The 72,089-nt window shown below is 42.7% G+C and overlaps 1 protein-coding gene across 1 annotated transcript; it reads right to left on the bottom strand.

Moving 5' to 3' along the window:
- Positions 1-14,958: 14,958 nt before the first annotated feature.
- Positions 14,959-69,904, bottom strand: LOC137634472 (dynactin subunit 4-like). The gene is made up of 9 exons (XM_068366892.1): positions 69,740-69,904; positions 36,832-36,902; positions 35,484-35,662; positions 32,325-32,548; positions 31,906-32,008; positions 30,598-30,781; positions 26,851-27,008; positions 21,230-21,425; positions 14,959-17,530 (listed from the first exon to the last, which is right to left on the bottom strand). Exons 1-9 carry the CDS (start codon positions 69,866-69,868, stop codon positions 17,335-17,337), a joined length of 1,440 nt encoding a protein of 479 aa, XP_068222993.1. The 5' UTR covers positions 69,869-69,904; the 3' UTR covers positions 14,959-17,334.
- Between the last annotated feature and the right edge of the window lie 2,185 nt (positions 69,905-72,089).

Raw genomic sequence — 72,089 nt, 5'->3', positions numbered from 1 at the left:
GGACCCATTGTCGACGACACGTTCTATCCGAAGCCACGATTAGGGACGAACCTAATAGGCTCGTCAAAGCTCCAGTCTGGGGCCCGGATCTTTTCCCAAGGGACTTAGTTAACTCGGTCCTTAGCGAGGCAGCTAGAGCCAACCAAAACCTCAAGGTTAGGTGGGGCCTGGTTTTAAAGAGGAGATATGAGCCTACTAGTACTCCATTCGAGGTAGGAAGAGATTGAGGCCCTTCCAATCTTCCCAATTCAGGCAACCTCTGCAAGTGGTTCAACCGGTCTCAGTCCACGGAAGAACTACGTTCCTTCACAAAAGATCTGCTACTAAAGAATGCAATCCAAAATATACGTCGCTTAAGATTTCACGGACGCTTGTTCAGCGTGCCAAAGACAGGCTCAGACAAACGGAGAGTAATCCGGGACCTGTCTCGTTTAAATTCCTTCACTCGTTGCGACAAATTCCATATGTTTACCGTCTCGGAGGTGTGGACTTTACTTCCCCGTGGGGCCGTCACCACCTCCATCGATCTTACAGATACCTACTATCACGTTCTAATAGCAAAGCATTTTCGTCCTTTTCTGGGCTTCAAGCTAGGCAAACAAGCCTATGCATTCAAAGTGATGCTATTAGGGCTCAACATACCACCCAGAATCTTCACCAAACTAGCAGAGACAGTAACTCAAGAGCTTCGGACTCAGGGGATACAGGTAGTAGCCTATCTAGACTATAGGCCGACTCCTCCGTTGGTGAACCCTCCCTTCCGTCAGCCGAGGTCTCGGCTTGGGACCGGGGAGCTGGGTTACCGGGCACACCGACTGGACGTCTAACTCTTGGAGCCAGGGGTGCCGTCCTACCGAGGTACTGGACTTCATCGGCGGGGACGTCCGCACCAGGGGCCTGGGTTAACGCAGGCATCGCCGATTCAGCGGGGACTCTCGTCCGTTCAAGGGCTCTGGGTGCCGAGGACGCGGTTCCCGTGGGCTGACCCGGCAGCGGGAACCGTTCCTTCCGACCCGAAGGCCGCACCAGCTGGGCTGGTTCGGCCAGGCCGCCCGAAAAGAAGCGCGTTTCCCCCCGCTGGGCGGGGTGAACCGGAGGCTTCGAGGACTTATGCCTTCCTGTAGAGTCCTTCCTGCGAGCTTGGTTGCGAGGGTCAAGGTCGTGTTTTGAGGACGGCATCCTTGGCGAGAACTCTCTGGACCGGCGGTCCGGGGAACAAGGCACCCTTGAGTCCCGGGGTACGAAGACCCAGTCGCCATCAGGAGACCTACTCCTCTTATACTTAAGTCCTGGGGAGCGGGAGCGCTTCCTACTGTACCTGGAGCGCGACCTAGAACGGGAACACCTGCTCCTGGACCGCTCCTTCCAACGACGGTGTTTTCTCCTGACTTCTTCCCCGACGAGAAATAATCTTCCGACGAACCCGACGACACTGTACTTATCGTATGTCGGGCGGTAGCGGGGACTGCGGGGGACTTCTTCACGCGTTGAGTGCCCGAGGTCGACGGCTGAAGGAAATCTTCGGGGACTTCCGTGAGGGGGGCCGGGAACGATTCAAGGCGCTCCATGCTAGGGAGCCAGGGGTCCAGGCCCTCTCCCATTCTTAACGGGGACCTACCTGGTGTCTTCGGAAGCCTCCAACCGAAGGCATCATTACCCGAAGATCGTAACTTATTCTGGTTATCTCCGCCTACCGAAGACCCTGAAGCACAGGCCCACGAGGGCGGCGAAGACACAGACACCGTGTTACTACCCCACAAGGGGTCATCGGAGGACACGTGCCCCCCGAGCACAAGGGTCGACTCTCCGGACGCACTACTGGGTTCTTCACTAGCCCTAGAAGGGCCCGCAACCGGCACTGTACTTTCACTAGGCTCTTGGGGAAGGCCGCTTTGTTCCTTCTCCACGACAGACTTACCTCGGCCCCTACTCTGTGTAGGGGACGGCGAAACAGAGGCCCCGTCGGACCGCTCACTGAGTGATGGTAGCGGCGAAGTAACGCTAGCTTTTCTGGGGGAACGTTTCGCCGATTTTCTCTTTTTAGTACCGTAACGTACCCACTGGATATCACTCCAGCCTACACACTCGGGGCACGTATCTGCTGACGAACAAACCCTTCCCCTACAGGAGGAGCAAAGGGAGTGAGGGTCCACTTCAGGTTTGGAGAGGAACGCTCCACACGATTTACCGGCCCTAGGCCCCGGACAACGGCGGATTTGCTCCATAATGCACACACGCAAGACACAAGCACGAAGGGAATCAAGGAATACACTGGGTAAGCACACGGGTGGAAGGTGAACACACAGGAACACCCGGGAAAAGTACACAGGAAAACACAAAATACCACGCGGGGAACACGTGGGACACTCAGAACGCACACAAAGGATCGATAGAGAACGAGGGCGACGTGTTTACACGTCGCGACCAGAGAACTTACTGAAGCTGTTGACCCGGGCGGACATCGACCTACGGTAAGCCTACCCTCGGGGCACATTCCTTAATGCCGGGGGTAGGCCTCCTTAGAAAACGGGGTGGGGGGTACACTATACAAAACTCTGGTCGGTAGAGAGGAGGTTACAGGTAACTCCTAAGAAAGTAGTTCGAGGTAAGTATTCGTGTTGGAACAAACAATGATTACGGCCTACAAACGTTCATATACTATGTTTGTGGCCGACGACCAGACCCCTACCCCATGTGCGACCAAGATCATGAGACGGTCTTTCAGGCTATCAAGGAAGAGAAGCCTTTACCTCACCTCAGGGAGACCGACTTACCCTCCCTTCTCTTTCCGGGAGACAGTGAATGTTGGCGGAACGCCCCAGCTACCTTCTCGGTAGGTAAGTTGAGCCCGGACTGTGCCTCGACGCAGTTCAGCGAACGGCTTCCCAAACTCCCGGAGTCTCTCATTAAATTGGAATATGAGTCAAGGTGTAGATTCAGCAGATCCCTTAATTCAGTTGCCCTTTCTGAATTGACTGTCGCCACTTACACCGAGGAGGACCTCCTTAAGGTCCTCACTAAGTCACTTTTGCAAAACTTTATGGCTGATGCCTATCGATTTTGCAAATGCCAGGACCCATTGTCGACGACACGTTCTATCCGAAGCCACGATTAGGGACGAACCTAATAGGCTCGTCAAAGCTCCAGTCTGGGGCCCGGATCTTTTCCCAAGGGACTTAGTTAACTCGGTCCTTAGCGAGGCAGCTAGAGCCAACCAAAACCTCAAGGTTAGGTGGGGCCTGGTTTTAAAGAGGAGATATGAGCCTACTAGTACTCCATTCGAGGTAGGAAGAGATTGAGGCCCTTCCAATCTTCCCAATTCAGGCAACCTCTGCAAGTGGTTCAACCGGTCTCAGTCCACGGAAGAACTACGTTCCTTCACAAAAGATCTGCTACTAAATAATGCAATCCAAAATATACGTCGCTTAAGATTTCACGGACGCTTGTTCAGCGTGCCAAAGACAGGCTCAGACAAACGGAGAGTAATCCGGGACCTGTCTCGTTTAAATTCCTTCACTCGTTGCGACAAATTCCATATGTTTACCGTCTCGGAGGTGTGGACTTTACTTCCCCGTGGGGCCGTCACCACCTCCATCGATCTTACAGATACCTACTATCACGTTCCAATAGCAAAGCATTTTCGTCCTTTTCTGGGCTTCAAGCTAGGCAAACAAGCCTATGCATTCAAAGTGATGCTATTAGGGCTCAACATACCACCCAGAATCTTCACCAAACTAGCAGAGACAGTAACTCAAGAGCTTCGGACTCAGGGGATACAGGTAGTAGCCTATCTAGACGATTAGCTAATCTGGTCAGACAATGTCCAGATTTCCCGCGTAGCAACGAACAAAGTCCTCACCTTCCTTCGGCAACTGGGATTCCAAGTCAACTTCGAGAAATCCCGCCGGTTCCCACAGACCAAGTTTCAATGGCTGGGACTACAAGGGGACCTGTGCTCCCATACGCTGTGCTTCCCCAAAGCCAAAAGGAAGGTGATAGCGAGGAATACAAAACAATTTCTCAAGGAAAAGTTAACCTTCCGAAGGAGCCGAGAGTGGATCCTAGGTTCCTTACAGTTCGCCTCCGTGACAGACATCGTCCTCAGGTCCAAACTCAAGGACATAAACAGAGTGTGGCGCTCCAGAGCAACCGCAATACGCCGAGACAGACGTGCTCGCCTTTCCCCAACCCTGAGAAAAAGTCTGCAGACTTGGATGAAGATCAAGAATCTTTCCAAGTCCGTTCCTTTACAACACAAGAAAGTCCAAGGGTTATGGTCACCGGTCTTCCAACAAATGCACGTCAACGTCCTAGAAGCCATGGCAGTCTTCCTCACTTTATAACGTCTCAATCCAGCCAGGAATCTCCATATCAGACTGGTTCTCGACAGTGCAGTCATAGTACACTGCCTCAACAGAGAAGGCTCCAGATCAGCCCAAATAAACCACATCATGTTGAAGTTTTTCTCCATGGCGGCAATGCACAAGTGGCACCTGTCAGCAGTCCATCTAGCAGGAGTCCGGAATGTGGTAGAGGACTTACTTTCCCGGACGACTCCGCTAGAGTCAGAATGGTCACTAGACAATCGATCTTTCCAGTGGATGATATCTCTAGTCCCGGGTCTCCAGGTGGATTTGTTTGCGACGAAATCCAATCGCAAAATAGATTGTTACGTAGCCCCCAACCTGGACCCTCAGGCTTATGCCACGGACTCTATGATTCTAGATTGGAGTACCTGGAAGACGATTTATCTGTTTCCTCCGGTGAACCTCCTGCTGAAAGTTCTGCACAAACTCAGATCCTTCAAAGGTCAAGTGGCTCTCGTAGCCCCCAACTGGCCCAAGAGCAATTGGTTCCCCTTGTTGCTAGAACTAGGTCTCCGCCCCCGGCGGATTCCCAATCCGGTGTTAACAAAGACAGTGCAAACTCGCAATGTGTTCGCTTCCTCAAGGATTCTGAATGCCCTAACTTTATAGACTTCATGAAGTTCGCAGCCCAACGAGGTGCAAACATCGATCCTTTGAATACTATTTTCCTGGAATCTGACAAAAGGGAATCTACTCTCCGTCAATATGACTCAGCTGTCAAGAAATTAGCTAAGTTCTTGAAAGATTCCCAAGTTGAGAAAATGACGATGAACCTAACTGTGACATTCTTCAGAACTCTCTTCGAATCTGGCCTGGCAGCCAATACCATTACTACAATCAAGTCAGCCTTGAAAAAGATCTTCCATATTGGTTTTGACATTGATCTAACGGATTCATATTTCTCATCCATTCCGAGAGCTTGTGCCAGACTAAAACCTTCGACTCGCCCTAGCGCAATTTCCTGGTTTTTGAACGATGTTCTTAAGGTAGCCTCTGACACCCCAAATGAAACCTGTAACTATATGGCATTGTTAAGAAAGTCACTTTTTCTTTTGAGCCTCGCCTCGGGCTCCAGAATCTCAGAATTGTCAGCCTTATCTAGAGACCCTGGTCATATAGAGTTTCTCTCTTCGGGTGAGGAGGTTCTCTCTCCTAACAAAGTTTTCCTGGCTAAAAATTAAGACCCCCAAAACAGGTGGTCTCCCTGGAAGATTGTTCCACTTCCTCGGGATCTATCCCTGTGTCCAGTTACCACCCTGAAAGCCTACTTAGGTAGAACTTCCACTACAACCACAGGGCCCCTTATTTATTAGAGAACACGGAAGAACCATTACCCTTAAGGGAATCAGACAACAAATTCTTTATTTTATTAAACAAGCTAATCCTGCATCATTCCCACATGTCCATGATATTAGAGCTGTGGCTACCTCAATTAATTTTTTCCACCATATGAAATTTGATGAGCTCTCAAAATATACGGGTTGGAAGTCCCCTAAAGTTTTCAAGCGCCACTACCTAAAACCTTTAGAAGCTCTAAGATTTGCCACAGTAGCTGCAGGGAATATAGTTCCTCCTGAAGGTACTGAGTCCTAATCACAACATCTTGCTCTGACCTCTTTCCCTCCTGCCTGGCTTACCTGTTGTTCCTACCTGTTTTGTTACTATACACCCTTATGGTGTATTATTTTATTATTCAATTGTTCAATTTCACGAATTGTTTTCATTACACTTGTTCTTGAATCCCCGAGTTGATTTTATTTTGCATTTTTGATTACCAAGCTGGATTCCCACTATTCATATCTGTTGAATTCTACCTACGGGTTTCATTATTGATTGTTTACCATGTCTATTTATCACTGTCATATACATGTTGATCTAATTTTACGGGTTTCCACATCCCTCTTTTTTTATATTAAACTCATCAGCTCTGTTATTTTGTGTTATTCCCTCTTCAGGTAGTTAGCCATATTGGGTCCCCATTCTCTGGTACGATTTCACTGGGCGGCACGGGTCGGAGCCCAAAAAAGGGATTTTGACAAAGGAAAAATCTATTTCTGGGCGAGAGACCCGTGCCGCCCAGTGAACCCACCCATCCCTCCCTGATTGGGCCCCAATCTGGGGTGCTATAAGGAGTGACGTCACTGGCGTGGGATTGCTAGTAGTAGTAGGATGTTGAACGGCACCTCACTGTTCGGGGATGTTGACAGGAGATATCTAAATGGTGCGAGGCCTCTGGTTGTGATTTATTCAGCGCCCCAGTATTATACCGAAAACCTTATTAAGGTGAGCGAGCTGGGTTCAACCTAGCATTCCTATACAAATTTTTCTCTGGTAAATTCATAGCAGTTTTTACCTTAGAAATGATGTTAAAGGAGCATTTCACTGGGCGGCACGGGTCTCTCGCCCTGAAATAGATTTTCTTTCGTCAAAATCCCTTAATTGCACAACTCACATCTCTGGATTCTCCCCCAACTTTAAATATGTTTTCCTATTCATATTTCAAGTACAGTACACACGATTGATTGATTGATTGATTTAAGGGTTTTCTGGCATCCTGACACCTAAGGTCATTGACGTCAATGACATTTATAATAAATAAAGAATAAAAGGAAATTCAATTTAAAATAACAAAATTAAAGATATAAATGTTATATAGCTTTCAGAAGACCTGCTTCTGGAATAAATCTAAAAATATCGCTAACATGGTAGGTCACATGTCCAAGAAGCTTGGCAAGGATGAACCTGCCATTCTTACCTCCAGCCTCAAACAGATATCGATTTCTTAAGGTGCTATAAGTGGGGTATTCGGTCAACAAATACCTCACTGTCAATAATTGTACTCAACAGTCATTGCAATATGGCTCATGCTGGCCAGTTAGTAGAAACTTGTATGTCAACCGAACGTCACCAATGCAGAGATGACAAATGTAATTGTCTATATCTACTATTTACATCATAGAATTGTCTTTGACCGGAGACATTTAGTTTGGATCATTATCCCCTAGCAATAAACTATTAGCACAAACAATGCACGAATGCATTTCAATGCCAAAAATAGACTTGAGTAAGCTAACCAAAATACTAAAATAATAATAAACCAAAGAGAGGAGAAGCATTAATAGGTTGGCTAGATTACAACAACGAAGTGATGGCAACATCACGGAAAACTGTATGAAATAGACACGTATGTATTGTATATATAAATACACACTTGTAATGGATATTTGGAACTTTATCCGAGGATAGGATGTTTCTCGCTTCTTTCTAAACAAAGCCATCCATACAACAATAGTATATAAGCAGAGGTTAGCGATGGGGAGAGAAGGAACACAGGTAAATTTTAAGTGATAGCCGTTGATGAGATTTCTCGACGCAAGGGCAGCTTTTCGAGGATGAAGTCACACGAACCTTGGGGGAGTTTCATAGAAGCAAACGGATACAATTGGTCTGCAGGAACCTCTCTTTTATAATAGTTACACTGCAATTAGCTTAGTCACTGACACATGTCAGTAACTTGACATCAACGTGTATTGCACGTGTCTGCATACTTGCAAGGTTTCGATGATTGAAGTGTGTGTGTATTTGTGTAGCATAAGAGAAAGGGTAGTGTGATTTATACAGACATTGGGAACCAGTCATGTAGGAATTCTTTTTATGCGTTAAATGTTTTTGGCAAAAAAAGACATCAAGCAAAAGAGAAAGGCCTTGGGACACGTCGAATGTGAACACTGGTTCGTCCGTAATGACTCTTAGGATAAATGAAACAGCGTACGTCGAGATTTAATTCATATATATATATATATAATTTTATAATTCCATATGAAAGCCTTAATCTAGATAATCATGCCCATGACCCACATCTCTTAAATAAGCAATCAGAAACACTGAAGCTTCTCCAAGTTAAAATATCATTAATTCTTTAACAGCATAATATTAAATCCACATTCTTGGGAGGCAGTAGGAGACTTAGACTCACGACCCCAATTGATTTAACAAGAATTGAAAAAAATTATATTTTAATTATAAAATAAATTTTTGAATATACTTACCCGGTGAATATATAATAGCTGCTGCTGCTCAGCGGCTCGACAGAAAACACACTCAAAAACTCGCGAGCGATCGCTATGAAGGTTGCGGGTATGCCCACCAGCGCCAACTATCGGCTAGATACCACTCCTGCATGTAAACAAACCCTTCAATTCTTCTCGTCCCGCTGCGTCTCTATTGGGGAGGAAGGGAGGGCCTTTAATTTATATATTCACCGGGTAAGTATATTCAAAAATTTATTTTATAATTAAAATATCATTTTTAAATATTTAACTTAGCCGGTGAATATATAATAGCTGATTCACACACAAGGCGGTGGGTAGAGACCAGAGTTAATTAAGTTTACAGCGTATATGCTAAGAGTTTTTGACAGTTATCAATATAACAAAACCAAAATATATAGGTACCTGGTAAGGAAGTTGACTTAGACGATTACTCTGCCTTGTAAGTCTGTCTTCCTCACGAAGCCCAGCGATCCTCTTAGGATGCTGAAAGACTCCCAGGAGCTGAAGTATGAAGGGTTGCAACCCATACTAACAGGACCTCATCAAACCCCTAATCTGGGCGCTCTCAAGAAATGACTTTGACCACCCGCCAAATCAACCAGGATGCGAAAGGCTTCTTAGCCTTCCGTACAACCCATAAAAAACAATATTAAAAACATTTCAAGAGACAGATTAAAAAGGATATTGGAATTAGGGAAGTGTAGTGGTAGAACCCTCACCCACTACTGCACTCGCTGCTACGAATGGACCCAGTGTGTAGCAGTCCTCGTAAAGAGTCTGGACATCTTTCAAGTAAAATGACGCGAACACTGACTTGCTTCTCCAAAAAGTCGCGTCCATGATACTTTGCAGAGATCTATTTTGCTTGAAGGCCACGGAGGTTGCTATAGCTCTAATTTCGTGCGTCTTAACCTTAAGCAAAGATTGGTCTTCCTCACTCAAGTGGGAATGAGCTTCTCGTATTAAAAATCTGATAAAATATGACAAAGCATTCTTTGACATAGGTAAGGATGGTTTCTTAACCGAACACCATAACGTTTCAGATTTACCTCGTAATGGCTTAGTACGAGCTAAATAGAACTTAAGAGCTCTAACGGGACATAACACTCTTTCCAGTTCGTTGCCTACGATCTCTGATAAGCAAGGAATATCAAAAGATTTAGGCCAAGGACGAGAAGGCAGTTCATTTTTGGCCAGGAAACCAAGTTGAAGAGAACAAGTGGCTTTTTCTGTAGAAAAGCCGATGTTCTTACTGAAGGCATGAAGTTCACTGACTCTTTTAGCCGAGGCCAAGCACACCAGGAAAAGAGTCTTAAGAGTGAGATCCTTCAGGGAGGCTGAATGTAATGGCTCAAACCTGTCTGACATGAGGAACCTTAGGACCACGTCTAAGTTCCATCCAGGAGTAGCCAAACGACGTTCCTTAGAGGTTTCAAAAGACTTAAGGAGATCTTGTAGATCTTTATTGTTGGAAAGATCTAAGCCTCTATGCCGGAAGACCGAAGCCAACATGCTCCTGTAGCCCTTGATCGTGGTAGCTGAAAGGGAGCGAACTTTTCTCAGGTGTAAGAGAAAATCAGCGATTTGGGCTACAGAGGTACTGGACGAGGATACAGATGCTGACTTGCACCAGTCTCGGAAGACTTCCCACTTCGACTGGTATACTCTAATGGTAAAAGCTCTCCTCGCTCTTGCAATCGCACTGGCTGCCTCCTTCGAAAAGCCTCGAACTCTAGAGAGTCTTTCGATAGTCTGAAGGCAGTCAGACGAAGAGCGGGGAGGCTTTGGTGTACATTCTTTACGTGGGGCTGACGTAACAGATCTACTCTTAGAGGAAGACTTCTTGGAAAGTCTACCAGCCATCGAAGTACCTCGGTGAACCATTCTCTCGCGGGCCAGAGGGGAGCAACTAACGTCAACCTTGTCCCTTCGTGAGAGGCGAACTTCTGCAGTACCTTGTTGACAATCTTGAATGGTGGGAATGCATATAGGTCCAGATGAGACCAATCTAGAAGAAAAGCGTCTATGTGTATTGCTGCTGGGTCTGGGACTGGAGAGCAATAGATTGGAAGTCTCTTGGTCATCGAGGTTGCAAAGAGGTCTATGGTGGGTTGACCCCAAGTCGCCCAAAGACTCTTGCACACGTCCTTGTGGAGGGTCCATTCCGTAGGAATTACCTGACCCCTCCGACTGAGGCAGTCTGCTAAGACGTTCAAGTCGCCCTGGATAAACCTCGTCAACAGGGAGATGCCTCGATCTCTTGACCAAATGAGCAGGTCCCTTGCGATCTCGTACAGCGTCAGGGAGTGGGTGCCTCCTTGCTTGGAAATGTATGCCAAGGCTGTGGTATTGTCGGAGTTGATCTCTACCACCTTGTTTCGAAGGAGACTCTCGAAGTTCATCAAGGCCAGGTGGACTGCCAAAAGCTCCTTGCCGTTGATGTGCATGGTCCTCTAACTTGAGGTCCACAGACCTGAGCATTCCCGACCGTCCAGGGTCGCACCCCAACCCAAATCCGACGCGTCCGAGAATAGTACGTGGTTTGGGTTCTGAACTGCTAGGGAAAGTCCCTCTCTCAGACTGATATTGTCGTTCCACCAATTCAGGCATGCCTTTACTGGTTCGGAGATCGGGATTGAGACCGTCTCTAATGTCTTGTCCTTTTTCCAGTGAAAAGCTAGATGGAACTGGAGAGGTCGAAGGTGTAGCCTTCCTAGCAAGACAAACTGCTCCAGGGATGATAGAGTTCCTACTAGACTCATCCAATTCCTGACTGAGCATCGTTCTCTCTTCAACATCAGTTGGACTTTGAGCAGGGCTTGCTCTATTCGGGGGGCAGACGGAAAAGCCCGAAAAACTGGACTGCGAATCTCCATCCCAAAATACAGTATAGTTTGGGATGGAATCAGCTGGGACTTTTCCAGGTTGACCAAAAGTCCCAATTCCTTGGTCAGATCCAATGTCCAATGAAGATCCTGCAGACAGCGATGACTGGAAGAGGCTCTGAGAAGCCAGTCGTCCAAGTATAGGGAGGCTCGGATTCCCGATAAATGGAGGAATTTTGCTACATTCCTCATAAGCCTCGTAAACACGAGAGGAGCAGGACTTAGGCCAAAGCACAGGGCCCGAAACTGGTATACCACATTGTTGAAAACAAACCTCAGAAAAGGTTGGGAATCTGGGTGTATGGGGATGTGGAAGTATGCGTCTCTTAGGTCGAGAGAGACCATCCAGTCTCCCTTTCTGACCGCTGCTAAGACTGATTTCGTGGTCTCCATGGTGAACTTTGTCTTCGTAACAAAGACGTTGAGTGCACTGACGTCTAGCACCGGTCTCCAACCTCCTGTCTTCTTCGGTACTAGGAAGAGACGGTTGTAAAACCCCGGTGATTGAAGGTCCGAGACTTTCACCACCGCTCCCTTCTCTAGCAAAAGAGACACTTCTAGTTTCAGGGCTTGTCTCTTTGACTCCTCTCGGTACCTGGGAGAGAGGTCGATGGGGGAAGTCGCTAGAGGAGGTTTGCGTACAAATGGAATTTTGTACCCCTCTCTGAGCAACCTCACAGATTGTTGGTCTGCGCCCCTCTTCTCCCAGGCTTGCCAGAAGTTCTTCAGTCTGGCTCCTACTGCTGTCTGAGGCTGCGGGCAGTCAGACTCTGCCACGTGAGGACTTGGCTCCTCTCTTCTTTCCTCTCTTTCCCTCGGCACGAGTACTTCCCCTGCTGGGAGCTCTGCCACGAAAGGGCGGAATAAATCTGGACGCCGGAGTGTCTATCCTAGGTCTTGCAGAAAAGGATGTCGAAGGAGTCCCTTTGCGAGCAGAGGACGCAACCAAGTCATGGGTGTCCTTCTGCACGAGTGAAGAAGCTATGTCCTTAACCAATTGTTGCGGGAACAAAAACTTAGATAAGGGAGCAAAGAGCAGTTCAGATCTCTGACAGGGAGTAACTCCTGCCGACAGAAAAGAGCAAAGGGACTCTCGCTTCTTTAGGACTCCCGACGTAAAAGAAGAGGAGAGCTCATTGGAACCATCGCGGATGGCTTTATCCATACAGGACATAATAAGTAAGGAGTCATCTCTATCAGCCGATGAGATTTTCCTACTTAAGGCTCCCAAACACCAGTCAAGGAAGTTGAAAACTTCAAAGGCTCTGTAAATGCCTTTCAGCAGATGGTCAAGGTTCGAGGAGGACCAACTAATCTTCGAGCGTCTCATGGCTAGGCGGTGGGGAGAGTCTACAAGGCTTGAGAAGTCGCCCTGGGCAGAGGCAGGGACTCCCAAGCCGAGAACTTCTCCCGTGGCATACCAGACGCTCGATCTAGACGAGAGTTTAGACGGAGGGAAGGCAAAGGCCGTCTTCCCCAAACTCCTCTTGGTTTCCAACCAGTCGCCTAAAAGCCGTAAAGCTCTCTTGGATGAGCGAGAGAGCACAAGTTTTGTAAAGGCTGGCATGTCAGCAGGTACGCCTAGAACAAACTCAGACGGCGGCGAACGAGGAGCAACAGCGACGAAGTGATCGGGAAACAACTCCTTAAAAATTAACATGACTTTCTTAAAAGTCCATTGATGGAGGAACTGTTCTCGGTTCGTCTACATCCGAAGGATGATCCTCAGGCTGAGGGTCAGCAACGTCCTCATCTGAAGGATCCTCATCTGACAACTGCTGAGAAACAAGCAAAGGGGTTGGCAATGCTTGACACGCAGCGTCCACACGCACTGGTGCATTAGTAGCTGACCAGGACGCAACGTCATGTAACTGCTTGACAGTCTGTGAACTGTCAACAACAACAGGTGCGTGAGGACGCACGGCGTCCACTCGAGACTGTTTTGACTGCCTAGTCTGAGCAGTCAAAACAACTCTAGACTGCGGTGGTTGACGCTCAGCGTCAAAACAAGTCAACTCCGATGGTTGGCGAACGTCCTGAACGTCAACAGGAGCATTAATAAGTGGCCTAACGTCCAAATGCGGCTGAAAATCCACACGAGACCGCATCGAGTGAGGCTCTACATAACGTGACTGACGTGACTTAGCTACGCCAACGTCAACAGGACGCACAAAGGTTCGTTTGGGCGGCTGAAGGCCAGGATCTCGATGAGATAAACGGCTAGGCTCAACGAGAACCTTATCGGCAGAATAGTCTTCCATAAGGGAGGCGAGCTTAGTCTGCATGTCCTGCAGTATAACCCATTTAGGGTCCACGGGAATGGGTGCGGTAAACGACGGGGTTAACGTCTGAGACGGCACAACCTTGCCTACACCAAGACTTTCTGAGCCTGTGTAACGTTGCTGCTTAGGCGGCGAGCAGTCATCCGATGACTGCAATGGGTCAGAACTGTCCCAATGACTACATCCAGGACGCTGGACCTGTCCTGAAGGGACCGACTTTCGCTTAAGGGGCCTAGAAACCTTGCTCCACGGTTTCTTATGCGAAAAGCCTTCGGAAGACGAGGAGAAAATGGGCTCTCTCGTCTTATGGTAGGGGCGATCTTGGTGAGATACGCCTGATACCAAAGAGGGAACGTCTGTTCGCTGATCAAGGCCTCTCGAACCCATAAGTCGTACGACATTACTTCTCCCCTGGACTTGGGAGCTTGCAAGAGGTCTCGGACTAGGTGAACGACAGGCACGAACAGACGAACCCTCGGTCGCAACACTGTTCACAACACTTTGCGCACTAATCACTTTCCCACTATTTTCCGCTGTGGCACTCTGACACTTAAGCTCTTTAACGTCAGCCATGAGTTGATTACGATCAGTTGCTAACGCTTCAACTCTTTCCCCCAAGGCATGAATAGCACGTAACATGTCTTGCATAGATGGTTCCTGAGTGCCAGAAGGGGGGTTAGGTACAACCACTACAGGGGAAGGATTAGGTTCAGGGGCATGTGGAGAGGAAAAATCTACTGACCTAGAGGAACTCCTCCTTACCCTATCTCTCTCTAGCCTACGTGCATACTTATCGTATTCGAGCCAATCGAATTCCGAAAGGCCCACGCATTCCTCACACCGATCTCCCAATTGACAGGTTTTACCCCGACAATTGGAACACACAGTATGTGGGTCGAGAGATGCCTTTGGAAGATGCCTATTACAGTCCCTAGCATTACACTTACGAAATCTAGGTACTTGTGAAGGGTCAGCCATTTTGAATTAGTCAAAGAAAGTCCAAAAAACAATCCAAGTCATCAACAATTAAATCTGTTCAATAAAGAGTTCAAGAGTTTAAGTTGAGGAAAAACACCTGCACTGCGAAAGCTCAAACCAAAATAAAGTACTTCACCAAATATGTTGAGAAAACTCCAGGTTATACAGCGAGTATTGATACGTCTTGTCGTCAAGGTCGACAGAGAAGAATTGAAGGGTTTGTTTACATGCAGGAGTGGTATCTAGCCGATAGTTGGCGCTGGTGGGCACACCCGCAACCTTCATAGCGATCGCTCGCGAGTTTTTGAGTGTGTTTTCTGTCGAGCCGCTGAGCAGCAACAGCTATTATATATTCACCGGCTAAGTTAAATATTTAAAAATACCCTTTTGAAAAGAACACACAACATCGGAACAAGAGGAAATATATACACACGTTTCGTAACCAATTTAAAACTCCTTTGAAATAAATATATATCACTTCTTTTTTAGTTCTTCTCTTTGTCTACAAAGCTAGAAAAATGTGGTCTCCAACCTATGTCCTATTATAAATATTAATAGTAACTATCCACTACAAGATGTTTATGACATTTTGTTGAATTCAAATTGTAATAATTAATTCTGGCAATAAACACCCAGTGAACAAATCCAGTTCTGGTTTAAAGAAATACATCAAATAAGTGTAATCACTATATTTTCTAGAGAAACTTTTATATAATGGTAAATTATACTTGATTTTCTCGCATCGGTCACTCTAAAATTCAAATATACCATACTGATACAAAGAAAGACGCTGCCCATACTGAAACTAGCTGCCAATGCTTTAAAATTGTCAAATTATTTGCACACTGAGATAATGACGAGATAGTTAACTCTCCTCTCAAAATAAATTTTCTAAATTCCTCAAAATATACTGCAAAGACGAGGGAAAATGTATGGCATACATTTAGTAAAAACGTAGAGAGTACGCGATACATTTTACCAGAGCCAGTTTTGTTCTTTCTATATTGAATATATCATCCACAATAGTTGTCACAGACCCTTCTTCATTCTCAAAGTCTAAAGTATGCTTAAAAGACATCCCATTAATTGTTAACTACCCTAAGCTCAAAAACATTATGTGAATAGTAAAGACAAGATATCAAGATATACCATTAGGTTGAAGCAAGCTCTACTCCTATGCCATTTTACAGAAACGGAGCGAGTTGTACCGACGTGTTCGCTCTACATAGGTAAAATAGCTTCATGATCGGTCAGGGTAGAAATGTTTCTTTGGGATATTCAATGTAGTCACAAGTTCAATATTTCATACATTTTCAAAAGTAAAGGGAGGAAATGACAGAGTAAAGAAACTCTTCTTATCTAGGTGATATTTTGTTCAGTTACCGAACAAGTCAATACGGTGAAAGAAGACGAAAGCTTTGCTTGAATTCTAAAAATTGAAACAACGATGAGTTGACAGACGTCTTCCAAGACTAGATTAAGAATGCAATGAAGATACCTGATGGCAGGATGCATTCAAAGATTTCCGAGTACTAAAGCCGATGAAAATACTGATACAGAGAGGGGTGAAAATATTGACTGAAGAGACTCGACAAGTAAATTAAAATCCATCAGTTGCAGCTTTTGTCAAATTGATTATAGATCAAGCATCAGTGAAGGAATTCTTAACCCTTTTACCCCCAGGCTATTTGGAACTTTCCAACCCTTAACCCCCAGGGGTTATTTTTTTTTCAAGCACATTTTGCAGTATATTTTTTTTTAAATTGCTCTAACAGCCTTAATTTTCGTCATAGAGAGGTCAGATTGGTCTCATTCTCTTGGAAAATGCCTGAAGTATCAAAAAATTATCAAAAATATGCAAAAAAAAATTTAAATAGCAGTTTTTTGCAAGGACATACCGGTACGTCCATGGGGGTAAAGGGATGAGTTTTGTGAAACGTACCAGTACGTCCTTTGGGGGTAAAAGGGTTAAGGCAACACAGCAGGAAGCTATTAATTGGGAGACCCACCAAGGTACAAAGGGCTCGTTGGATAATGCACGTTAGGTCAAGCTTATAACGTCTATTAACACCAATCTCGTCAAATGAGCTGCGACCAATCTCCCCATAACACATCCAAACCATCAAGGTGAACCTAAATCTTACCTATGATCGCCAACCAAGATTCCAATCCAATTAGAATGGGAGAGATTACACGAATCTCAAAAAGGCTTCCACATTTCTAAGCACTTTAAATACAATCTTATATAATCCTATTGAATTTCCAGCAGTCACCATAATTAACACAATCACCTACAAGTTAGGCCTAAATCTAAACTGGAATTAACGGTAATGTCTAAGTATTACATACAGTAATTTCTAAAGATAATAAAATTAGAAATCACCACTTACAGATTTCACGTAGCGTATTCAGTCAAATCATTATGGAGTGAAGCGCACAAGCAGACAACCTTCTAGATGCCATTAACGTGAAAAGCAACAATCTAAAAATGTGCTGCGTATGCTAAGCGAAAAGATCGCACCACTGGGCCTCTGATCCAGCAACTTGGAAAGACATACGACATAAACCGTGCAAATACACCGAGGTCACTTCAGGCTAGAGTTATCATGGTCGCACCTGAAAGCGCGAGTTGCTTTTACTGGTTACTCAGGCTACAGTCGAAGTTGGGTTGCCTTCACTGGCCAGAGGATATATTGCCCTTCCTATAGCGAATTAAATTAAATATAAATATTCAGTAGACAATATCATCTAATTAATATACCACCCATCATTACTCCTTCTCCACGGGACCAACGTCTACAATAATAGGCATGTTCAGGGTGACGGTGCGGGACTCGGTGGCCGTCGCAACGGTGTTGGTGTAGTCGTATCGCAGGATGAATCCCACGAATGCTCGGTCGGCGTCTGCCTTCGGAGTCACGAGGAGGTTCACGCCGACCTTGTTGGCTCTCCGCCATGCGACCACTCTGTGGGAGAAGAAATTGCATTAGAAGTTTTTTTCCGAGTCAGGCTACACAGAAGGGAATACATACATACATATACCAAGGCACTTCCCCCAATTTTGGGGGTACCCGACATCAACAAACGAAACAAAAACAAAAAGGGGACCTCTACTCTCTACGTTCCTCCCAGCCTGATAAGGGACTCAACCGAGTTCAGCTGGTACTGCTAGGGTGCCACAGCCCACCCTCCCCCGTTATCCACCACAGATGAAGCTTCATAATGCTGAATCCCCTACTGCTGCTACCTCCGCGGTCATCCAAGGCACCAGAGGAAGCAGCAAGGCCTACCGGAACTGCGTCACAATCGCTCGCCATTCATTCCTATTTCTAGCACGCTCTCCTGCCTCTCTCACATCTATCCTCCTATCACCCAGAGCTTTCTTCACTCCATCCATCCACCCAAACCTTGGCCTTCCTCTTGTACTTCTCCCATGTTTTAAGTGATAGGAAAAGGGGGATGCACACATTCCTGGGTTTTCTACGCTAAATAACAGTGTTTTAGGGAGCGAGTGTCGAGAGCCAATCATACTAGGCCCCAATGACCAATGACTTTTCCTTAAGATTTAAATTTGATTTACAAAAGGGGAGAATTTGGCCAAGAAACAAATACATTGAAGAACCAAGTAATCACGGCATTACCATAATCTTTACAAGTACTTTAGAACGATGTACATTGGACACCAATTTCTAGAGGCTGTACGTGATTTGACCCAGCATGGCGCAAGGGTCATTCTGGCATGTGGTGAAGTAAAGGCAGTGCAGAAGATGGCTGGTTAGATCACATGACCCATTTGTACGAACAACATTAGGAACTTTCTCTTGCTCGAGGGTACAATTGGGCCCACTGTTCTATCTTATTTCTCTTCCTCTTGTTTGTTTAGTAGTTTTTAATGTTGTTGCTATTCTTAAAATACTTTATCTTGATTATTTATTACTTATCTTGTTTATTTATTTCCTTATTTCCATTCCTCATTGGGTTATTTTTCCCTGTTGGAGCGCTTGGGCTTTTTCCCTGTTGGAGCGCTTGGGCTTACAGCATCCTTCTTTTCCAACTAGGGTTATAGCTTGGCTTATATTATTATTATTATTATCATCATTACTAGCCAAGCTACAACCCTAATTGGAAAAGCAAGATGCTATAAGCCCAAGGGCTCCAATGGGGAAAAATAGCCCAGTGAGGAAAGGAAATAAGGAAATAAATAAATGATGAGAATAAATTAACAATATATCATTCTAAAAGCAGTAACAGCGTCAAAACAGATATGTCCTATATAAACTATTAACAATGTCAAAAACAGATATGTCCTATATAAACTATTAACAATGACAAAAACAGATATGTCCTATATAAACTATTAACAATGTCAAAAACAGATATGTCCTATATAAACTATTAACAATGTCAAAAACAGATATGTCATATATAAACAATAAAAAGACTCATGTCACCCTGGTCAACATAAAAACAGTCTTAATGGAAGATATTCATATACTGTAAAATTTCTAGAGTAATTTGTCTGAGTAGAAAATAATGTCTACTCGTGCCTCCTTTTAGGTAAATTCAGATTGATATTGTCGGTAATTCATGTCCAGTTTCTGGATACTGTTTCGATGAGTTTGATCTTTTAAAATGTCTTTTCATCGACTGCTATACAGCTTTACACTCCTCCCCTCCTGCAGACACTCAAAAGTGCCAAAGAGGGAGGAATGGGATGTATGTGGAGACCTTTATTTCATAGTTCTAAATACAATCAATACGTGTTAAGGTCGAAGGTCAAGGTCGAGAAATAAGCTGCCACAGGGAAGGTCTACGCTTAACTGAGTGCCCCTCTAGTTTCCCCTAGAAGTATTTGTGATTTATTTCCCACCTTTAAAACCCTACATATTTACATATGCTGTTTCTATATATGTTGAGAGAGAGAGAGAGAGAGAGAGAGAGAGAGAGAGAGAGAGAGAGAGAGAGAGAGCCCTTTCACATAAAACCTGTGAGAGACCAAGGTATTCAATATGTAACAAGACAGGTGATACACTTTTTTTATCTACTGCTGTTAAATATTGTCAGACGTAAACTGCCTCCAAGTGACATGTGCTCATCTATCATGGATGCAAGGATTGTTTACAAGTACTTTACACGCTCTGTACGAAAATAAAGTTCAGTGAATGGTGGTCCATGGAATCATAGTTATTTTGTTCAACTCTATAGGATCCCTTTTTTTTATCAAAGGAAGTATATAAGATTGCAATTCCCAGACTGCTATTTTAGTTATGCATTATAGATCCATCAGCCAACACAAAACTGTTTATCAGATCTATTTTTCACGGGACAATATCGATCGGCATATATTTGTGACTGGATATTTAGTATGTTGGCAACGAATAATACACGGTCTCAAGTGTTTTCTATATGTTGGACTGTTGTGCAATAGTATGCGATTCTAAGCGGGTATGTAAATTTTTTTGAAATAAAAGAAATTCTTGTTTTTAACTACATAGACCCCCATATTTTGATATCGTGAAGACAGAACAGGATTAGAAATGAAACTATATGGGATTACACTGACATGTGTGGATGAGATCATGCTGAAGGGTAGATGGAGATAGTTTTAGACATGCTCTTCACACTCCCCAAGACAGATTAGTTCAGCAAACGTTTGACATGGCTCGACAAGGCACTAGAAGAGTTGGAAGACCCAGGCCGACATGGCTGAGGACTATGATGCATGAACTAGATGATGAATGGAGGAGTATCGATTTAAAAGCTCAAGATAGAGACGACTGGCGGGGTCTAACCAAGGTCCTTTGCGTAGGACCTCGGTGATGGTAAGAAGTCTCAACTCCCCAACAATTTCAGCCGTCTTTGTCTAGACTTATATTACTGTCCTGAAAATACCTACTCCTGGGTCCAGTGCATTCGTAAAGTAACGAACATTCTACCATCTAGAAGATCTGCTCTTCTACCTTAACATAACCAAAGAGTTTTAAAGGAAGAATTCACCTGTGTCTGCAACTAAATCAAGTGACCTCGTTTAAAATCAGTTGCATTTTATAATTCAATTTTCTTAATCTTTTATTTCAGTTTTCCTTTCCCCATATAGGACTCATTAACACTCTTGCTATTTGGCCCATAATAATAATAATGATAATAATTTCTTGAAATGTATTGCAGTTTCTCTCATAGCCCTTAGACTTTTATAATATCCTGCTGTAACAAATAACAGTTAACATTAAGAATATCCTGTAACAATGAAAAGTTAATTACATTAAGAACATCCTGTAACAAAACCCAGTTATAACAACATCTTGTAAGAGATAACGGTTAATAACATTAAGAACATACAGTAACAAGAAATGGTTTATAACATTAAGAACATACAGTAACAAAAACCAGTTATAACAACATCTTGTAAGAGATAACGGTTAATAACATTAAGAACATCCTGTAACAAAGAACGGTTAATAATATTAAGGACATCCTGTAACAAAGAACGGTTAATAACATTAAGAACATCCTGTAACAAAGAACGGTTAATAACATTTAGAACATCCTGTAACAGATAACAGTTAATAACATGAAGGACATCCTGTAACAGATAACAGTTAATAATATCAAGAACATCCTGTAACTAATAATGGTTAATAACATATACAGTACATCCGACTTACTGAGGATCATCCTTATATGTGGAATTGGAATCCTGGTCGTCGTACTCGGCAGTGTCGTCGCGAGCCGCCAAGACCAGCTGTCCCTGGGGCAACGCCACTTCGGCCGAGAGGGTCAAGTCATCCTTCTCGCGGGGAATCTCCACCACGCGGACCAGGCTGCTCGTGTTTAGGCTGGCGGCCTCTGCTAGCTCCTCGCCTGGAATTATTCACGAGGGTTAAGATCGCAACGCAGAGAAGGCTCGTATATAGTGACATCATTTATCGTATTGGAAATATCAGATACGTTATTGTTATTATTATTATTATAAACCCTTGGGCTTATAGCATCTTGCTTTTCCAACTAGGGTTGTAGCTTGGCTAATAATAATAATAATAATAATAATAATGATAATAATAATAATAATAATAATAATAATAATCATGTTGTTGTTGTTATTATTATTATTATTATTATTATTATTATTATTATTATTACTGCTGCTAAGCTACAACCCTAGTTGGAAAAGCAGCATGCTATAAGCCCTATAAGGGCTCCAACAGGGAAAAATAGCCCAGTGAGGAAAGGAAATAAGAAAATATACAATATATGAGAAATAATGAATAAGTATATAATGAAAATCATTAAAAACATTGGAAATAAACAAACTATATATGAAAAGTAATCAATGAAAAATATACAATCTTCAAAATCAGTAATGGTTAAATAGATATTTTAAGTATAAACTATGAACAGTTAAAAATAAAAAAAAAACATCAATTTAAAAAAAGGTTCAATGAATTTCAATTTAATATTGGAAATATAAATTATAAATTTATTAATTATAAATTATAAAATATAAGTTAAAATTGTAGTGGTTGAAGAACCACTACAATTTTAACTGATTGAATTACTTTTTTTTACGATAGACTGAATGGGTCATTCAAATCGAGTACAGAAACTAAAGGCTGACACAAGCCTTTTTATAGTTTATATATGACATATTTTATTTGCTATTGTTGCTGTTTTTTTAAATATTCTATTGTTAATTTTTTCTCATATCATTTATTTCCTTCCCTCAGTGGGCTATTTTTCTCTATCAGAGCCCTTGGGCTTATAGCATCTTGCTTTTCAAACTAGGGTTGTAGTTTAGATGATGATAATAATAATAATAATAATAATAATAATAATAATAATAATAATAAATTTCACAATAAATGTAAGGAATATACTATTTTTTTTTCTATGAATTTTCCCTGTTGTTCATATTGCTGCTTCTCCAGCAGCTTGGTTTAATCAAAACTTACCCTTAAAAGTTTTGAAAAAATTTTCCCCAATTTTTTAGCTTCAATAAATACATCCTCTTACCAGTAAAGGTAAAAATCCTAAGTTTAAAGGTCACTCATGAATGGCACAGGCAAATGACAAGACCATATCCTAGAAACTGACTATAATGTACTGTATACATATCAAGCTAGGACCAGGGAGGGACAGGCAAAGGCTGCTGATGATTCAGCAGGTGGACCTACCTATAGGCTCTCCCACACTCCCCATTCCTAACTCACGAGGGAGGCGAGGTTGAGCAAACTACAGGAAACTACTGAGTTTGAGTGGGTCTTGAACTCCCGTCCTGTAGACCGCCGTGCATGGACATTTCCTTCCACACCCAAAACCTTGCAATTCCACACTCTACAAAGGCAGCTAAATTAGATTGTGAGGCAGAAGAATGAACAGGTTGTACTGATCTTAAAATCTGAAGAGTCAGTGCTTCTCACCCTAAAGATAGTAAAAAGTCACATATTATGTACGATTCCCTTAACTTCTGAAGAAGTGAACTAAGTTTCAACTAATTTGGATCATTTTCCATTAGGTTTCAGATAAGTTCTTGCCATTTGCTTGCAAACTCAGTCACTAACTTGTCTCACTATAACGCTACTGGGGTTTATGAAGGCGCTCGTACATTCAAAGTTAGTACGAGTCTACACGCTATGCAACCGTTCCTGTTTCAAGGGTTAAACAGAAATAAGCTGAAATTCCCATGGATTCTCCAGCAAGACAAAACAATAAAGAGGAAAACACAGAAACAGGCGATCAAAGTGAGGAAGTATTACCTTTTCAATTACGTACCCTAAGTAAATTCAGGAGTATCAAAAATAGAGTTGGAGCAAATGTTTTTATGTTGACCAGGCTGACATGAGTCTTTTTATTGTTTATATATGACATATCTGTTTTTGACATTGTTAATAGTTTATATAGGACATATCTGTTTTGAGGCTGTTACTTTTTTTAGAATGATATATTGTTAATTTATTCTCATCATTTATTAATTTCCTTATTTCCTTTCCTCACTGGGCTATTTTTCCCCATTGGAGCCCTTGGGCTTATAGCATCTTGCTTTTCCAACTAGGGTTGTAGCTTGGCTAGTAATAATAATAATAATAATAATTATGTCACGGACAGTTTACACACAGCAACTCTCAAACTTCATCATGGATAGATTCAAGGAATTGTCATCTCAGATTCAAAAAAGACTGGAGATTCAGGCTCACATTTAGTGCCTCTTCAACAGTCCTAGATTGTACAAGACAAATCGGTTGCCTAAACCCGTCTTGGATGGCGGTTTAGTAGCCGACCTTGATCCAATCATTCCGCCTAGTAAAAAAAAATTCTCTCTACTCTGGTTATGAAAGTTGGTTAACTGGAGATGATATTTGTAATTAATCAAATAGAGACTGTAATTGAGTTACTTTCCTTCAGATTCTATAATAGGGTTTTTTTTTCATCACACAGAAGAGAAATTTGCAAGTCGTCAGTATTTTTAATGTATTTTCAGATTATCTACCTAGATTAAAGCGGTATGAGATGGGACAGTCAAAGAGTTATGACCCTAAAGAGAACAGGTATGTACTTCTGTGGTAGGTTCGGTTCCACAGGCACAAAAATTAAAATCAATTTCACTCGTATTTTGGGACCTGTGTTGGATGGAGTTAACACTGAACTAGTAACTCAAGAAGCGAACAGAACTCAAAATGATGTCCTGCAGTTGGTATCTAGTCATACCCAACTCTCCAGCTGTGGGTCAGATTTCTCCAAGCTCAGATGGTCCAACGAGGTAAACATTCCAAGAGGATTGCCAACATAAAAATCTCAGTTTCAACTAAAGTCCTGTAGGGGGTAAAGCATCAAACTTCTTCCCCGTTTGGGAAAGACTACATCCTGTCCAATGGGTCTCGGTTGCGGTTAAAGAAGGCTACCTAACACTACCGATCGCCAGCTTGCTTTCATCGAATAACCCAGTCCCGTATCTAGGTTAACTTTCCAATACTGCAACTAGAAACAGTGAAACTTGAAGAGCTCTTAAACAAGTTGTACTTGAAGAGCTCTTAAACAAGTTGTTTCTTGTCCCCAAAAGCTCAGATATCTAGATATCTCAGTACTCAACAAGTTTAGACTGTTCGCATAGTTTTCCATGGAAACACACTCAACAGTTCTGGGAGCAATCAAACAGGACTGGATGTTTTCGACAAACCTCTCGGATGCATATTTTCGCATGCCAATTTTTCTACGTTCAAGGAAATACCTTTGGTCAATAGGTGAAAGATGTATCTCGTCAGAATGATGACCCCCTTCACTAATTGGATAAAGTTATAGGGAATACAAGTGCTTTGATTGACTAATTTTAAGCAATTCACAAAAGAAGATTCGAGATTTGTTACCGAGGTTGCTTGGTCGGCTGTGAGTCTAGTCAGAGTCAAGAATTTCCACCTATCTCATTCATAAGATATTATATTTGGGAATGATAATCGCATCAGTTCCTTTTCAGGTTTTTCCTTTGAAGAGGAGGATTCAAGTCCTTCCTTCCTTTTTGCTACGGAGATTCAAGACACATCACTGTGAATGTTGGGGAAGCTCCTAGGAACCACGTCCTTCTCGGACATCTGAAAATAAGGGTCTTTCAATTTCATCTCGAGTTGCATTGGGACAAGGCGACAGATTTAGATACTGTTTCTATGCCACCAATGGTAAATTAACTTCTCTGATTTAGTTGGTCACACGATCACAGTAGCAGCGAGTCTTTAGAGTTGGAAATACTAAAACTATAACTGTTCACAGATGCATCACAGGATGTGTGGAGAGCAACTCTCATCCATTTACTTCTCCTGGGGAAATGGGCCGGCAGGAGACATAAACACACATCAATTGTCTAGAGTTACTTGCAATACCAAGACTCCTTAAAACCAGGAAAATCTAGTAGTAAGGACAACAGTGTCGGTGTTCTCGGACTATATAACAGCCCTAGCCTAAATCAGGAACCAAAGGAGGAGTACAAAATTGGCTACCCTGTATCAGGCAGCAGACGAGTTATCACAGCCGGGCCTAAGAGGAGCCACTTTGATTCCGCAGTTCCTTCCGGGGAATTGAAAAAGACTAGTATTTTACCAAACGAACAGTCTCTGCATCCCTTGATTTGTCAGGAGAATAAGAAGTGGCGGGCCTGCACAAACAGACTAGTTTGCCACATCACTGAACGAAAAGACAAAAGTCTTTCGACGGCTCTTTGTGTATTCCCACCATTTCCAATGATTCAGCAGGTGCTAAAACACTTCAGGCGCTCCTTGAACAGCAGAATGACGCTTACAGCCCTTTTCTGACCACAGGGAGAATGGTTCACAGACCTGTAGCCACTTTTACTGTACGGAATATATTGAAACAGCCACAGCAAAGGCGGCGACTCCCTATACTCCTCGCAGTTATGCTCCCTTGCAAAAACCACATGATGGGGTCCACTTCTGGTCTGCTCACATACCTGCCACAATGGCAGCCTTCCTTAACCCTTTTACCCCTAAGGTAAGGTTAAATTTTGAGCACGTTTTGCTCTCTATTTTTTTTTAAATTGCTCTAACAGCCTTAATTTTTGTCATAGAGAGGTCAGGTTGGTGTCATTCTTTTGGAAAATGCCTGAAGTTTCTCAGAAAGTTATCAAAAACATGCAAAAACATATAAATAACAGTTTTATGCAAGAACGTACCGGTACGTCCTTTGGGGGCGAAAGAGATAACAGGACAAAGCAGCATGTCTGATAATGGGGGGGATATTGCAGATCACACTCTAAAAAGAGAGAATAAAAACAAGTCAAAAACACTGCAGAGTATGTTTGTATGCAGCTACATCCTTAGTCAAAGCGAGGCTTGCTCTGCCTATCAATCAACTAGTATATCTTGTTAAAATTCCTGAAGGCCATTTTAGCTTTGCAGACGTCATACTCCTACTAAAGGGGGATTGTTTGTATGTCGTGTAGGAGCTAAACTCTCTCTCTCTCTCTCTCTCTCTCTTGGTCCAATGACTGATCGATTTGAAGTTTTCTGGCATCCTGACATCGAAGGTCATTGACGTCGAGAGACACTCAATCCAATGACTCGCGTCCGTTCACATAGATCTATAGAACGTTTATTCGGTTTTTTATTGGAATTTCCAGTTCCTTTCTATAAATATTCATTGGTCACTTGAGCTACAAAACGTTAACATAAGTTGGTCGACACATTGTGCCTTGGCCAGGGATTTTGTTACCGATGGGGTCACAGTTAAGAAAAAAGTTATTTAGTTAATTTAATACTAGTTTACAATTCTCCTTTAGCTATTTCACCTTTCTGCTGGGCTGCGAGATAGGCCTCCGGAACGAAGGGCAGGAGGGCGACCGTCATGTCATGGGGCGTGGGATTGCACAGCGAAATCTGGACGTTCGTCTCCTTCTCGCTCTTCAGTTCCACTTGCCGAACCATACGGACTTCGGGCACGTGATAGCTGAAATGGAAATTGTCAGGGTAATATATGCGTGGTGGTGAAAATAAAATATTATAACCCCTCTGAATTGCATATAAGTCTGTAGCCCTGTGAATTTTTAAGCAGAGTATTGTTATTATTATTATTGTTACTAGCCAAGCTACAACCCTAGTTGGAAAAGCAAGATACTATAAGCCCAAGGGCTTCAACAGGGAAAAATAGCCCAGTGAGGAAAAGAAATAAGGAAATAAATAAATGATGAGAATAAATTAACAATATATCATTCTTAAAACAGTAACAGCGTCAAAAGAGATATGTCCTATATAAACTATAAAAAGACTCATGTCAGCCTGGTCAACATAAAAACCTTTGCTCCAACTTTGAACTTTTGAAGTTCTACTGATTCAACTACCCGATTAGGAAGATCATTCCACAACTTGATAGATCTAGCTAGGTTAAATTAAAGCAGGCAACAGTAGTAGTATTATTGATAGCTAAGCTACAACCCTAGATGGAACAGCAGGATGCAAAAAGTCCAAGCTACAACAGGGAAAAATAGCCTAGTAAGGATAGGAAACAAAGAAATAAACTATAAGAGAAGTAATGAATAACTTAAATATTTCAAGGACAGAAACAACAAAAAAATATCTTTCATATATAAACTTTAAAAACTTCCAAAAAGATGAAGAGAAATAAGATAAAATAGTGTACCCTCAAGCAAGAAAACTCTAACCCAAGACAGTGGAAGAAGATCATGGTACACTAAAGAGAGAGAGAGAGAGAGAGAGAGAGAGAGAGAGAGAGAGAGAGAGAGAGAGAGAGAGAGAGAGAGAGAGAGAGAGAGAGAGAATTTCTTTATTGAAAAACCATTACTTTACAGCACCTCCTCCTTTCACCACACTTAGCAAGGTCTTATTGATTGAAGTATGGCCTGAAATACAATCATGGTAATAAACCTCGATAACGACGAATCAAGAGAGCTATGGAAAGAGTAACGATGGGAATAACACCGAGAAAGAAAAAGAGCAAACTAAAGTAGAGGATATTCTAACAACATGTAAGAAAAAATTAAATGCACATGGGCAAGACATATAATGAGAACGACACTCAACAGATGGACGTTAAGAATAACGTCTGCTAAAGAAGGTGATGAATGCAAGAGTTGATGGGAGAAGTACAAGAGGAAGGCCAAGGTTTGGGTGGATGGATGGAGTGAAGAAAGCTCTGGGTGATAGGAGGATAGATGTGAGAGGCAAAAAAGCGTGCAAGAAATAGGAATGAATGGCGAGCGATTGTGACGCAGTTCCGGTAGGCCCTGCTGCTTCCTCCGATGCCTCAGATGACCGCGGAGGTAGCAGCAGTAGGGGATTCAGCATTATGAAGCTTCATCTGTGGTGGATAACGGGGGAGGGTGGGCTGTGGCACCCCTAGCAGTACCAGCTGAACTTGGTCGAGTCCCTTGTCAGGCTGGGAGGAACGTAGAGAGTAGAGGTCCCCTTTTTTGTTTTTGTTTCATTTGTTGTTGTCGGCAACCCCCCAAAATTGGGGGAAGTGCCTTGGTATATGTATGTATGTATGTAAGAATAACAGAATGTGTCCCTAAAGATTGCAATAGAAACAGAGGAAGGAAAAGAAGACCATGGATTGACGAACTGAGATTGACGAACTAAGAAAATTTGCGGTAATAGACTGGAATAGAAAGACCATAAACAGACACAAGTGGAAGGACATGTCTGAGGCCTTTATGCTACAGTGGACTAGTAACGGCTGATGATGATGATGATGATAGTTCAGTTTAACCTCGTCGTAATAAAAGGTATTTCAGTTCAAATCGACGGAATCCGGTTTATTTCCGCATTTACTTTCCTCACTATGCTATTTTTCACCTTTTGGAGCCCTTGGGCTTATAGCATCCTGCTTTTCCAACTAGGGTTATGGCTTAGCTATTAACAACAATAATAATAGTAATAATAATAATAATAATAATAATAATAATGATAACAATAAATTGTACATTATTCTATCATTCAACGGCTCATACAGCAAGAGGTAACGTCCCTGACTGGTGAACGCCAGACTGACTTTCGAGTCCCACTCAACCTTGTTAGTTCCTTTGATCGCAACAACCTCACCATCCTTGTGAGCTAAGGATGGGGGGTTTGGGAGAGCCTATGGGTCTATCTGCAGAGTCATCAGCAGCCATTGCCTGGCCCTCCCTGGTCCTAGCTTGGGTGGAGAGGGGGCTTGGGTGATGATCATGTATATGGTCAGTCTCTAGGGCACTGTCCTGCATGATAGGGCAATGTCACTGTCCCTTGCATCTGCCATTCAAAAGCAACCTTCAAACCTTTAAAACCATGCTTAATCATCATCATAAATACGTGGCCTTGATTAGACTGGACCGCTGATTTCTAAAGCCCTGTCTACACGATCGAGCATGGCCGACGGGCAAACAGTGATACCAGGCCACAATAGTTAGTAAGAATGAGGGGTGATGACGTCAGAAGCGGGAAAACTAAAGGCAGGGATCTGGCAACACTATATGATGCCAGATTCCCGTCAGTGATTTTCCCGCTTCTGACGTCATTAACCCTCATTCTTACTAACTATTGTGGTCTGGTATCACTGTTTGCCCGTCGGGCATACTCGATCGTGTGGACAGGGGCTGGGGCCTCTGGTGTCATTCACTGTCCAAGCTAAACTGTGAGAAAACCCCTTTAGTTATGCTATGAAGTAAAAGTTAGATGGGTTTGGACAGCAAGATGGAAGACACATAGCTATAACAGAGGCAAAGCAGAAGGATTTCCGCTTATAAAGTGACTTATAGGTTCCATATACACATACCATACACAAGTAACTCCTTACAACCAGCTTTCATACATAAAAAACACATATTTACATTACTTAGCTTCTATTCGAAGTGCAGTACTGAATCTATTCACATGTAATGACTGACATAAACAAGAAGTCTTATTTTTCTCTTAACTTCACTCCGTATTTGAACTTCAATGTATTTCATTCAAAATCTAATGGATTTGTCCTTGGGTCATACCCCACATGTCCACCAAGTTTTTGGCAATGTTCACAAAGAAAAAAAAAATATATTACAATTATTACTGCCGCGTACTTGTACTTTGATGTAATTCATCCAAAATGTTACAGATTCATTGTTGGGTCATAGCCAACACGACTACCAAGTTTGGTCAAAATCAATATGTTAGTTTTAGAGTAAAGTTACAAACAAATAAATAAACTGGGGTGAATACTGGTCCTTCGCAAAACCTTGAATTTGGCAAAGGCAACGTGGAATGTGGATATGGAGGAGAATGCTGAAAATACATTGGAGAGACCACATGTCAAATGAAGAGGTATCAAGAATAGTTGGAGAAGAGAGAATATTATAGGAGGTAAATTTGAAGAACAAAGACCCAGAGGACGGAAAAAGAAGTCAACGCTAGATGACCTTGAGGGAGTGAGAAAGAACCGAGAGCTAAAAGAGGTGGCCATACATAGAGAATTATGGAGGGCGACTAATCTATGAATGGACCTGCCTTAGGGAATAACACTACAGTCATAGTAGTAGTATCAAGGAATGCTAGAACCTACTCACAAGGCACCGAGCTGGATCTTAAACTTGATCGAAGAAGGGTTATACTCCGGCTTCGAGAGGTTGTGCTCGCAGTAGCGGCAACGCAGGGAGCGCTTCACCAGTATGTGTTTGTGGAGCGGATACAGGGAGTCGGTCTCCTCCGGCTGCCACTCGGGAGATGCCATGCGCTGGTCCATCGTCGTTACTGGAAACGAGACTCAACGAATCACAACTTACAAACATTTGGAGACACATACACAAATCGAACTGAAACCATAAATTTCAGATACAATACGATAATGAAATGCTATAATAAAACAATACAGTATTATATAACTTAACCCTTTTACCCCCAGGCAATTTGGAACTTTCCAACCCTTAACCCCAAGGCATTTTTTTTTCAAGCACATTTTGCAATATATATTATTTAAATTGCTCTAACAGCCTTATAATTCGTCAGAGAGAGGTCAGGTTGGTCTCATTCTTTTGGAAAAATGCCTGAAGTTTCTCAAAGTTATCAAAAATATGCAAAAATAAATTTAAATAGCAGTTTTTTGCAAGGACGTACCAGTACGTCCATGGGGGTAAAGGGATGAGTTTTGTAGGACGTACCAGTACGTCCTTTGGGGGTAAAAGGGTTAAGAGGCGCACAAGGGATGGAGATGCAAGTGAATCCTATGGCTCTTTGCCATATTTCCGTCCGGCAACCCCAGGGCAGGACACCACGTACAATCGGGGTTTTCTCCATCGCAAAAACACACCTCTTTATAATCTTAACAGAAATTCCAGCTATGATCGAATCATACTATTAAAGATGAGGTTTTCTATGTGCGCGAGAACATATTTTGTTTATTCCTGACTTCCAACTCTTGTCTACACTGCGCTGATTTCCCTTGCTCTTAAAGCCGTTGGCTTTTTCAACTAGGGTTGTAGCTTGGCTGATATCATTATTATTATTACTAGCTAAACTACAACCCTAGTTGGAAAAGCAGGAGGCTATAGCCCAGAGGCTCTTAATAAGGAAAAGTAGCCCCGTGAGGAAAAGAAATAATTAAATAAACTACAAAAGTAGTAATGAACAATTAAAAGAAAATATTTTAAGATAATAATAATAAAAACAATAATTGTTGAAAATAATAAAATCTAACTGCCAAAAAGACATTAAAATCTTCAACTGACTAAAGGTTACATGGTGGAACTCACACCGAGCCCTATATGCACGGCTATATTAGGTCGCATCCCTGTAACTATTAATAGTAGAGTTTAGGGCAAAGGATAATGTGAGAACCCAGGACATCGAGGCAAACACATGCCTCTTCTTCGACTGACCTTTCGAGAGGTCGACTTCCTCCGTGAATATGTTGTCAGGAAGTCCGTACACCTCTTCTTCGGCGACGCAGGGGGCTAGCTCAGAGGTCAGACCAGGATCCCCCTAGAAAAACAAAGAGAAATTTAATGGATGTTTTTGGTGTTCCACAATAAAAACCTTATGTTAAAATCTACACTTGAACATTCAAAATATGTATCTAGACAAAATAAACTACTTTACACTTCTGTAATTTAAGAGACTTGAGTGATAAGTAAACAAGTTTGCTAACTTGAAGAGACAGTTTGATAATATCTGTCAGTGACATGTAGTGTATATGAGCCTAAGTTGATACTAGATTGATAATTGCACTTCTTTAGTTGAATAAGATTCGCTTTAAAATAGCCATTCTATGACACGAGAGAGAGAGAGAGAGACCCACCTTGGACGTCAGTGAAGAAAAGGACGAGAGAGACTTCCGCCCGATCATGGACGTGGAGGAGAGGCTGAACTTCTCGGAGAGGCTCAAGTACGAAGACTTCCGGAAGGAGGACCTCTTCCGCTCTCTCTCCACTTTCTCGCGCTGGGCGACCGAGCGGTAGTGCTCGAGCAGGCTCTGCAGGTATTTGTAGTGGACGTTATCCTGCTCGGCCCAGCCACCAGTCGCTGCAAGATATGGTGACGACGATGTTAAAAATGCGGAGGAAAATTGTGTCTATAATCAGTTTAAATAGCTACACATGCTTGTCATTAGTAATAGTTAACTATTGACACCTACTAGGAAGGAGCTTCTAACATCACGAAAGTACTAACTGCTAGGAATTAACTATCATAAACTAACTGTATCCTATACAGTGCTGTAAGAAGGTCATAAACTTACAAATACAACTGAAATCATAAACCTTCAATATTGTATAAAATATTCATGAAATATTGTAATAAAACTAAACTATATAAATAAGATGACATTTGCAATATGAAACTGGACTCTTTGTTGAATCTTGCAGCTGAAAATCATAGGCATGTGTTAGGTGAAGCCTTGAATTGAAATCACAAATTTTAAGTAATTTGTATTTTTCCTAACAATACTTACCTTGAAACACTTTATAGGAGATTACTGGTAACTCCTCTCCGACGACCAGATTTTTACGTAGTTTCCCCCTACTTCCATGTTCTATACTGTCCTGAATAACGGGAAATAACATGACCTGGGGGCATTGCCCAGGCAGGTCGCCCGTCTTTGAGAAGCTCTCCCCAGTAAGTTTTCTGGTCGGTTCGTGAACACACGTGCTTCACGAAGCTCCTCATACTCCGTGCGATTCCCTTTGTGTTTGGTTCCACGTGCTTCCCACGTGATCGAGATCTCTTAGTGTGTGTTTAGTGCTTTCACTACGTGCTTTTGATTTCGCTCCCTTGTGCTTTCCTAGTGTTTTAGTGCTTTTCCTTTGTGGCTTGCTTGTGTCTACGGCCCTTTGTGTTGCGTTATGGAACACGTTCGCCGTTGTCCTGGGCCTAGGGCCGGTAGATCATGCGGGGCTTTTCTGTCTAAGCCCGAGGTTGACCCGCATACGTTGTGTACCTCGTGTAGGGGTAGAGCTTGTTCGCCGTCGGATAAGTGTTCCGAATGTGCCGATTGGCCCGAGGTCCAGTGGATAAAATTCCGTACCAAAAAGAAGAAGGCATCGAAGAAGTCCCCTAGGAAGACTAGCGTTTCTTCCCCTGCGACTTCAGCAGGAGAAGGGTCAGGTAGGGTACATCCGCCTTCCCCTACCCAAAGTAAGGGGCGAGGTAAGTCCAAGGAGAACATGCAGTTGGCTCCTCTTTCCCAAGAGAGGGAATTTGTGGGCGGTCCTTCGTTGGCCAAGGCAAGTCAGGCGACCGTAAGTGAGTGTAGTGGGGGTCCGGGGGACGTGGCTCTCTCTCATAAGGGCCACGTCTCGTCGAGGGACCCCATGTGGTCTAATAGTGTCCCTTTTTCTTCGTCAGGTTCCTGGGTGGAAGTTCCAGGGTCATCAGCGACGAGTGGTGGCGTCGGAAGAGAGGAGTCCCCGCAAGAAGATCCATTGGCTTGGGACGTGCCGAGGACTCCGATGAGGTCCCCACTGGACATGGAGGAAGGCCTTGGCGGGGCCTTCCCCGGTTTGGAGGGCCCGTCGGGATGGTTGCCGCCGAAGACTTCGCTACAGGAGAGTCTCCCCATTCCTTCTCCGTCAGGGGTACGGCGTAGCCCCAAGAAAACGCAGTCACGTGCTAGGTCACGATACGGAGGTCAGTCTTTCTCGTCAGGACGTGACTCTTCGGATTCGTCAAGCAGTGAACGGAGGAGACGACAGAGGAGGAAACGAGATCGGTCGGTGCGGAGGAACTCCCCTTTGCGGTCTCCCACAAGATCTCGGGACAGGGTGAGTCCCAGTTCCCCTCCTCCCAAAAGCAGGAGAACAACTCCCCCAGTAGGGACGTGGAAACGAGGTCGGTCTGTGCGGAGGAACTCCCCTTCGCGGTCTCCCACAGGATCTCGGGACAGGATGAGTTCCCGTTCCCCTACACCCAAAAGCAGGAGAACAACCCCCCCAGTAGGGACGCGGAAACGAGCTCGGTCTGTGCGGAGGAACTCCCCTTCGCGGTCTCCCACAGGATCTCGGGACAGGATGAGGCCCCGTTCCCCTACACCCAAAAGCAGGAGACCAGTCTCTCCGAAAGGGACGTGGGTGTTTGTCCCAGAGAACAACTTTAAAGTCTGTTCCAAACCTATTGGTTCGACACATGAGCGGGCAGGAGACAGTCCCCCTAGAAGGACCTCCACGTGCCGCGTCAGGGAGTCACCAGATGAGCGAAGGGCTACATCTTGCAGGCCTAAGACCCGTCCTGGAGACGTTTATCCCGCCCAGCGCAGGGGGCCGTCGTCTAGGCCGGGCAGCCTCGACAGGTCTCCCCATCGAGACCCCAGAAGGGGAAAGGATACCTCCGTCGATCTATCTCACGGAGGACACCTTTATATCTTAAGCCAAGCACTGGGGCATCAAAGACCATTCAGGGCTGTGTAATGCCAATGAATCAACCCTACATGTACTCTTACATTTGGTATCATTTTAACTTCTAAAATCAACCGCACAACTTCCATACAATAATATATGAATGCAAAATAAAAAGGGTTTAAAACGATTAGAAAAATTTAATAAAATTATCTAAATATTCCCCCATCATATCTCCTAAAAGTTTGTCCTGGAGAAACTGAGTTCTCTGAAGATTGAAAACAGGACAATCAACTAAAATATGTTTGATATCTAATGTCACTTGACAGTAGATATCAAACAGAATTTGAATGACAAAAAGCTTCCCAGAACCTACAAAGTTCGCAAGTTGTGGACTTTCCATTAAGAAATACCTAATTTCTACTAGCACCCACTGGTATCAACTAGGTATGATTTTCATCTCATTCTTTTTTTTTTTATTCTTTATATATATAATTAATAATTCTCTCCTTCTACAATGGACAAATTTCCTTTTTATGGTTACAGGGCTTACCCAAATAGTAGGCAGTTGGCTCGCACTAACGATGACCAAAGCCGATCGTAAAAATTCGTAAAGACAAAGAACCTACCGACGGTTTGGTCGCTGAGGTTGACGTCTCGGGACGTCCACCGGCAGCTGGTGCAGGCCAAGTAATAGACCTTCCTGGAGACGGTCTTGCTCGAGTCGTCCGGATTAGGGGCCTGGATACTCGTCGCCCGAGTGGACAGCGTGTGGCCGCAGCTCGGGCAGTCGAAGCAGTTGGCGCATCTGTCGGAAGCGAGAGTAAATTTTCCGTCGATTAATTTGCTTCATGTGAAAGAGGGGTCAAGTGGAAGGATAAAAAAGGAATAAAGATGCAGAAAAAGGCTAAAAAGTGGTAGAAATGGAGAGTAGAAATCTGAAGAAGGAAGTAAGTTGCAGACGAACCTTGAATGATGCATACAATGTGCAGCCTGAGGAGCACTGAAGGCACTAGTTGACAAACCTTCTCTGTACATTACTTACATACTGTACACACACACTCTCTCTCTCTCTCTCTCTCTCTCTCTCTTTCTGTCTAGTTTATTTCAATGTGCAGATCAATAAACAAAAATTAACAATTAAAATTGAAAATATCATATATATATACAATCTATTCAAAAACAACTGAAATAAGATAGTTATAGCAATTCAGAAATATGACGAGAACACGTCACTTTAAATCTATACATAACATAATTTATAATAAAAAAAGTCCAAAGACTTAATGATTTAGAAATATAATGTAATGCAATACCCTGTCAAATTCTCTCTCTCCTGTAATATTTAATTGCACACTTCCCTGTATTCTTTAATTATTTTCAAATGTCCATAGAATCGTTCCTTTCTCCTCTCGTCTACCTCAGCACTTTGAAATGGGTAATAATATGGTCAACTCTATAGATAACTAATCCTCCAAAAGATTGACAACGATTCCTTCATAAAAGTTCTTCTTTTTCCTTTTAAAGGTTAAAAGTAAAACAGATTCTCCCAGCAATACTGTGCCCTGCTTCCACACCTTTTTATAATGGTCCTTATTCAGTTTTTTAAATAAATTTTTGTGCTTTATACAGACCAAATTCTGTAGAGTACTTACATTCATACATAGCAATAGATTAAATGGCAGAACATTACTCTCCTTACAGAAATATGTCAAAACTTGTGTATGTCATCTCTCAAAAATGACGACTAAACACATTTAGATTGATACACACACACAATTCCTCTCACCAGGATATAACTACTGTACTCCCTGCCCTCCTATCAGAGGGACGGGGAGAGCCGAGCATGACCCAAAAAAAAATTAGTGTATACCTATCTATATATATACAGTACAGCCAGACAATAACTATCATGCAGGAGAGATTACTGTATTAAGTACCTGTTCAACTAAATATTTTTACTAAACTCTCTCTTACCGGTTCTTCTTGAGCCGTGCCTCAGTCGACGGCATGTTCTCCAAGCAATTTGGACAGAAGAGCGTGTCCACCTGCAACGAAACAAGGGGCTTAGTGCGGTGAAAATTAGTGTGTTAAGTTCTAACTCACTTAAGAAACAAACTCGGAATATCAGAAGTTCTTGTATGTTGTATAACGTCAATCTAGGAATTTTATTCCAGCTGTGACCAGATTGCGGAATGATTTTCCTGATATTGTAGTTGAATCAGTGGAACTTCAACTGTTTGGATTCTAAGATTACAAATGACAGATATATTTGAATGATTTTACTGATCTTAAGTTATTTCAAATGTTTTATTCATTACTTCTCATATATAGTATATTTATTTCCTTTCCTCACTGGGATATTTTCCTTGTTGTAGCCCTATGGCTTGTAGCATCTTGCTTTTCATCTGTCATAATAGGATACAAGCGCACGTTAGAATTTGTCTGCGAGCAAAAATATCCGCACTGCATTATGACGTCCGTGGTTATAATTTTCACAATAAATACCATTGCAAACCTTTAAAAACTTATGTACTATATGTGTATTTATAGACGTTTGGAAAACATTGAATTTCCTTTATATCTCACGTGAAAAATTGTTTTAGTTTATGGGCATTTCAGGTTAGGAGTTTGGTCTCAGATCGACCTACACTGAAGGTGTAAAATGATAAAGTCAAAACTTATACAAGAAAGAAACATGAAACAGACTGGGGTATTTACGTTAAAGCAATAGAAAACAATGCGGGGATTGATCAGTTACTCTTGAATAGATCCCGCCCTGAACATGTAACTGCGAGAAGTGACAAGGAAAGGTCCCTCCTTCCCGGGTCCACGAACGTGAAAAATTGCGGAGAGAAAGTTTAATAGCAGAAAGTCCCGTGGAAGACGAAGATCACAGGAGGGAGAAAAAAAGGAATTTAGATTTAGGCAGAAGAAAAGGGCATAAAATATCCCTAAAAAATTACCAGACTGAGGTACTACCTAAAAGTAAATGATTCCTACATCTACATTTGAATTTGCTTTTCTGTTTTTGAAAACCTGTTAAGGGGTGAAAATTACAACAGGTAATATTGGATAACCTATAGTCAATTTCTTTTAATGAGGCGCATTTGCACCGACTCGCACCGGTGCCCTTTTAGCTCGGAAAAGTTTCCTGATCGCTGATTGGTTAGAATCGCCTTGTCCAACCAATTAGCGATCAGGAAACTTTTCCGAGCTAAAAGGGTGCCGTTGCAAGTCGGTGCAAATCTGCCTCTCTAAAAAAAATTACTATAGGATACAGTCTAGCCAGGGAGGCCATGATAGGGAGATGTGACAATTATGATTTGCCAAGTGTCAAGAAATGTGTATGAAAAGCTTTTTCCGACTATAGGTATTCCATAAAACTCGCCTATTCGTCCACCAAAAAACAATGAAGTTTGTCAACATACAAAGTAAGTTTGTCAATGAAGAAAGTACAGTTTGTCAATATACAAAGTAAGTTCCTCAACTAACGAAGTTTATCAACAGACAAGGTAAATATGTCAACTAACAAAGCAAGTTTCCCAACTAACAGAGTTAGTTTGTCAACTCAAAGGTTGTCAACCAACAAAGTAAGTTTGTCAAAAAAGTAAGTTTCCCAATAAGCTAAGTTTGTCGACAGACAGATGAAATTTGTCTAAAAGTAAAGTAGTTTGTCAAAGAGCAAAACTAAGTGTGCTGACAAGGAAATTAAGTTTGATGGCGAGCAAATTGAGTTTGTCAGAATAAAAGTAAGTTTGTCAGCAAACAAAATAAGTTTGTTGACGAGCAAAGTAAGTTTGTTAATAAACAGAGCAAGTTTGTCAACAGACAAAGTAAGTTTGTCAACAGCCAAAATAAGTTTCTCAACAGACAAAGTAAGTTTGTCAACTCAAATAAAAAAGTAAGTTTGCTAATATACAATGAAAGTTTGTCAACAGTCAAAGTAAGTTTGTCAACAGACAATTACATTTATCAACAGTCAAAGTAAGTTTGTCAACAGACAAATTACATTTATCAACTGACAAAGTAAGTTTGTCAACTGATAAATTATGTTTGTCAACTGATAAATTATGTTTGTCAACTGACAAAGTACGTTTGTCAACTGACAAAGTAAGTTTGTCTACAATCAAAGTAAGTTTGTCAACTGACAAAGTAAGTTTGTCAACTGACAAAGTAAGTTTGTCAACTGACAAATTAGTTTGTCAATGGTCAAATTAAGTTTGTCAACAGACAAAGTAAGTTTGTCAACAGTCAAAGTAAGTTTGTCAACTGACAAAGTAAGTTTGTCAACTGACAATGAAAGTTTGTCAACTGACAAAGTAAGTTTGTCAACTGACAATGAAAGTTTGTCAACAGTCAAAGTTAGTTTGTCAACTGACAATGAAAGTTTGTCAACAGTCAAAGTTAGTTTGTCAACTGACAATGAAAGTTTGTCAACAGTCAAAGTTAGTTTATCAACAGTCAAAGTAAGTTTGTCAACTGACAAAGTATGTTTGTCAACTGACAAAGTAAGTTTGTCAACTGACAAAGTACGTTTGTCAACTGACAAAGTACGTTTGTCAACAGTCAAAGTAAGTTTGTCAACAGTCAAAGTAAGTTTGTCAACAGTCAAAGTAAGTTTGTCAACAGACAAAGTAAGTTTGTCAGCTGACAAAGTAAGTTTATCAACTGACAAAGTAAGTTTGTCAAGTGACAAAGTAAGTTTGTCAACTGACAAAGTAAGTTTGTCAACTGACAAAGTTTGTTTGTCAACTGACAAAGAAAGTTTTTCAACTGACAAAGAAAGTTTTTCAACTGACAAAGTAAGTTTGTCAACTGACAAAGTAAGTTTGCCAACTGACAAAGTAAGTTTGTCAACTGACAAAGTAAGTTTGTCTACAATCAAAGTAAGTTTGTCTACAATCAAAGTAAGTTTGTCAACAGACAAAGTAAGTCTGTCAACAGACAAAGTAAATTTGTCAACAAAGTAAATTTGTCAACAGACAAAGTAAATTTGTCAACAGACAAAGTAAATTTGTCAACAGACAAAGTAAATTTGTCAATTGACAAAGTAAGTTTGTCAACAGACTAAGTAAGTTTGTTAACAGACAAAGTAAGTTTGTCAACAGACAAAGTAAGTTTGTCAACAAAGCAAGTTTGTTAACAGACAAAGTAATTTTATCAACAGACAAAGTAAGTTTGTTAACAATGTAAGTTTGTCAACAAAGTAATTTTGTCAACAGACAAAGCATCTTTGTCAACACACTAAAGTAAATTTGTCAACAGTCAAAGTAAGTTTGTCAACTCACAAGTAAGTATGCTAATATACAAAAAGTTTGTCAACTGTCAAAGTAAATTTGTCAACAGACAAAATAAATTTGTCAACAGACAAAGTAAGTTTGTCAGCATAAAATGTAAGTTTGTCAACAATGTAAATTTGTCAATTAACAAAGTAATTTCGTCAACAGTCAAAGTAAGTTTGTCAACAGATGAAGTAAGTTCGTCAAAAGTCAAAGTAAGTTCGTCAAAAGTCAAAGTAAGTTTGTAAACAGATGAAGTAAGTTCGTCAAAAGTCAAAGTAAGTTTGTAAACAAATTAAATTTGTCAACAAAGTAAGTTTGTCAATGGACAAAGTAAGTTTGTCAACAGAAAAAGTAAGTTTGGTAACACACAAAGTAAGTTTGTCAACAAAATAAGTTTGCTTATATACCAAGAAAGTTTGCCAACAGACAAAGTAAATTTGAAAACAAAGACAAAGTAAGGTTGGTAATGAGCAAAGTAAGTTTTTCAACGAACTAAGTAATTTTGTCATCGACCAAAGTAAGTTTGTCGTCAAGCAAGTTAGGGAAACATCTGACGTGCATTTCTAGCTCCCAATACTTTCCAAGTGTAGGACTCTTGTAAATTATCTTGTTTACTATTGTCTCCAAAACACTGTCGATATTTTAGAAGTATCCACCATTTATTTCCATAAGAAACTCCTTTGGAAGACTATTTCGCTTAGAAACGCACCTCTGAAGATTACCAATATCTTAAGATTTAAGGCTGCTAGTTGAAGGGCTAGAGATATACATGGTACAGTACCAACAGCAACAGAAGCATCCTTAAAAGTTGCAAACTGCCTCATTCTTACATTAAGGTAAGACTCACATCAAGAAAGATTAAAGTTTTCAAGCAAAGAAAAATACAGATGACTAAACACTCGTCATTCGTTTGGATGCTAAACAGGAGACTTGCTTCTTGGCAAGTTTTGATAGGGCTTTACCCCTACGTCGAATGTTATCGTCTGAACCCATAAGTAATCAAGATATAAAGATATAAATTAACAAAATATAAATACAGAGTAAATACAAACTGACATGACAGGAATTGCCCATGTAATTAAAAGGATCTTATGCCAGAACTTTTAAAAAACGTAGACATTTAATGACGAGAAGATAAAGCTGCCAATTCTATCCTAATGCAAAAGAAATTACACGCTCTCTCCCTTGTCACAAGAGATTGGCGGAGTTGTGACAAATACACAAGACCAGAACTCAAAGGTTCAGAAGTTTCAAACATCAGATGTGCAAGTACACACATTAAAGACGTTGGAAAAAAGATGTTAGACAATATTTGTCTTATCATTCACACTAATACAAATTGCCTACATTGGACGAGATATAGTACAATCTGCCACTAAAGGAAGCTGGCGGCAATACACAGCTTGTTGAGCAACCACCATAGGTCCTAAGGAGACTGTCTCCAATCTTGTGGGTGGCATTCCTTGGGTAAAAAGATGAGTAGGTTGGCTGATGCTTCACAGATAAAGCGTTCAACATATGTGACATAACTAAGGGAGGTAATATGATCCGGACCTTGTAAGCTATTGCGCAAGGAGCCAGTTTTTATTCCAAGAAGCAAGAGGAGATATTACTCCTTTCACTTTCTTACTGGTCCTGCCCACACTAACAGAAGATGTCATTCAAAAGTGACAAGTCCTCTTCAGATGGCAAAGCGATAACAAAGGACAAAACACCATCTCGCTTTTAACAACATCAAGGGTTTCCAGAAGGAGAGAAAGCAAAAGCGATTTGAACCACTAGGTTCTTAGTCTTGACAACAAAGTCTGAAGTAAAGAAAAAAGTCAAAGATTTCCAACCTTCGGAATGGGTCATACTTGCTTGCTTTGCAGATGCCAAGGCTGTCTTAAAAAGTCACGAGATTGAGACCTCCGTCCAACTCGCTTTGTGGCTTTTCAAATGGAGCCTTGGCAAGGTTAATGCTTTACTACAGAGTCCTGAGTGAAATAATAAACTGTCATGACAGAGAACAAGAGACAATTCTCACGACAAAGGAATACGAGACAATCCACAAACCTTCACTACCTTCTGAAAAGGTGCTCCACGCACAAGAGTTGATTGGCATGAAAATTCCGCTTAACTGGAATGCATCGGGCTGACAACTCTATAGCTCAGAGAGACGTCCAGGAATGAATTTGCCTCGTCAAGTGGCCCAATGACGGTTTTTAGCCTCTGTCCACACTCTGGAATCAACTAGGTCTTCTAGGTGTGGCTTCCAACACCTGCGATGCGTCCGAGAACATAAGCATCTCCGCAAGGGAGGCGTTGACAAGAACTTCTATCGCCTGTTTTCTGTCGGGCATCCCCCAACCCATTCAAATTCCAGTCCAGGGTCAGAGATAGAATGAGGGCTCAACTTTCACAGAAGAGAAGGCCAGTGTGAGAGCTTAGCTTCGTGAGAGATGACAAATACCCAGGATAACTTCCCACCACCAGGCAAGTTGTTCCTGAACACTTGGGAAAGATTTTGCTTCCTTCCTGAACTCACAAGGTAAGCTGCTGCTGTTTCTATAAGCACATCCACATATTCATTCCTATCCTTTCCTTGAAAGCAGACTTCGAATTCATGACAATCCTCAGATCAAGACATGTGAAAAATGTCAATTATTTATTTCTCTCTTATTTACATATCTTTTTCCTGATGTCATGTCAAGAGCTGCCAACTTCCTTTTAAAACATTACGTTAATTCCTCAACACTGTAGCAAGCGTTAAGTGCATGATCAAAACTGAAATGGATCTACTGGAGACAGGTATACATATAATATTCGAGACTTTCCCCCGAGTTTGATTACTGTAAAATTGATAGTTAAATCTATTTCGTTTAGGAAAACATAACCTTTTTATGAATAACTGACATTGATTAGAAAAAGGGCAGTAACTGGATTGTTCTATTATGACAAGTAGTTGTGACGGGACCAACGGCCTTGGAGTACTCCTACGGGGAGGAAGAAAATGTTCGCTCGACTTCTGAAGTAGGGAGATTTATACTCGATTGTTTTATATACATTTTACCAGAGCCGGGTCTGTCTTCATTATTACTCGATATTGTGGACTTCCCTGTACTGAATTACCTGTGTATATTATACAATGTGACTAATATGTGGGTATAGTGTAATCACCATAACAGCGAATGTGGAAGCGCTCATCCCGGGCGCATTACCCTTTAGCCTTAACACATGTCGAACACCACCATAGGAAAAGAATCGAGTCATTGATGTGCGGAGCATAAACACATCTCCATCGTGAATGTATAACGTAGTTGTAAACGAGAATTTGCAGAGAATACACACCGTACAGCAATCTCCAAAACTACCACAATACCGCATCGTATTTGATTTTAATCGCCTCTTTCTCTAGCGACTATTGGTGGAGTAATTGATACCGCAGTGTTAAATTCACTATTTATTTGTTGTGATCAAATATGGTGACAGACAATATGCGAGTTAGTATCATTACAAATTGACATGTTATTGATCTAAAATCCATGTGTCAGACAATGAATAACACAATGATTTGTATGTTGATCGTTATAGCCTCCTCTAACTTACAGTTGTTAATACATTAACCTATTACATAACTGTGTACAACATTATACATACACGATGTGGTATTGTGGTAGTTTTGGAGATTGCTCTACGGTGTGTATTCCCAGCAAATTCTCGTACACAACTACGTTACACATTCACGATGGAGATGTGTTTATGCTCCGCACATCAATGGCTTGATTCTTTTCCTATGGTGGTGTTTGACATGTGTTAAGGCTAAAGGTTAATGGGCCCGGGATGAGCGCTTCCATAGTAAGCATATTTTCTCTTGCTAGCTTTTAACTCTTTATTCTAGTTCCCTTTCTTCCGTATAACTATATTATTCATTTCACACAAACTTATTCTACATTTGCTGTTATGGTGATTACATATAGTCCTTTGTTCTAGCAAGGCGAGGAAAGGGAACGGCCAGTGAGAGTGCGTGACGCACTTGTACACGGTAACTTCACCTTTTTTTTATTTGTATACTGTCACCTTCATTATGATGCCATTGTTTTAGTAAATACATCAATTTTTACTTGTGTGTATTGTGATATACGATAAAAGACTTTATATATGCATAAGCCCAAAGCTATTCAGCAAGAAAACCAAATTCTGTGTTTTAGGAAATTGATTCCTTCCCCTCAGTATACACTGGGCCTTCCCAGTTAAAGGGATGCCTCCCCATACGTATCCATGCGAATGGAGACAAGGTGATACCACCATTAGAACTAAAGTAAACATCTGTAGAATTCTACAGTCTAAGATAGCAATTCCCCAGAGACAATTAAAGTCAGCATTCTTTAAGGTACATTTTCAAAGAGTGAAATAAGAACGGAAACCACGTTCGCACATACGCAAACGCAGACTGTGCTTGTGTTCGTGTGTATGTGTAAACTAGCACTCCATGCGCACGTTCCTGACCACTACTACATTCATACAAATGCAGCGAAGGACTCTGTCTACTTGCTGTAAGGGGAGGCACAGCCACAATATGAAGTGTCGACATGAGATCTGTCAAGACCCAACAGTGGTGACACGACTTCTACAGCCTGGGCATTCATTCCTTGACATGATACCACAGCAGCCCAAGACAGAAAGGAGAACGGAGCAGCTTCCAACATGTTGACGGAGGGTAGAGGGAACACAGGCATCTACACTTTTCATTTGGCTAATGGTAATACATAAAGTATTATTATTATCATTATTACAAGCTAGGGTATAACCCTAGTTGGAAAAGCAAGATTCTATAAGCCCAAGGGCTCCAACAGGGGAAAAAGCCCAATGAGAAAAGGAAACAAGGAAATAAATAAACTACAAGAGAAGAATAAACTATCAAAACATTTTTCAAGAAGAGTAGAAACATTAAATTAGATTCTTCACATATAAACTATAAAAACTTTACAAAAACAAGGGGAAGAGAAATAACATAGAACAGCATGCCCAAGTGTATCTAGAAGCAAGAAAACTCTAATCCAAGAGAGTGGAAGGCTATGGTACAGAGGCTATGGCACTACAGAAGACTATAGAACAATGGATTGATTTTTGGAGTGTCCTCCTAGAAGAGCTGCTTACCATAGGTAGGTGAAAATGGCATTTCGGGCACCTAAGCAGTACCAGAACCCATGAGAAAGGCAGGTACCCAAAGGATGTCCCAACAGCGGCCGAGATCTCTCCTGCATCGTTAGCATCAGGAACGATGAAGCTATAACACACCTTAGAGTCATTAAAATCTGGGGTATCAGTCATGACTAAGTGAAACGCCAGAATCAAACAAAAAGGGAAATGCAGGATCTCAAAGGAGTAGAAGAATTATCCACCTCAGTATTTCAACGGTAAAACCGAAGTCTTTCATACATCCAGATCGAGAAAGAAAGAATCCAGAGGTTATCTTGAGGGTTCGGAGGAGTGTCAACCCTGACAAAAACACAGATATCTCCTCGAGAAGGGGACCAGCCACAACACACAGCACAGGGTAGTTCCAGCGTGAACTCAATATAGGGGCAGTTCCCTACCCTTGCCTGGAAACTTCTTCAAAGCATCCTTGTGAGGACCTTCCACGATATCAAGATGAAAGTAGCTCATGCAACGTTGCACACCATTTAACATCTATAAATATGAGGTGTAGACACAGCTGAACACGTTGAATTCAGGGGAATTAAGAGAGAAGACAGACATCCAATCAGGACAATGTCAAAGGCAAGAAGGAGTCAATTTGCGGCTAGAAGTCTGGGATAACGTAGGCATTACCACTACACTTTCATTCTAGGCACCAGCTAAAGACTGCTCGACTAGATGCATCCACAAATAAAGATTGCAAAGTTTACTCTGTGTAGTAGCAAATGTATTCTTTCAGTACTTGAACCAGTTTCTAAAACTCACTACCACGAGGTACAAAATAAACCGAGAATAGGCGGCAGTCAGTTAGTAAAGGTGCCGTGTTGTCTAGGAACTAAAACTCTGAAACAATTTGGAATATGTATGGAAGGAAAAACATTCCAATTTTGATTCAATTAAGGAAACATGTTCTAAGAGACATCTAATCTTCCATATTTTCTAAGGAAATTACAGTACTAACATCTGTAACTTGGTAATTAAAAAACATCACTGAAGTATGCAGCTCTTGTAAAATATACTGTACTTTGTTACCATATTCCTTTTTCTCCTTCTGCAACAGCTCTTAGCGGAACATTTACAATTGTGGAAACTTAGGAAAGAAAGAAAAACATAAAGAGTATCTAAACAAATAGATTATCTACTTCCAAACCAGTAATGTATAACAGAGTCTGGTACATAAAGTACCAAAAATGACGCTTACTGTAATTCAGAGATGCGCAGAATAATCTATGCATAAATAATTCATAGTTTTTTTATCATCGTTATATATTTAAAGTTTCAAAACCAAAACTTTGTTCGCAATCTGACGAATCAAACAACACTCGCAGCCAACTATCCAAGTCTTCCAGCTCTGTTTATCTGCCAGAACATGCCTCTTGTCTGGAATGATTCAGACCGAGAGGGCTACCTAGTTGTCTTTCGTCTATCTCAAAATTTCCATAGCTAAATGGAAGAGGGACAGTGAAAAAGTACCTCCTGTTTTGTTGACATAAGCCACTACCGTGGTGTTGTCGCTCATCAGCGACACAGTGTCCTGAAAGGAGCTGGTGGAATTGCTTGAGGGCTAGAAAAGCTGCCTTCATTTCCAGGAGGTTTACGTGGCACTGTCTCTCTGACTTGGACCACAGTCTGAGGGCCGTGTGGTGCAACACGTGAGCCTTCCATATTTCTTTTAGCACATCTGTAAAAAGCACAAATTCACCCCTGATGAAACAAACGCTGTTAAGCCGAATACTGGCGAGGCGAGCGACAGCGAGGAAAGTGCAACTGCTTGCTGTACTCGGGTAAGGTGTTGTGTGACCTTGTTGGTTGTGCACAGTTTACTTGAAAAATCGTCAAAGCCGAAGGTTTGCCTGGGAGCTACTATGGTCTAGTGAACTCGCTACTCTGGACTAGCAAGGAGATTGTGGATGCATTAAAACTCTTGCCTAGGAAGAGTTTGCCCACTCACCTCGCTATGAGAAGGTGAATGGGCGTGTTCCCTAGCGAGGAGAGAATTTGTGCCAATTCGACTGTGAAGAGATGAACTAGACATTGACTGTTGTAGTTCGTGCTGACTTGTGTGCAGAGTAGAAGATTTTACTTTGTCAAAAGTAAAAACCTTAGGCGATACTCCTGAAGAAGTAGCCGTAGCAGAACGGTAAAAATTTTGCTATGTCCTACGGACATGACGGCGAGGGGCGGGAGCTGTAAAAACCCTCAAACCTTCTCATCATCTCACTCTGACAAGCTATGCTCCGAAGGGATTGAAGGCAGCATGGAGGAAGTCTCGTACTCTCGCAAAATCCTCTGGGAAGAGACCAATCAAGAGAAGGGCGTCGAACTCTTGGGCGTGACGAGCGATCTTCGGCTGACTATGGAAGCAAATTTGCATACCCTCAGCCGGCTGAAGAGACTCGGGCTGAGGGCAGTCATCGAAAGGAACAGGAGAAACCTGACTGTAGCCAGTTTCTGGGTTCACCCAGAAGGGATCCCCCGACGGGAAAAAAGTGTGAACCTGTAATAAGTACCAGAATGTGTTTTCTGGGATGGAAAAGTCCCCCATACAAAATGTCTTGCCTGGCGAACCAAGAGGGAACGTAATGCAATTATCTTCACGGAAAGGAACGTTCTCGATACTCATGTTGAATTCTCAGGCTTTCAAGCGGTTGGCATCATCAAATTGTCCAAGGAATCACCCTGGTGTAGGAGAAGTACAAGGGACACTGCAAACGTCCTGACTAATACCAACAACTTATAGTATCTCTAAGGAAGGAACCACTCCCCATATAAACCTCTCGTCTCGTGTACGAGGTGAGTGACCCAGGAAAACCTTCCCTGATAAGTCCGCTGACAGAACGTCTGAAGGATTGGAGTCGTCGAAGTGTCCTTGAAAAGTCATGGAGTGGGAAAGGGAAGAATGGCAGTTGGTAACATCCTAACCAGCAGTGCTTGGGTCTGGTCTCCCATGAACCTTGCAAGGTAGAACTCACAGCAGCATTTTCAAGTCCTGTATTTCCTACTGTAACTTGTTCCAGGGAAAGGGAGGATTTTGTTACAGTTTAGCTCCTCCCACAAACACATATTGAGGAGCAGTCAGTGTCATTAAGAGTCTGAATACGATAAGACATCTTGTGCCTCTGTGGCTAATTGCTCTTCCTAATTAAGATGGGACTTCTGAAGACTTTAGGAGAAGAATAACAATAGGGTAAAGTGAATGTGTTCCCCTTTTTTTCCCTTTCATTCGTTCAGGAAGTGGGCAAAAGGGTGGTGCCATTTCTCTCCACCGCCCGTAGGAGTGCTTGATTCCAGGAAGAGCATGAAAGGTCGCAAATTCCTCTCCAGAGGGGAAGTATGAAAGCACTGTGGCGTTAGATGACCATAAGCACATGCAGAGCTGTCAAGAGAAGTTACCTGCTTCAAATTAAAACCGAGGACGAGTGGAAAGTTCCCTTGTTGCAATAAGGATCTGAAGTGTGATAATTTCATACCAAAAATTGTCCCAGGAGCGCCAGACAGCCATGTGCTCTTAGAAATGCATTTGCAACATCAGCATAACATTGAATAAAAGTTCAGTATGTGAGAGATGCATTGTGCCTTGAACATTTCATTCCCTGAAGCATAAGCAGATTGGGAAAGCCAGCAATATTTATTCTAAGTGAGTTAATCTAAGTACAGTAAATGCCTAACCTTGCTGTACAGACAAGAAGTGGATTTTTCAATGTGCTATAGCCACTGAACGGTCTCAGCAGAATTGGTTTACTATAACTACGAGACGAGAATGTCTTGCTCACTAGTCGTTGGGCGTCATCTAAGGGGTGTCGCTCGAATAGTTTCCTGGATGCAAATGTTGGTCTGGTACAGAACAGATTACAGTAATCAAAAGAACTACAGTACATAAAAGAACTTGTGTTCCCGGTACATACCATTTTTCTTGGTACAGCACATCAGTTTACTCTAAGTGGAAAGTTAGGCGTGTCCTAAGTGCATGCCATTCCTCTTGGTCACGTACACTAATTAGCTAATGCATTCCAACATGGTAGCCCAAACAACAGAATGTTCACACCCCCAAGACTGCGTATGAAAAGGCGAAAGCGAATACACATGAGAGGGCGAGAAGAATTGAACGAGCGCTAACAAGCAGGCGCTCATCTAAAGGAGCTCTTTCCAGTTCAAAAGAAATCCCGCTAAATATGTTGTGTGCGTGAACAGTAGGTGTAACATTAAGATCAGTTGAAGGTGTGCTAAGAGTGCTATCAGTGTTACACGAGTGTCCGGAGAATCAGCTCTCATAGGACACTGTGTGAATGGGTGAATGCACGTGCATAAGAATCTGCAGTCAAGTGAATCCTCAACATCTAAAGCACAACGGTCAATTTGAATACTATAGCTTCCTTAGGTGTTCCCAATAACCAACAGGTGAAGTGGCACTCCTATAAGAAAGTACGACCACAAACAGGCTAAGTGGCACTGCCATGGGAGCACAAGAGCGCATGGCAAAACGATGGGGAAACTGTCTCTCCCACCATGATTGAAGTGCTGAGTCAAGTATATGTAATGCCTACAGATTAGTCTTTAAAGACTAATCAATTATGTAACATGGAGAAAAGAAGGGCAGATCCATTTCTTCTTCCACGTGGCAATGCCCGATAAAATCGTGGGTCCGCTCTCATTGCGAAAAGACAATGTTTCACCTCTTAGTTACGATTTACATCGTCGTCCCCAGTCCACACTTAACCCTTTTACCCCCAGGCTATTTGGAAATTTCCAAACCTTAACCCCCAAGGGGTTGTTTTTTTCCCAGCACATTTTGCAGTAATTTTTTTTTTTAAATTGCTCTAACAGCCTTAATTTCCGTCATAGAGAGGTCAGGTTGGTCTCATTCTCTTGGAAAATGCCTGAATTTTCTCAAAAAATTATCAAAAATATGAAAAAAAAAATTTTATAGCATTTTTTTCCAAGGACGTACCGGTACGTCCATGGGGGGTAAAGGGATGGCTTTTGTGAAACGTACCAGTACGTCCTTTGGGGGTAAAAGGGTTATGAGGGAATAAAAAGCAACAGGCATGATGTTAAACTGGAACAAAAAGTGTACATGTACACCAAGTACACAGAAACCGTCAATCAACTACAGTTATTGGGAAAGCTGCAAAACATTTAATAAAAAATAGTCAGTTGAGGGTGCTGTAAACCTTTACTACACAGACTGAAAACAAAGTGACCATTCAAAGAATGCTGGAGGAGGTAAAGGCTTCCCCGCCCCACCTGCCAGTAACTACCAACAACTCGTTATAATCTTAACAGACGAGTCTCAGCCACGCTGAAAACAGAAGAACTATTAAAGGATGAGGGTTTTTAGCCGTGTAGGAAAAATCTTTGGGTAAAGTGAAAGGTTTTTCAGTCATAAAAATGTTATTTTTATTAATAAAATAAATTTTTGAATATACTTACCCGGTGATTATATAAGCTGCAGCTCTGCTGCCCGACAGAAAAACTCTACGTTCAAAATACGCCAGCGATCGCTATGCAGGTAGGGGGTGTACATCAACAGCGCCATCTGTCGAGCAGGTACTCAGTACTCAATGTAAACACAGAACCAATTTTCTCCTCGGTCCACTGGGTCTCTATTGGGGAGGAAGGGAGGGTCCTTTAATATATAATCACCGGGTAAGTATATTCAAAAATTTATTTTATTAATAAAAATAACATTTTTCAATATTAAACTTAGCCGGTGATTATATAAGCCGATTCACACCCAGGGGGGTGGGTAGAGACCAGCATTAATTGTTTACATTATTATGAGCTAAGTATTTTGTATTTCATTTTAGCAGTTATTCAAAATAACAAACATAAAATAAATAAGTACCTGGTAAGGAAGTCGACTTGAACAATTACTCTGCCTTTTTTAAGTACGTCTTCCTTACTGAGCCTCGCGATCCTCTTAGGATGCTGAGCGACTCCTAGGAGCTGAAGTATCAAGGGTTGCAACCCATACTAAAGGACCTCATCAAAACCTCTAATCTAGGCGCTTCTCAAGAAAAGAATTTGACCACCCGCCAAATCAACCAGGATGCGAAAGGCTTCTTAGCCTTCCGGACAACCCAAAAAACAACAATAAAAAACATTTCAAGAGAAAGATTAAAAAAGGTTATGGAATTAGGGGAATGTAGTGGTTGAGCCCTCACCCACTACTGCACTCGCTGCTACGAATGGTCCCAGGGTGTAGCAGTTCTCGTAAAGAGACTGGACATCTTTAAGATAAAAAGACTCGAACACTGACTTGCTTCTCCAATAGGTTGCGTCCATTATACTCTGCAGAGATCTATTTTGTTTAAAGGCCACTGAAGTTGCGACAGCTCTAACTTCATGTGTCCTTACCTTCAGCAAAGCATGGTCTTCCTCATTCAGATGGGAATGAGCTTCTCGTATCAACAGTCTGATATAATAGGAAACTGCATTCTTTGACATAGGTAAAGAAGGTTTCTTAATAGCACACCATAAAGCTTCTGACTGTCCTCGTAAAGGTTTAGTTCGTCTTAAATAGAACTTAAGAGCTCTAACAGGGCATAAGACTCTTTCTAGTTCATTTCCAACCAAATTTGAAAGGCTTGGAATATCGAACGATTTCGGCCAAGGACGAGAAGGTAGCTCGTTTTTGGCTAGAAAACCAAGCTGTAAAGAACATGTAGCCGTTTCAGATGAAAATCCGATGTTCCTGCTGAAGGCGTGTATCTCACTGACTCTTTTAGCTGTTGCTAAGCAAACGAGGAAAAGAGTCTTTAAAGTGAGATCTTTAAAGGAGGCTGATTGTAGTGGCTCGAACCTTTCTGACATAAGGAATCTTAGTACCACGTCTAAATTCCAACCCGGTGTAGCCAAACGACGCTCCTTCGAGGTCTCAAAAGACTTAAGGAGGTCCTGTAGATCTTTGTTGTTAGAAAGATCTAAGCCTCTGTGACGGAAGACTGCTGCCAACATGCTTCTGTAACCTTTGATCGTGGGAGCTGAAAGAGATCTTTCCTTCCTCAGGTATAATAGGAAGTCAGCTATTTGGGTTACAGAGGTACTGGTTGAGGATACTGATACCGACTTGCACCAGTTTCGGAAGACTTCCCACTTCAACTGGTAGACTCTAAGAGTGGATGTCCTCCTTGCTGTAGCAATCGCCCTGGCTGCCTCCTTCGAAAAGCCTCTAGCTCTTGAGAGTCTTTCGATAGTCTGAAGGCAGTCAGACGAAGAGCGTGGAGGCCTGGGTGTACCTTCTTTACGTGTGGCTGACGTAGAAGGTCCACTCTTAGAGGAAGAGTTCTGGGAACGTCCACCAGCCATTGAAGTACCTCGGTGAACCATTCTCTCGCGGGCCAGAGGGGAGCAACTAACGTCAACCTTGTCCCTTCGTGAGAGGCGAACTTCTGCAGTACCTTGTTGACAATCTTGAACGGGGGGAATGCATAAAGGTCTAGATGGGACCAATCCAGTAGAAAAGCATCTATATGAACTGCTGCTGGGTCCGGGATTGGCGAGCAATAAATTGGGAGCCTCTTGGTCATCGAGGTTGCAAAGAGATCTATGGTAGGTTGGCCCCATGTGGCCCATAGTCTCTTGCACACATCCTTGTGTAGGGTCCATTCTGTTGGAATGATTTGACCCTTCCGACTGAGGCAATCCGCCATGACATTCATGTTGCCTTGAATGAACCTCGTTACTAGAGAAAGGTTTAGATCTCTTGACCAGGTGAGGAGGTCCCTTGCGATCTCGTACAACGTCATAGAATGGGTCCCTCCTTGCTTGGAGATGTACGCCAAGGCCGTGGTGTTGTCTGAATTCACCTCCACCACCTTGCCTAGAAGGAGGGACTTGAAGCTTTTCAAGGCCAGATGAACTGCCAGTAGCTCCTTGCAGTTGATATGTAACGTTCTTTGATTCGAGTTCCAAGTTCCCGAGCATTCCCGACCGTCTAATGTCGCACCCCAGCCCGTGTCCGATGCGTCCGAGAAGAGAACGTGGTTGGGGGTCTGAACAGCCAGGGGCAGACCCTCTCTGAGGTTGATGTTGTCCTTCCACCAAGTCAGTGATGACTTCATCTTCTCGGAAATGGGGATCGAGACCGCTTCTAGCGTCTTGTCCTTTTTCCAGTGAACAGCTAGGTGAAATTGAAGGGGACGGAGGTGCAGTCTCCCTAACGAAATGAACTGTTCTAGGGATGAAAGCGTCCCTATCAGACTCATCCACTGTCTGACTGAACATCGGTCCTTCTTTAGCATGTTCTGGATGCATCCTTGGGCTTGACTTGTTCTGGGGGCCGACGGAAAAGCCCGAAAAGCTTGACTGTGAATCTCCATCCCTAAGTACACTATAGTTTGGGATGGGACCAGTTGGGACTTTTCCATATTGACCAGGAGACCCAATTCCTTGGTCAGATCTAGAGTCCACTTTAGATTCTCCAGACAGCGACGACTGGAAGAAGCTCTTAGAAGCCAGTCGTCCAAATAGAGGGAGGCTCTGACATCCGCTAAATGCAGGAATTTGGCAATATTCCTCATCAGTTTCGTAAAGACAAGAGGAGCCGTGCTTAGGCCAAAGCACAGGGCTTGAAATTGGTAGACAACCTTTTCGTAAACGAACCTCAGAAAAGGTTGGGATTCTGGGTGGATGGGAACGTGAAAGTAAGCGTCCCTTAGGTCTAAAGAGACCATCCAGTCTTCCTTCCTGACCGCTGCTAGAACAGACTTTGTGGTCTCCATGGCGAACGTCTGCTTTGTGACAAAGACATTCAGCGCACTGACGTCTAGCACCGGTCTCCACCCTCCTGTCTTCTTTACCACTAAAAAGAGACGGTTGTAGAAGCCCGGGGATTGATGGTCCCGGACTTTGACTACCGCTCCCTTTTCTAGTAAGAGAGACACCTCTTGCTTCAAAGCTAGACTCTTGTCCTCCTCTCTGTACCTGGGAGAGAGATCGATGGGAGACGTTGCTAGAGGGGGTTTGCGTACAAACGGGATCTTGTACCCTTCTCTGAGCAACTTCACAGATTGTGCATCTGCGCCCCTTTTCTCCCAGGTCTGCCAGAAGTTCTTGAGTCTGGCTCCCACTGCTGTCTGAAGAAGGTGGCAGTCAGACTCTGCCTTTAAAGGACTTGGTACCTTTCTTCTTCCCACGTCTCCCTTCGGCACGAGCACCTCCCCTGCTGGAGGCTCTGCCACGAAAGGGCGGGATGAATCTGGACGCTGGAGTGTCCATCCTGGGTCTAGACAATGTAGGCAAAGGGGTGGCTTTGCGGGCAGAGGACGCAACCAGGTCATGAGTGTCTTTTTGAATCAAGGAGGCAGCAATCTCCTTTATCAACTCCTCTGGGAAAAGGCACTTTGAGAGAGGAGCAAACATAAGTTCCGATCTCTGACACTGTGTTACTCCAGCTGACAAGAAGGAGCAAAGGTTTTCCCGTTTCTTGAGGACCCCGGAAACGAACGAAGCCGCAAGCTCACTGGAACCGTCACGTATGGCCTTGTCCATGCAGGACATAATGAGCATGGAAGTTTCCTTGTCAGAAGGGGAGATCTTCCTGCTCAACGCTCCCAAACACCAATCCAAAAAGTTAAAAACCTCGAAGGCTCTGAACACTCCTTTCAACAGATGGTCTAAGTCTGAAGGAGACCAACAAATCTTGGAGCGTCTCATGGCTAGCCTGCGGGGAGAGTCTACTAGACTTGAGAAGTCGCCCTGGGCAGAGGCAGGAACTCCCAAGCCGAGAACTTCTCCCGTGGCATACCAGACGCTCGATCTGGAAGAGAGTCTCGCAGGGGGAAACGTGAATGCTGTCTTCCCAAGGTGCTTTTTGGACTGCATCCATTCTCCCAACACTCGTAAAGCTCTCTTAGACGAGCGGGCGAGGACGAGCTTCGTAAAGGCAGGCGCGGATGACTGCGTGCCTAAAGCGAACTCAGATGGAGGAGAGCGTGGGGCCGTAGAAACAAACTGATCAGGATACATCTCCCTGAACAGTGCAAGAACTTTCCTAAAGTCCAAGGAGGGTTGCGTGGTCTTGGGTTCGTCGATGTCCGTATGCGGGTCGTCAATGTGTGCAGCGTCGTCATCATCAGAGAGTCCATCATCTGAATACTGAGGAGGAAGCGGCAAAGGAGTAGGAATTGGCTGGTCAGCTGAGTCCGGCAGCACGGGTGCATGCGTGACTGAACCGGACGCAACGTCATGGAACTGTTGCCCAGTCTGTGAGCTGGCAACAACCATAGCAGCGCGGGGGCGCAAAGCGTCTACTCCAGACTGTCTAGTCTGCTGTGGGCGAGTAGTGGTAACCACACTGGGTTGTGGAGGTTGACCTACCGCGTCAAAACAAAACAACTTAGGTTGTTGTTGTAACTCGCGAACGTCAACGGAAGGTTCCGTGCGTCGCTGAACGTCAACATGCGGCTGGCAGGGTACACTGGAACGCATGGGTGGCGGGACTCTCACAGCTGGAGTGCGGGAGAAGGTAGCCTCAGCGTCCACTGGACGCACAACCGTGGGTGGTTGTAGGCTAGCGGTTGGTGCAGCGTCAACCTTCTCCGCACGAAAGTCCTGCATTAATGACGTTAACTGTGTCTGCATGGTCTGCAGCAAAGACCACTTAGGGTCTACAGTAGCAGGTGCGGCAACAGACGGTGTTACTGCCTGATGCGGTACCGCTTTGCCTCTCTTAGGAGGTGTGCAGTCATCGGAAGACTGCAGCGAGTCCGAACTGACCCAGTGGCTACAACTGGGCCGTTGGACTTGCGCGGAAGGGACCGACTTGCGTTTAAGAGGCCGCGAGACCTTGGTCCATGGTTTCTTTCGAGAAACCTCTTCCGCAGACGAGGAATAAATGGGCTCTCTCGTCTTCGTGTGGGTGGGGCGATCTTGGTTAGATACGTCCGAAACCACGGAGGGAACGTCTGTTCGCTGATTAAAGCCTCTCGAACCCTTTGGTCGTACGACATTGCTTCTCCCCTGGGCTTGGGAGCTTGCAAGAGGTCCCGGACTGGGAGGACGACAGGCACGAACAGACGAACCCTCAAGCGCAACACTATCTACAACACTTTCCACAACACTACCACTCACTTTGTCACTACCCACTGCACTCTTACACTTCAACTCCTTGACGTCTGCCATGAGTTGGTTACGGTCACTCGCCAATGACTCGACTCTCTCACCCAGAGCCTGGATGGCACGCATCATATCTGCCATCGAAGGTTGTTGAGTGCTAGAAGGGGGATCAGGAGCAACCACTACAGGGGAAGGAATAGGTTGTGGGGCATGAGGAGAGGAAAAATCAACGGAGCGAGATGAACTTCTCCTGACTCTATCTCTCTCTAGCCTACGTGTGTATTTCTGGAATTCGATGAAATCGAATTCCGAAAGCCCAACGCATTCCTCACATCGATCTTCCAATTGACAGGTCTTATCCCGACAATTGGAACAAACGGTGTGAGGATCGATAGAGGCCTTCGGAAGACGCCTTGAACAGTCCCTAGCATTACATTTCCTGAATTTAGGGACTTGAGAAGGGTCAGCCATCTTGAATTAGTCAAAGGGGAATTCAAAATCTATCCAAAGTCGTCAACAAATAATCCAAAATCAATAAAAGAATGCAAGGATGTATTGAAGATAACGTCTGCAAAGCGAAAGCTCAAAACTAGAAATGTGTACTTCACCAAAATATGTGAAAACCAATCCAGTAAGCAACAGCGAATTTAGTAGGTCTTGCCGGTGGCACGACAGAGAGAAAATTGGTTCTGTGTTTACATTGAGTACTGAGTACCTGCTCGACAGATGGCGCTGTTGATGTACACCCCCTACCTGCATAGCGATCGCTGGCGTATTTTGAACGTAGAGTTTTTCTGTCGGGCAGCAGAGCTGCAGCTTATATAATCACCGGCTAAGTTTAATATTGAAAAATTCCAAATTAACACAAAATCAGTAAAATTATTCTAAAGTTTAAGCCAGGAAGATATAGATCGACAACGTCTTGTTCTGAATAATACAGGAGTCACACACCTAACTACGCAAGTTGTTAATGCAAGGTTCTCAAAATTAAATATTAAGTGAAATTAGGAAAATGGGGTCAAAGAATGATGAAGTTCCCCCTGTGTTAAGTGAAGAGCACCTGGTATGCCCCAAGTTAGGTTAGGTGTGGGCTGCTAAAGGCTGACGCTTCTCTGTATTTTACTTATACCATTTTCTCTCGCCAAACAATCCCAGGGTCTTACTCTACTCCAAGGGGAGTCTCTATCTCTGAAACTACACATATCAAATGGAAATTAACCTGAAACAGAATTTTGTAAGATAATTACTGTATCTGAAAGTCCAAAATTACCCAACATACTACATCAAAGACTATTAATTAATTAAACATTTGTCCATGTTACCATAAGTGATATATAGAAGACATATTCAGCTCTATTGCAATCTTTAGTTTTTTCTATTTTCAAACAATTTTTATTAACGACACGAAACATCGACGTTAAGTGGGTTGACAAGTGACATCATTGTTCCCCGGCCAAAGTCCTGAGTCTGGCAACTATTTTGTCACAGCCAGGATTACCAGAGGCTTAAAGGGAACCTAAATCCTATTCTGCTATATCAGAGAGGGAGTTCCTAGCATAAGGTACCCTTGTAATCTAACCTAGATCAATGTAATTACCAGAAGGACGTTTGAGTGGGCCTAAAGTCACCTCAACAAGGATTAGTGGTTTTACTTTAATATAATACAATATAATTAAAGTGATTTAACTTTACTAAAAAGCTTGTTTGAAAACCATAACAAAGATACAGCAATCCCTTGCCATACTGTATTGCAGATTTATAACTATATATGTAAATATATATGGCGGCTTCCTCTCTATATCATGAGTTTCTCAGGGCAGATAAACTTTTCAGCACAGGTTTACAGTATTTTTCATATGATTATTTTTGTTCATAGTCCTTTTTGAATTTATAAAACCTTTAACTTATAGATAAAATAATGAAAAATTATAAAAGTAATGCAAAATAAATATACAGTAAATTTCAGTTTTTACTTTGCAGTTTTTCAGCTAGCACAGGGAAGGGAGTTTAATATATAACACTGATGATAGCCGAGGGTTTACTGTACTACATATAATTTCATTGAAAAAAAAAAAATCTTTCAATCCTGCTGTTTTGACATAAGCATCTCCTGAGAACAGTTCAGAAAATTCCAGACAAGTGGCGCTTCTTTCAATCTTTGATTTATCATTTTCTGAATCATTAGTACTTTTAACCACTTCCAGTCTCATATCAAGAGTTGTTCTAACTGTCATGTGATCTTCTCTTGCTCAAGCTCACCCCTCCACAACTACAATAGAAGCTCCAACACTTAATACTAACTCATCCCTGGACAACAACAGCCTTTTAAAGTTTTTTATAATCATTTAAACCAGATGTGCTTATAAATATCATCCCAAAACAAGTGGCTATTTTCCTTTTGAAGGAAATAATAAGTACTTATAGTTATTTTGAACAGTTTCGACGTACTTGCGATGTATGATGACGGCCATACCACTTAACCCTTTTACCCCCACCATAAGGTTAAATTTCGAGCACATTTTGCTATATAATTTTTTTAAATTGCTCTAAAAATGTTATTTTCATTAGTAAAATAAATTTTTGAATATACTTACCCGATAATCATGTAGCTGTCAACTCCGTTGCCCGACAGAATTCTACGGAAGGGATACGCCAGCGATCACTATACAAGAAGGGGGTGTACTCACCAGCGCCACCTGTGGCCAGGTACTGCAGTACTTCTTGTTGACACCACCTCAATTTTTCCTCGGTCCACTGGTTCTCTATGGGGAGGAAGGGTGGGTCAATTAAATCATGATTATCGGGTAAGTATATTCAAAATTTTATTTTACTAATGAAAATAACATTTTTCAATATTAATCTTACCCGATAATCATGTAGCTGATTCACACCCAGGGAGGTGGGTGAAAACCAGTGAACATGTATATCAAGAAGCTAAGTATCCCGTATTTCATATTATCAGTTATTCAAAATAACAATGAAATTATAAGTACCTGGTAAGGAAGTCGACTTGAACCATTACTCTGCCTTTAATAAGTTCGTCTTCCTTACTGAGCGCAGCGTTCCTCTTAGGAGGCTGAACAACCCTAAGGTGCTGAAGTATAAAGGGCTGCAACCCATACTAAAGGACCTCTACACAACCTCTAACCTAGGCGCTTCTCAAGAACGAATTGACCACCCGCCAAATCAACTAGGATGTGGAAGGCTTCTAGCCTACCGTAACAACCCAAAAAACAACAATAAAAGCATTCAAGAGAAAGGTTAAAAAAGGTTATGGGATTAAGGGAATGTAGTGGCTGAGCCCTCACCTACTACTGCACTCGCTGCTACGAATGGTCCCAGGGTGTAGCAGTTCTCGTAAAGAGACTGGACATCTTTGAGATAAAATGATGCAAACACTGACTTGCTCCTCCAAAAAGTTGCATCCATAATACTCTGCAGAGAACGGTTCTGTTTAAAGGCCATCGAAGTGGCTACAGCTCTCACTTCGTGGGTCCTTACCTTCAGCAAAGCAAGGTCTTCATCCTTCATGTGAGAATGAGCTTCTCTAATCAGAAGCCTTATACAATACGAAACTGCGTTTTTGGACATAGGCATCGAAGGTTTCTTGATGGCACACCATAAGGCCTCTGATTGTCCTCGTATAGGTTTTGACCTTTTAAGATAGTATTTTAGAGCTCTGACAGGGCAAAGAACTCTCTCTAGCTCGTTACCCACCATGTTGGAAAGGCTAGGAATTTCGAACGATCTAGGCCAAGGACGTGAAGGAAGTTCATTTTTTGCTAAAAATCCGAGCTGTAAGGAACATGTTGCTGATTCGGATGTGAATCCTATGTTCCTGCTGAAGGCGTGAACCTCACTAACTCTTTTGGCTGTTGCAAGGCAGACGAGGAAAAGAGTTTTGAGAGTAAGGTCTTTGAAAGAAGCTGACTGGAGAGGTTCAAACCTAGGAGACATAAGGAACCTTAAGACTACGTCTAGATTCCAGCCTGGAGTGGACAATCGACGTTCTTTAGAAGTCTCGAAAGATTTAAGGATGTCTAGTAGATCCTTGTTGGAGGAAAGATCCAAACCTCTGTGGCGGAGAACTGAAGCCAACATACTTCTGTACCCTTTGATCGTAGGAGCCGAAAGAGATCTAACATTCCTAAGATGTAACAGGAAGTCAGCAACTTGGGTTACAGAGGTATTGGTAGAGGAAACTGCATTGGCTCTGCACCAGCTTCGGAAGACTTCCCACTAGGATTGATAGACTCTACGAGTGGATATCCTCCTTGCTCTGGCAATCGCTCTGGCTGCCTCCTTCGAAAAGCCTCTAGCTCTAGCGAGTCTTTCGACAGTCTGAAGGCAGTCAGACGAAGAGCGTGGAGGTTAGGATGCACCTTCTTTACGTGAGGTTGACGTAGAAGGTCCACTCTTAGAGGGAGAGTCCTGGGAACGTCGACCAGCCATTGTAGTACCTCTGAGAACCATTCTCTTGCAGGCCAAAGGGGAGCAACCAGCGTCAGCCGTGTCCCTTCGTGAGAGACGAACTTCTGAATGACTCTGTTGATGATCTTGAACGGCGGGAATGCATATAGCTCGAGATGGGACCAATCCAGCAGAAAAGCATCCACGTGAACTGCTGCTGGGTCTGGAACTGGGGAACAGTACAAAGGGAGCCTCTTGGTCATGGAGGTGGCGAACAGATCTATCGTTGGCTGACCCCACAAGGTCCAAAGTCTGTTGCACACGCTCTTGTGAAGGGTCCATTCCGTGGGGATGACTTGATCTTTCCTGCTGAGGCGATATGCCGAGACGTTCATATTGCCCTGAATGAACCTCGTTACCAGTGAGAGGTTTAGACTTCTTGACCAAATGAGGAGGTCCCTTGCTATCTCGTACAGCTTCCTCGAATGGGTCCCTCCCTGCTTGGAGATGTATGCCAAGGCTGTGGTGTTGTCGGAGTTCACCTCCACCACCTTGTTTAGCAGGAGGGACTTGAAGTTCATTAAAGCCAGATGAACTGCCAGCAACTCCTTGCAGTTGATGTGAAGCGTTTCCTGTTCCTTGTTCCATGTTCCCGAGCATTCCTGTCCGTCCAAGGTCGCGCCCCAGCCCGAGTCTGATGCGTCCGAATAGAGATGAAGATTGGGGGTCTGAACCGCTAACGATAGACCCTCCTTGAGAAGGATGTTGGTCTTCCACCACATGAGAGTAGTCTTCATCTCTTTGGTAACAGGAATAGAGACCGCTTCGAGCGTCATATTCTTGTCCCAGTGAGCTGCTAGATGGAATTGAAGGGGGCGGAGGTTGAGTCTCCCTAACTCGGTGAACAGGGCTAACGATGACAGGGTCCCTGTTAGACTCATCCACTGTCTCACCGAGCATCTGTTCCTCTTCAGCATGCTCAGAATGCACTCTAGGGCTTGGCTGATTCTTGGGGCCGACGGAAAAGCCCGAAAAGCTTGACTCCGAATCTCCATTCCCAGGTAAACGATGGTTTGGGAAGGAATAAGCTGGGACTTTTCTAAGTTGACCAAAAGACCCAGTTCCTTGATCAAGTCCAAAGTCCAGTTGAGACTCTCCAGACAGCGACGACTAGTGGGGGCTCTTAACAGCCAGTCGTCTAAATAAAGGGAGGCTCTGATGTCCGCCAAGTGGAGGAATTTCGCAATATTCCTCATCAGTCGCGTAAACACCATAGGCGCCGTGCTTAGGCCAAAACACAGGGCTTGGAATTGGTACACAACCTTTCCAAAAACGAATCTCAGGAAAGGTTGGGAGTCTGGATGAATAGGAACGTGAAAGTAAGCGTCTTTCAGATCCAACGAGACCATCCAGTCCTCCTGTCTGACCGCTGCTAGGACCGACTTCGTCGTCTCCATAGTGAACGTCTGCTTGGTGACATAAGCATTGAGCGCACTGACGTCCAGCACCGGTCTCCAACCTCCTGTCTTCTTGGCCACCAGAAAGAGACGGTTGTAGAAGCCCGGGGATTGATGGTCCCGGACTATCACCACTGCCTCCTTCTGTAACAGGAGCGACACCTCTTGGTGTAACGCTAGCCTCTTGTCCTTTTCCTTGTAGTTGGGAGAGAGGTTGATGGGAGAAGTGGTCAGAGGGGGATTGCGGCAGAATGGTATCCTGTAACCCTCCCTTAGCCACTTGACAGACTGGGCGTCTGCACCTCTTCTTTCCCAAGCTTGCCAGAAGATCTTGAGTCTGGCTCCTACTGCTGTCTGGAGAGGAGGAGAGTCAATGTTTGCCTTTCGAAGGCTTGGGACCTTTCTTGGACCTGCCCCTGAAACCGTCTGGACGGGTACTTCCTCGGCTGGGGGCTCTGCCACGAAAGGGCGGAATAAATCTTGTTGCAGGAGTATCGGCCACTGGGGTGCGGTAAGTTCTAGGAACCGAAGGAGCAACCTTAGCCTTACGTGCTGAAGAGGCCACAAGGTCATGAGTGTCCTTCTGAATAAGAGCCGCATACAATTCCTTGATAAGGTCCTCAGGAAACAGGAACATAGAAAGCGGAGCAAAAAGTAACTGAGACCTTTGACAAGAGGTGATACCAGTGGAAAGGAAGGTGCAAAGTTGTTCCCTTTTCTTGAGTACTCCCGAAACAAACATGGAGGCAAGTTCGCCGGAACCATCGCGAATTGCTTTATCCATACAGGACATTATAAGCATGGCCGAGTCCTTGTCAGATGGGGCAGTCTTCTTGCTCAAGGCCCCCAGGCACCAGTCGAGAAAATTAAAAATCTCAAAGGCGCGAAAGACTCCCTTTAAGAAGTGGTCTAAGTCAGAAAAGGTCCAGCAGACCTTAGAGCGCCTCATAGCCGACCTTCGTGGAGAGTCAACCAAACTTGAGAAGTCAGCCTGGGCAGAGGCAGGGATTCCCAAGCCTGGTTCCTCTCCTGTGGCATACCATACGCCCGCCTTAGAAGTCAGCTTAGTAGGTGGAAACATGAATGACGTCTTCCCTAGTTGCTGCTTGGACTGCAACCAATCCCCTAACATTCTCAAAGCTCTCTTAGAAGATCTAGCGAAGACGAGCTTAGTGTAGGCAGACTTAACAGGTTGCATGCCTAGAGAAAACTCTGATGGAGGAGAGCGAGGGGTAGCAGAAACAAAGTGATCCGGGTAAACTTCTCTGAAAAGAGCCAGGACCTTGCGAAAGTCAATGGAGGGTGGTAACGACTTGGGTTCCTCCACGTCAGAAGAGGGATCATCCAGGTGCGCAGCTTCCTCCTCAGAAACCTCATCACCTGAGGGTTGAGAAGCGAGAGGTAAAGTTACAGCGGTATGCTGAACGGCAGAATCCTGACAAGCGGGTGCATATACACTTGCGGATTCATCCTCAAGTCTCTGTTGAAGAGGATGAGGGCTGGTAATGACAAAGTCATGAGGCTGGGAAGAAGGAGGCTCTGCGGGAGTCTGGGGAGCAAGCGTGGTGAGAGGCGACTGTAGTAAAACCTGAGGTTCAGGCTGCAAAGACTGCTCAAGCTGAGGAGAAAGAGGTAGATGCATGCGTAGAGGTGGCTGACTCATTGCATGAGGTTCATGTCTCAAGAGTTGCGCTTGCTTCAAGGGTTGAGGTGGCTGCGCAGTAAGAGGTTCCTGTCTCACGAGTTGAGGTTCTTGAGGTGGGTGCTGCGAGAGTTGAGGTGGCGGCTGCGCAGAAAGAGGCTCCTGTCTCCCGAGTTGAGGTTCTTGAGGTGCTTGCCTCGAGAGTTGAGGTTCTCGCCTCGAGGAAAGTGGAGGTATCAGCTGCGAGAGCTGAGGTGGCTGCCTCAAGGATGGCAGAGGTTGTCGTACCTCAAGAGGTTGCTGCCTCGAGGATGGTCTTACTGCAAGAAACTCTTGCCTCAACGGTAGAGGAGGTTGTAAGGCATAAGACTCCTGTCCCCATTGTTGAGGAGGTTGCCGCGTGGTAAGAGGTTCCTGCCTCAAGGAAGGTGGAGGTTGCTGCACAACGCTGGTATCTGGCAACTCCCAACGCGGTAGCTCACGCATGGAGGTAGCTTGAGGAACCTCAACTTCGTACGTCTGGCAGACTGGACTGCGTAGAGGAGGAGGAGCGCTCGCAGGAGGAGGTGTAACCTTCTCTGCCTGAAACTCACGCATCAATACCGCAAGCTGCGACTGCATAGACTGCAGCAAAGCCATCTTGGGATCAACAGACGTTGAGGTCTGTTGAGGCAGAGCCTTAACAGAAGTTGAGGTCTGTTGAGGCATCGCCTTACCTCTCTTAGGAGGCGTGCAGTCACCTGATGACTGCGGCGAGTCAGAGCTAGCCCAATGACTACATCCGGGCTGTAGAACTCGTGCGGTCTGGACTTTACGCTTAAGAGGTCTTGAGACCTGAGTCCAGCGTTTTCTCCCCGAAAATTCTTCTGCAGACGAGTAAAATAAGGGCTCAATCGTCTGAGAGTGGAAGTGACGATCTCTGTAAGATACGCCCGCAACCACCGAGGATACTTCTGTGCGCCGATCAAGGCCTGCCGAACCCTTTTGCCCTTCGACATTGCTTCTCCCCTGGGCTTGGGAGCTTGCAAGAGGTCCCGGACTGGGAGGACGACTGGCACGCACAGAAGTACCCTCACGCACAACACTGACACTGACACTAGCACTCGGCACAGCACTGGCACTACCACTTCCCACTGCACTTTTCACTTTAAGTTCCTTGACGTCTGCCAAGAGGAACTTGTGGTCACTCACTACCGACTCCACTTTATCACCTAAAGCCTGAATGGCACGTAAAACATCAGACATATCAGGCTGAGCACAAATAGTAGGATCGGGGGTAGCCACTACAGGGGGAGGAAAAGGTTGAGGATCATGGGGTGAGGAATAAAGCGAAGAGCGAGCCGAACTCCTCCTAACTCTCTCTCTCTCTAACTTAGTGGTATACTTGAGGAATCGAACAAAATCAAGTTCCGAAAGTCCGGCGCATTCCTCACATCGATCTTCCAACTGACAGGATTTTCCCCTACAGTCGGAACAAACGGTGTGAGGATCAACCGAGGCCTTCGGAATACGCCTAATACAAGTCCTACATCGTCTTTGGGGAGGAGCTTGAGAAAGGTCGGACATCTTGAATCAAAGAACAGTCAAGGGGGGATTCCAGTTAAAGCAAAATATCGTTAACCATTAATCAAATCAATCTAAAAGCTATCTAAGCTAAGAGACAAGTTTCCTGTATAGCGAAAGCTGAAATCTTAGAGCAATACTTCACCAAAAACCGTGAACAAGACTCCAAAATTATAAGCGTATCCATGTAGGTCTTGCCGGAAGCACGACAGAGGAAAAATTGAGGTGGTGTCAACAAGAAGTACTGCAGTACCTGGCCACAGGTGGCGCTGGTGAGTACACCCCCTTCTTGTATAGTGATCGCTGGCGTATCCCTTCCGTAGAATTCTGTCGGGCAACGGAGTTGACAGCTACATGATTATCGGGTAAGATTAATATTGAAAAAGCTTAATTTTTGTCCTAGAGAGGTCAGGTTGGTCTCATTCTTTTGGAAAATGCCTGAAGTTTCTCGTAAAATTATCAAAAATATGTAATTAACAGTGTTTTGCAAGAACGTACCGGTACGTCCTTTGGGGGTGAAAGGGTTAACTGCCTTATATAAAACCGTATCGCTAAGAATACGCCAGTCTAAGGAGGGGGCACAGGCAATTAGGTAAATGGATAAGGACACGGTTTATAGGTTAGGTTAGGAGGTGTTCTATGAACGAGGGAAGTCCTGTCCGTCATTATACAAAGAACCCAAATAATTATTTTTCCAGATTTATATATGAGCAAAATTGGGAAATAAATCAGAGAAAAGTTTGTTTCATCAGTCTAGCTGGTTGGGAAGCAGACATAAGATTGTAACTTAAGTCTTCAGGTAAACTAAGGATACATCAGACTAAGACAAAGATGATCCCTTGGTGTCGCAAGCAGGTACGGATACGGCTCCTAGGTTGGGTTAAGTTTGTTTCCCTTCTAACACTTGATATTCTAGTCATAACTTTTACAATTTTAAAAATAATTAATTCCTTCAAGCATTTATATATGCATTGTTCATAGTACAGTAAATATTGACCAAATGCACCATAACTAGTCATTAATAAGAAATTTTAGCAACAGCAGTTTTGACTAACACACTAATATATCTATATTACATATCTATATATATATATATATATATATATATATATATATATATATATATATATATATATATATATATATATATATATATATATATATATATATACTGTATATTACTACCAACAGTGTCAAATAAAGCTAACGCTGCTCTACAACCCACAAAGTTATCTTAAAAAACAAGTTAGCAGATATTCTTGACATTCTACAAACCACGGAGCCTTTGTATATCAGTGGACAGTTCCTTCTATTGGGATTACAAATGGACATCAACTAACCTAAACTTTCCCCGCCAACCTAACCTACAAGCCGTGTCCTTACCTATTTACCTAACAGGGGGGTTAACGCCCCCATGCGACCCCCTCTTCCATTGCCGTATTCTAAGTTAGCCGTAATTATACATACAGGTAGCCGATGTCATATATACACCCCGAGGATGTTCCCGTCATTCTACAAACTACCCCTAGAGTAATATATACATCATTAAGATGCTTTCAGCAATTCGAATCCGACTACACACTTTAGCCTAACATTTCGTAAAGGTGGATAACAAAACTAAACTTTTTATATATATTGGTAAATGATAATGTTAAGATATAATGGTTACTGTAGGTGGAAACGCCTTGCTATACACACACACATATATATATAGGTATTATTACAGTTTCATCCATTATGGGAAATGTATTATAATAATATGTTTCCCTAGTACAGCACGTGATAACCAAATACTTCCTCTCAATACATTATTGTCGCTAATGCATACTTACGGAGAAAAAACTATTTCAGGTATTGAAGGTCTTGACTTTTTCTAAGTTTAGTGTATATCTTTCCATGGGCACGCAAGGTACCTCTTGTTAGTTTGTATATCTGTTTTCATCCTACTTGGCTCCTCCCCATTGCGTAATGTGACAATATTTGCTTGAATGCGCATTTGCTCCTCCCACTAATGTCGCTCCTCCAATCAAAATACTACTGGGATCTTTTCAAGGGTTATTATTGGACGATTCATTTTGTCTCTTATTCTTGTTTCAAGGATCTGTTTTTCGTGCAATATAACATTGTAACCGATAGTATTTTGTTTTTTTCCTATTTCATTATGGGAAAAACTCCTGATTTTCGTTTGTTTTTGGGTTGGAAACCTGCCGGTTAAGTTTTCTCGTTACTTAACTGTCATGGATCCTCCGGTGCAGGTGTGCGATATATGTCGTTATTCTTATTTTGAGGTGATCGGCCGATTTCATGGTAATTATAATGGTACCCCAGACATTGTGAATCGGTTTCTTCGAGAGCATTTAGTGTTACCTACAAGTGTTTCGTGTGCTAAATGTGATTCGCCTTTACTTTTCCGTGAAGATAGACATGTGTGGTATTGTACAAAATCAGTGAAAATACCTAAAACGAAGAAAAGGCATTTGTGCAATTATAGTGTTAGTGACTATAAGGGAACTTTTCTTCACGGGTCCCACCTTCCCCCGTGGAAATTAATTTTATTTGTCAATCACTGGTTGCATAAGTGTTGGGACCACCATTTTGTAATTAAGGGCCTCAGTATATCTCCTTCTACTAGTGTAGACTGGAGAAGCTTTTGTTCAGAAGTGACTGAATTTAGTTTTGATAACCAAGAGGCTATTGGTGGTGAAGGTGTAATCGTTGAGATTGACGAATCTCATTTTGGAAAACGGAAGTATGACCGTGGAAGGCCTCTGAGTGACATATGGGTGTTGGGGGGTATTGAGAGGCAGTCCAAAAAAACATTTATTGTGCCTTTAATTGACCCATTACCACGGAAGCGTGATGCAGCTACCCTCATCCCTTTAATTGAGAAGTACATTAAACGGGGCAGCATTGTTGTTAGTGATAAGTGGCGGGCTTATAATTCTCTGCAGTCTCTTGGATACGATCACCGTACTGTAAACCATTCAGAAAATTTTGTGGATCCTTCAAACCCCGACACCCATACCCAAAACATTGAACGTCTTTGGCGGGAGCTGAAGGAATGGATACAACGGCCTGGTAACTGTTGTGAATACTTCAGGCAGTATTTGTCACGTTTTATTTTTATACACAAATACCCTGAGGAGGAGCTGCTCCATCATTTTTTTATCATGGCCAGCAAACTGTATCCTCCACAATCTGAGGCACAACGGGTTCCAGTAGCTATTGATGATTCAGAAGAGGGTCAACCACAGCCTTCCACATCATCATCGTCAGGTTCCATTTAAGGTAAGAAGTGACTTAACAAAATATATATTTAAATTTAGCCCGGGGTAAAGGGGGGGGTCGCAGGGGGGGCGGAGGCCCCCCCCCCCGGTAGGGGTACAGGGCCCCTAGGCTAGGTTAGGTGGGTTTATTAGGTTCGGTAGTGCCCTGAAAATCACTGTGACCTTAAGGGGGGGTCGCAGGGGGGCGGAGCCCCCCCCCCCGGTAGGGGTACAGGGCCCCTAGGCTTGGTTAGGTGGGTTTATTAGGTTCGGTAGTGCCCTGAAAATCACTGTGGCCTTAAGGGGGGGGGGGTCGCAGGGGGGGCAGAGCCCCCCCCCCCCCCCGGTAGGGCTAGGTAGGGGTATAGAGGGAGGGGTGGTGGAACATTAATTAGTGCAAATATCATTGGACGCCCCCTCCCCCACCCAAAACCCCGGTTCCCACCTGGGGTCCCCCATAACTGTTGGGATAAAGTAGGGTATTTCTGCATTACAACATAATATGCAACAAAAACAATAAAAACACGGTTACAAAAACTGATTTTTCAGGAAAAACTTGTTGTTTTAACTCCATAGTAAATCTCTAAATCAGATGGTTTGTAGTCAAAATAAACGTTAAATTCGTTGAAACTACACTATTTCTGATGCAACAAATATATTTTTATTCCAGTTTCCACATAATGGATGAAACTGTAAATTTACCTGTATATATATATATATATATATATATATATATATATATATATATATATATATATATATATATATATATATATATATATATATATACCTAACCTACTACAAATGACAGTGTTTAATTAAAGTTTACCACCAAAACCATCAACTAATGTAATAACCCTCAAGGTAACTACCACAGGTTAATAATAATTACCCTTATAATTACTATTCTTACGATACCGAGTCAATCTAGCCAAGTGTCATAAGACAGATCGGCGTAGCAGAAAGCTACATAGGACAACCTTAAAATAGCCTTAAAATATAATTTCTTCGGTAAATTCTCACCTCGTGTGACACGCAGTTCCCACATCGCAGTTTAAGACAATGCCTGCAGAAGTAAATTGAAGTAATGGGCCTCGGAAGGCCGCAAGAACAGAGAAGGCGAACTCGGTCAACTTGGAAAAGGTGAGCCATGTTTGTTTACATGTGACGTCATCAGCTTTTCTTGGGGGTTTTAGTGCACACTGATATTCTTATTTAGATTTTTGCTTTTATAAGTAAGTTTAAGGCATATAAGTGCTTTACTTAAATTATATTATTAACAAATAATATATTTATTCATCTATAAAAGTAATTATATATCGTCATAATCGTAAAAAAAATATTTATCAAATTCTTGCGCATCCTGTGAAGCAACTGTTTTCTCTACTTTATTCGTTTTATAAGTTATTCTAAGGCATTTAAGTGGTTTATGGGTATAAATAAATGTTATTTATAATACATTTATCTATATATTTATTAAAAAAAAACAATTATACATAACCAAAAGCTTAGAAATATAAACTCGAATTTACCACCTGACAAAATTTGTTGGCATTTGGCCTTATCAGTGACGTAGAATTAAACCATTACGATTATTTTTATTTCTCATATAAACTAAATATATTTTAAATGTAAATAAGTTATAAATATTTATTAAGAATATCTTTATCTAATCATTGATTTCAAATATTTTATCGTAAACGTTTTACTAATTTCTAGACCTATTATAATTCATATCTAATATTAAGTTTATAACAAATATATTGAAATTTTTATGATCTTACAAAAAATCGGTTATATATTTTGATATATCTCAAAATCATGATTTCTAATACAATATGTTTTATAAAAATATGTCTTTATTATTGATTTTATATTATATTTATTAAATTTAGTTCACGAATTTTTTCCCCATATAGTGGGAACAGGGAAATAAGAAAGCAAAAAAAGGAGGTGCACCTATAGTCATAGGGGATAATGCAGAGTCCATAAGGAAATGCCCACGGTGCACTTCACAAGGTGCACTGCTAGCACCCATCACCTACTGAAACTCTTCTATCTTATTTCTGATTGGTGGAGAGTAACTTTGGTCCCGGACCAATCAGGATTAAGTTTCTTACGTCTTCTTCATTATCAGATATAGTATATTTCATTTTTCCTTGTTTCCTTTCCTCACTGGGCTACTTTTCCCTGTTGGAGCCCTTGGGCTTATAGCATCCTGCTTTTCCAACTAGGGTTGTAGCTTATCTAGTAATAATAATAATAATAATAATAATAATAATAATAATAATAATAATAATAATAATAATTGTTAGGTTCATAAGATATAAGTTTGAACTTTTGAATTTCCACCAATTCAACTGCCAGATTTGCAAGATCATTCCATAATCTGGTCGCAGGTGGAATAAAACTTATAAATTATTGTGTAGGCCTGGTGTTGAGCCTCATGATGGAGAAGGCATGATTATTAGAATTAACTGCATAACTAGAGAGAGAGAGAGAGAGAGAGAGAGAGAGAGAGAGAGAGATTTTTATTATAATCAATTTATTGCATCCATTGGTGTCAGACATTTGAGCAGATAGAGAGAGAGAGAGAGAGAGAGAGAGAGAGAGAGAGAGAGAGAATTTTTATTTTAATCAATTCATTGTGCCCATTGGTGTCAGACATTTGAGCTGATAGAGAGAGAGAGAGAGAGAGAGAGAGAGAGAGAGAGAGAGAGAGAGAGAGAGAGAGAGAGAGAGAGAGAGAGAGAGAGAGAGAGAGAGCACTAATTATCTAATCTGGAATGAGTGATTGGGAAATATAGCTAATCACCATTAGTTTAATTCCAGTTTTAACCAGGTCCTGGAATATTCTTCCTCATCTGGCAGTTGAATCGATGGAACTTTTAAAAATTCAAAATGGTTGCAATGGCGGAGGTCTTACCTCATAGTTTATGAATTTAAATATTTTAAATCTTTTGTAATAATGGAAGCCATAAAATACATTTTCTGCCTCATGGGAAGCCTTAAAACCTCTGTTCTTATATACCTTTTTAATTTAGCCATTCATAGAGAACTAGGTTGCTGTGGCCTGATTGGTAACGTCTCTGCGTGATGTTTGCCGGTCGGGGGTTCGAGTCCCGCTCAGACTCGTTAGTGCCAGTAGTGTCTGCAACCTTACCATCCTTGTGAGCTAAGGTGGGGGGGGGGTTTGGGGGAGCCTATAGGTCTATCTGTTGAGTCACTAGCAGCCACTGCTTGGCCCTCCCTGGTCCTAGTTCGAGTCCTGCTCAGACTCGTTAGTGCCATTAGTGTCTGCAACCTTACCATCCTTGTGAGCTAAGGTGGGGGGGGGGGTGGTTGGGGGAGCCTATAGGTCTATCTGTTAAGT

This window comes from Palaemon carinicauda, chromosome 44, assembly GCF_036898095.1.
Source record: "Palaemon carinicauda isolate YSFRI2023 chromosome 44, ASM3689809v2, whole genome shotgun sequence".
Classification (NCBI taxonomy): domain Eukaryota; kingdom Metazoa; phylum Arthropoda; class Malacostraca; order Decapoda; family Palaemonidae; genus Palaemon; species Palaemon carinicauda.
This window is presented reverse-complemented; position numbering and strand designations above follow the sequence as displayed.

Excerpts from the sequence above, each read along its gene's own strand:
- LOC137634472 (XM_068366892.1), bottom strand. The coding sequence starts at position 69,868 with ATGGCTCACCTTTTCCAAGTTGACCGAGTTCGCCTTCTCTGTTCTTGC. Across the intron at positions 36,903-69,739 it reads GGAACTGCGTGTCACACGAG|GTGGACACGCTCTTCTGTCC; the intron begins GTGAGAATTTAC and ends GTTTCGTTGCAG. Across the intron at positions 35,663-36,831 it reads GCACGGCTCAAGAAGAACCG|ATGCGCCAACTGCTTCGACT; the intron begins GTAAGAGAGAGT and ends CGCTTCCGACAG.